The sequence below is a fragment of the Aquarana catesbeiana genome, linkage group LG09, assembly GCF_042186555.1.
Source record: "Aquarana catesbeiana isolate 2022-GZ linkage group LG09, ASM4218655v1, whole genome shotgun sequence".
NCBI classification, from domain to species: Eukaryota; Metazoa; Chordata; class Amphibia; order Anura; family Ranidae; genus Aquarana; species Aquarana catesbeiana.
This window is the reverse complement of record NC_133332.1, coordinates 28,084,095-28,156,183: the sequence shown is the minus strand read 5'-3', so window position 1 is coordinate 28,156,183 and position 72,089 is coordinate 28,084,095. Positions and strand designations below refer to the sequence as shown.

Here is a 72,089-nt window from a genome sequence, read left to right as displayed (position 1 = left end):
AACCTCTGGAGGAACCCTGCTCTACACAAGCCTGTCCAGCTATCTTTTAGCTAGAGATAGATGAATGTATTTTATTGGGATTTTATGTGATAGACCAACACAAAGTGGCACATAATTGTGAAGTGGAAGGAAAATGATAAATGGTTTTCAAAATTTTTTTACAAATAAATATGTGAAAAGTGTGGGGTACATTTGTATTCAGCCCCCTTTACTCTGAAACCCCTAACTAAAATCTAATGGAACCAATTGCCTTCAAAAGTCACCTAATTAGTAAATAGAGTCCACCTGTGTGTAATTTAATCTCGGCAGTATAAATACAGCTGTTCTGTGATGCCCTTAGAGGTTTGTTTGGGCACTTTCACACGGGGGGGTGGGGGGCGTCAGCGGTAAAGCGCAGCTAGCGGCCGAGAAAGGGAGCAGCGCTTTTAACCCTATCGATTTCAATGATAAGGGCCGCTTTAAGAGCAATGTATACACCTCTCCTGAAGCACCTCAAAGATGCAGCTTGCAGGACTTTTTTTTAGCGGGGCCCTGCCAGTGCACCGCTCCAGTGTAAAAGCCTGAGGGCTTTCACACTGGAGTGGCGCTTTGCAGGTGCTATTTTTAGTGCTATATCGCCTGTAAAGCGACTTGGTGTGAAAGTAGCCTTAAAGAACCAATGTGAACAAACAGCATCATGAAGGCCAAGGAAAACACCTGACAGGTCAGGGATAATGTGGAGAAGTTTAAATCAGGGTTAGGGTATAAAAAAAAATATCCCAAGCTTTGAACATCTCACAGAGGACTGTTCAATCCATCATCGCAAAATGGAAAGAGTACGGCACAACTACAAACCTACCAAGACATGGCCGTCCACCTAATGGATGGATTAATGAAGAATAGATGGATGCAGTGGCGTCACTAGGGTTGGTGTCACCTGGTGCAGTAAAACATGGTGTCACCCCCCCCTCGGCACTAAGCAGGCTAGTGCGTCGGTGTGGCTCTCCCCCTTAACCTGCCACAATGGATGGAGTCAGGAGGGGATTGGGGAGGTGGATGGAGTCGGAATAGGATCGGGGGGGATTGATGAAGCTGGAATGGGATTGGGGGGTGGATAGAGCTGGAATGGGATTGGGGGGGATGGATGGAGCCAGAAAGGGATTGGGGAATGGATGGAGCCGGAATGGGATTGGGGGGATGGATGGAGCTGTAATGGGATCGGGGGATGGAGCTGGAATGGGATTGGGGAATGAATGGAGCCGGAGTGGGATTGGAGGGATGGATGGAGCTGGAATGGGATCGGGGGGGGGGTGGATAGAGCTGGAATGGGATTGGGGGGATGGATGGAGCTAGGATGGGATTGGGGGGATGGATGGATGGAGCCAGGATGGGATTGGGGGGATGGATGGAGCCGGAATGGGATCGGGGAATGGATGGAGCTTGAATGGGATTGGGGAGATGGATGGAGCAGGGATGGGATTGGGGGAATGGATGGAGCCAGGATGGGATCGGGGGGATGGGTGGAGCCAGGATGGGACTGGGGGGATGGATGGAGCCAGGGTGGGATACAGAGAATGGATGAAGCTGGGATCGGGGTGATGGATGGAGCCGGGATGGGATCAGAGGAATGGATAGAGCGGGGATTGGATGGCGGGGTGGATGGAGCTGGGATGGGATCGGGGTGTTGGATGGGATCAGGGGTGGTTAGAGCTGGGATGGGATCAGGGGTGGATGGAGCCAGGATAGGATTGGGGTATTGGATGGACCCGGGATGGGATCAGAGTGGTGGATGGGATCGGGGTGTTGGATGGAGCAAGGATTAGATCAGGGTGTTGGATGGAGCCGGGATGTGGATAGAGCTGGGATGGGTTCTTTGATTTGGGGAGGGTTAGAGGATATGTGTGGATATGTGCCTCCCGGCCTGTGTACTTGAAATGTCAGAGCCGAGGAGGAGGCAGGTGCAGTCAGCAGGGGGAGAGAGATAAGATTGCGGCGTGTGGTACGGCCGGACTCTGGGCACCTCTGTCTGTGCCTCACGAGTCACTCCCTCCTCCCCCACTCTCCCCGCACATCGAGTGCAGCTGAGAAGATCCCGGAATGGCCGGAAGGGAAGGAGGGAGCCGCAGTGCTGGTACCAGTCTGAGCCGGGTGTGGGCCGCACCCCCCTAGCAACGCCACTGGATGGATGAATGAACAGCAGATGGACGGATGGTTCACTTCTGCAGCTCCTGTAAGGTCACTGAAGTCAAGCCATCAGACAGTTGCAAATCAGTGGTCATGCTATCAGACGAGTATTTTTTGGTTGGATTTTAAACACACAAAAACTAAATATAACATAATGGATGTGTGACAGCTCTGTATAATCATTATATTATATGTTACATCACTCTCTCTAACATTTACAATACGGTATGATTTTACTGTGGAAATTTAAAGATACAGAGCCCCAAATATCAACCCATTGGCTACATAGTGACATTTTTCCAACACTTCTAAATGGGTTAAAAAAAATTCTCCTATTGGACCAATACGTTTACAATGCAGATGTGTCATACACACCCCCCTCTATGATATCTTACAATACGGTAAAATTTTACTGTGGAAATTTAAAGATACAGAGCCCCAAATACCCACCCATTGGCTACATAGTGACATTTTTCCAATACTTCTAAATGGGTTAAAAAAAAAAATCTTCCATTGGACCAATACGTTTACAATGCAGATGTGTCATACACACCCATCTCTATGATATCTTACAATACGGTTACATTTTACTGTGGAAATTTAAAGATACAGAGCCCCCAATACCAACCCATTGGCTACATAGTGACATTTTTGCAATATTTCAAATTGGGTTCAAAACCAATTCTCCCATTGGACCAATACATTTACAATGCAGATATAAACACCCAAATATCTGTACATTGGCTAGTTACAATCAATATATGCCCTAAATATTAGCCCATTCATCGAAATTGATGTTTTCATAATTATATATATATATATATATAAAAAGAGTCCAAAGGGTTGCTGCACTTAAAAACTTTCGGTTGCTTTATTTCATGTAGTCACATGGAAAAAATACAAAGCAAGTACAATCTTTCCAGACGTAATCATGACATTAAATGCCTATATAATGCAGATATGGATGGATTACGTTTTGGGCTAGTATGCTTGCGCCCTTCCTAAGATCCGTCAGAGCATATCTAACAGGTTTACTGCAATTAATTCTTTAAATACAAATTAGTGGTATACATCACGTGTGGAAACAATATGGTTGATTGATTCAATTCATAGTATATTTATCACCTATGCAGATACGTGTTTTTTACACCATAGACACAAGATCTAACAATTAGCGGCCGACAGGGCCGGTCCCAGGCGGGTGCACGGGGTGCAGTGCACCCAGGTGCCAGAGAGGTGGGGGCGCTGAAGCGCCAGAGTGCTCCCCTCCCTCCTCCCCTCCGTGTCCAGAAGTAGCTCTGTCCGCAGCAGCTCACGCGCCGGCGCCGCTGTGCTTTACATTGCTAGAGCCTGTCCCCCCTCCCTCCTCCTCCTGTCAGAGGAGAGCAGCCGCCGGAGATCGGAGCGGCTGGTCTCTGTGTTGAGAGAGACCAGCCGCGCAGTGACTTCACTGGGGGGAGGGGGGCGGCCCGTGCCTGCAGCCTGAGATAGGTTCTCTCTCTCCTCCGCTGTCTCTCACTCCCGCCTAAGCTGCTGCCTGCAGCCTGTGTTGATCTGTTCTTCACCCGGGCGGTGCGGCTGCACACTGTCCTCTCTAGCTGCTGCCCGGGTGTTAATGTGTCTGTACTGATAGAGGGAGGTTTGTCCCTGGGGCGGTCTGTACTAATGGGGGGGTTGTCCTGGGGGGGCGGTCTGTACTAATGGGGGGTTGTCCTGGGGGGGCGGTCTGTACTGATGGGGGGTTGTCCTGGGGGGTCTGTACTAATGGGGGGGGTTGTCCTGGGGGGTCTGTACTAATGGGGGGGTTGTCCTGGGTGTCTGTACTAATGGGGGGGTTGTCCTGGGGGGTCTGTACTAATGGGGGGTTGTCCTGGGGGTCTGTACTAATGGGGGGTTGTCCTGGGGGTCTGTACTAATGGGGGGGTTGTCCTGGGGGGTCTGTACTAATGGAGGGGGAGTTGTCTTGGGGGGATCTGTACTAATGGAGGGGGGATTTGTCCTGGGGGGTCTGTACTAATGGAGGGATTTGTCCTGGGGGTCTGTACTAATGGAGGGGGGGTTTGTCCTGGGGGGTCTGTACTAATGGAGGGGGGTTGTTCTGGGGGGTCTGTACTAATGGAGGGGGGGTGTTCTGGGGGGTCTGTACTAACGGAGGGGGGGTGTTTGTCCGGGGGGTCTGTACTAATGGAGGAGGGGGGTCCTGGGGGGGTCTGTACTAATGGAGGGGGGTTTGTCCTGGTGGGGGGTCTGTACTAATGGAGGGGGGTTTGTCCTGGTGGGGGATCTGTACTAATGAAGGGGGGATTTGTCCTGTGGGGGTCTGTACTAGTGGAGGGGGGTTCTCCTGGGGGGTCTGTAGTAATGGAGGGGGTTTGTCCTGGGGGGGTCTGTACTAATGGAGGGGGGGTTTGTCCTGGGGGGGTCTGTACTAATGGAGGGGGGTTTGTCCTGGGGGGTCTGTACTAATGAAGGGGGGATTTGTCCTGTGGGGGTCTGTACTAGTGGAGGGGGGTTCTCCTAGGGGGTCTGTACTAATGGAGGGGGTTTGTCCTGGGGGTCTGTACTAATAGAGGGGGGGTTTGTCCTGGGGGTCTGTACCAATGGAGGGGGGTTGTCCTGGGGGGGTCTGTACTAATGAAGGGGGGCTTTGTCCTGGGGGGGATCTGTACTAATGGAGGGGGGGTTGTCCTGGTGGGGGTCTACTAATGGAGGGGGGGTGGTTTGTCCTGGGGGGGTCTATACTGACAAAAGGGGGTCTGTACTGAGAGAGGGGTTTATACTTAGTGGGGGTCTATACTTAGTGGAGGGAGGTCTGTACTGAGGGGCGACTAAAGTTGGTGGAAGGAGGGTGACACCATGTTATACCGCACCTGGTGAGACCAACCCTAGTGACGTCACTGCAGCTGCAGGCTCTTCTTTCGCCCCTTCCCCTCCCTCTCCCTCTCCTCCGCACGTGCACTGCTATACTAGTGAGCGGCGCTGGCCAGCACAGCCTCCCACTATGTTTCTTCCCCCGCCTTCATATCAGCCAGGGAAAAATAGAATAGAAAAAGGAGAAGAGGATTGTGGGACATGTAGTCCCGAGGACTGGCAGCCCCACTGTAACACGGAAACTGCAGTCCACACAGCAGGCTCAGCTGAATGGGAGAGAGAGAGATACAGGAGCCTGGGAAAGCTTTCAGGGAAGTGCACCCAGGACTCCAGAGGGAGAGGGCAGTGCTCAGGGAACACCATCAGAGAGGAAACCCCGCTGCCCTGCGCCACCAGAGGGAAAGCCACACAGCCTGGTGCCATCCCTGGCGGAGAAAGGAATGGAGTCATTGCCAGAATACAGATCTGGGTGCTACCCAGCGGAGTCACCACGGGCAATTCAGAGTGAGCTTACTCCTGATCAGAGGAACCATCGCTGGGTCAGGTGAGAGGGCCAATCGGCCATTATCTACTAATGTCCATAGGAACTGCAGTCTCTGACCATCTCCTGTATTATATCTGCAGTCTCTGACCTTCTCTTGTATCATGTCTGCAGTCTCTGACCATCTCCTGTATCATGTCTGCAGTCTCTGATCATCTCCTGTACTATGTCTGCAGTCTCTGATTATCTCCTGTACTATGTCTGCAGTCTCTGACCATCTCCTGTATTATATCTGCAGTCTCTGACCTTCTCTTGTACCATGTCTGCAGTCTCTGACCTTCTCTTGTATCATATCTGCAGTCTCTGATCATCTCCTGTACCATGTCTGCAGTCTCTGACCACCTCCTGTACTATGTCTGCAGTCTCTGACTGTCTCTTGTATCATGTCTACAGTCTCTGACTGTCTCTTGTATCATGTTTGCAGTCTCTGATCATCTCCTGTACTATGTCTGCAGTCTCTGACCATCTCTTGTATCATGTCTGCAATCTCTGACCAGCTTCTGTACCATGTCTGCAGTGTCTGACTGTCTCTTGTATCATGTCTGCAGTCTCTGACCATCTATTCTATCTTGTCTGTAGTCTCCGACCATCTCCTGTATTATGTTTGCAGTTTCTGATCATCTCTTGTATCATGTCTGCAGTCTCCGATCATCTCCTGTATTATGTCTGCAGTCTCTGATCATCTCCTGTACCATGTCTGCAGTCTCTGATCATCTCCTGTACTATGTCTGCAGTCTCTGATCATCTCCTGTACTATGTCTGCAGTCTCTGACCAACTCCTGTACCATGTCTACAGTCTCTGTCCAGCTCTTGTATCATGTCTGCAGTCTTTGACCGTATCCTGTATTATGTCTGGGGACTCTTTCTAACAGAAGCCCTCTCTGTGTGGATCAGAGAGACTCCCCTCCAGGTCTCATTAGTGTTCTCTCTTCCTGTATTTTCTTTATTGTTAAGAGATCATGGGAGGATTTCAGGGTAACAAAGACTTCTTAGGGGAGCAGCTCTGTATTTGAGTCGTTGCCATAGAATCATTTGTAAAGGGGTGGAGCTGGTAAGATGACCACGCCCATGTGGGGGCGCCAGAAATATTTCTGCACCCAGGCGCCGGTGACCCTAGGATCGGCCCTGGCGGCCGATATCCTTATCTCATCATTCTTATTCTCCAAATGTGTTATATGAACCTATGAAAAATACATACATAGATAGAATGAGCATACCCATATACAGACCTCCCTATTTCGAAACACATTTCTATGTTTTTTTCATTTTTATTATCACTTATTAATCAATACTGTTAAATAAACAAATAAAGATCCAAATCAACATTTAAACCATATGGAGCAATAGTATTTAGAAAATGTATCCAATAAACTTCTCTTTTTCTCAGGGTTATTTCACGGTTACCCCCCCTCCTATTTTTCTCTATTCCCTCTAGGACCATATACTTTAATTGTGATGCATTATGTCCATATTCCACAAAATGTCTGGCTAATGGTAGTCGTGTTAGTTTGTCACGTATTGAATATTTGTGTCTTGCTATCCTGTCTTTTACTTTTTGTGTAGTTTCTCCAACATACACTAAACCGCATGGGCACTTAATGGCATATATGACATATGATGATTGGCAAGTGTAATACCCACGTATAGGGATATTGAAGCCCCTATGTGGATGTGCAAAAACTTTTCCTTTTATCATGGAGTTGCATTGTATGCATGACAAACATGGATATGATCCAAGGTTTTTTTGTCCTAAAAAAGGTGTTTTAATAAATATGGATGTGGGTTGGTCCGATTTTATTAGTCGGTCCCGTATTGTTCTACCTTTCCTATATGAGGACATGGAGGGGATTCCAGAATTCCTGTTTTTAAGTGCAGCAACCCTTTGGACTCTTTTTCTATATATAAGGTCGGTGGGAAGACCTGATTCCTGGCAGTGAATCGTAAGCTGGGTGCGGCTCTCCTCTACGATTTGAATATATTCTTCCCTTGAGAAGGAGCACCAGCTATTTTGTGTGGAATCATCACAAGGATGGCAACGAGTGGCTTATACTCTTTCTCTGAAACTGAGGCCTCAAGGATCTTCACAGACACTATGGGATCCAGAGATTTCCTGACCCAGTCATCCCCAATACAACTAATCAAGAAAATGGAGAAGCTTACACAGAGAGCTATTACAATGGATTTACACGAGGTAACACTAGCGGAATACTATAAGATGCAAATGATCCCCAGAGGATTAAGAGTTCGTTTAATTCCAACTTTATTTTCACAAAATATGGACTTCAAAACCAAGTTTGCACAAATTCTAAATAAATGTTCCTTTGATATCATGACATTAACTGTACAATTTTTGCAACAAGAAAGAACTCTTGTACAGCAGGAGATTGTCCAATTAGAAGAACAACTACAACAATGTTCAAATTAGGAGGAACTAATGGAATTTAAAAAAACTAACAAAGATAAATTGGAGAAATTTCATACTAATGTCCAGCTTCGCAAACGTAAAAAACTTGAGCGGGACCGGTAAGACTACAAAAGTGATTGTGTCTATAACTGGATGGATCCCATATACCATCACCCAAAAGGACATAGGAAAATACAGCGCAAACAATTCGCTAGCTCCAACTTATCTATCACATCTACTGGATCATCAAACAACGCATCCACTACTCCTTTTTTACCAGCAAACATGACCGAACCCGGACCAGGAGGGGCGGCCGGAGAATCAAGAAAAGACGCAACGGGAGGTGTAACTACCAGACGGCAGAACCGACAGAGACACTAGAAGAAAACCTGGTACATAACATTTCTTCCATTATTTTGTCTGAAGCCGAACTTAGTGTATTAAATAAGGGTTTGGGCTTTTGCCCTAAAGAAAGAATGGATGATTTTGTACTTAAGCAGGATTTGTATAGATTTTACAGACAATTAAGATTTAAAGCACATTTCTCAGGTGGGTCGATTACCACATATAAGGAATCACTTACATTACCAATTAAAAATATGGGTTTAAATTTGAAAAGCACTAAAGTACCCCCTACATCATGTGCTGCAGTGGAGGTGTATATAGACAAAGTGGAAAATGACAAAGAAATTCTTGTGTGATAGGAATAAAAGAGATCATATACCCCATAATTTGAATAAAGATGAGATTACAGCATTAAACTCCTTGTCAGCCCGGCGCGATATCACCATCAAACCGGCTGACAAGGGGGGAGCTATTGTGGTAATGGACACCCCCATGTATGAAAATGAAGTGATGAAACATCTTGGTGACACCCTTACATATAGAAAACTTGATTCTAGTCCAGTCTTTAGAGTACAAAAAAGAATAAAAAAAATCATTATGAATGCGGTTAAGGATAAAATTATTGATGACGAAACTATGGAATTTTTGGTGTGTGAATATCCGGTTACACCAGTATTATATATGTTACCAAAAATCCATAAAGACCAAAAAAAAACCCCGGGACGTCCCATTGTATCGGGTATGGAATCTGTGACAACCCGTTTAGCACAATATTTGGACAAATGTCTAACACCATTATTGTTAAATATCAAATCGTATATCAAAGACACTACAGATTTCTTGACTAAAATTCAGGATATTAAGTTGTCACCAGAATCCGTCCTGATATCATGGGATGTCTCCAGTCTGTTTACTATCATCCCTCATAGTTTGGGAATAGAGGCATGTCAACGACTGTTAACCCAATCAGGTATCTATAAAACTGAACAGATCTTGTTCCTTCTTGAACTGTTGTCCTTGAGGAAAACTATTTTCTCTTCAAGGATACTCATTTTTTGCAACTAAATGGGGCAGCGATGGGCTCAAATGTTGCACCCCCATATGCGAATGCATTTATGAATATGATAGAAACCTCTTTTATTTATGTGAATTAACTATTTCTCCAACATTGCCATTGTTGGTAATGATTTGTGGACGATATTTTCGCTATATGGGATGACAACCTGGAGAGCCTATTTCTGTTCGATAAATATATTAACTATTTAATACCTGGCCTGAAATTTAATATTGAAATTGGTAAAGACAGGATTTCTTTTCTAGACACTACATTGAAGTTGAGTAACACACAGATTAGTACTGATCTGTATGTGAAACCCACAGATCGTAACCAGTTATTACACTTTATTTACACTTTGTTTTCTCATCTATTCCAAAAAGTCAAATGCTGAGGGTACAGTGGATCATGAGTGATCCCCTGTGCGGTGACCAGAGACTCAAAGAAATGAAAAATAAACTCATCAATAGAAGATACCCCCGAACCTTAGTTGATACGGAATCTCTCAATACTGACCATAATGTAACAACCCATAGAGAAACAAAGAGAATTCCATTTATTATGCAATACCACCCTTTTTCTAAAAACATCTCTAAGATAATTAAAAAACATTGGAACCTTTTAAGAACTAGTTATCTGATGATACAGGAATTCTGGAATCCCCACCATGTCCTCATATAGGAAAGGTAGAACAATACGGGACCGACTAATTAATAAAATCGGACCAACCCACATCCACATTTATTAAACCAACTTTTTTAGAACAAAAAAACCTTGGATTGTATCCATGTTTGTCATGCATACAATGCAACTCCATGATAAAAGGAAAAGTTTTTGCACATCCACATAGGGGCTTCAATATCCCTATACGTGGGTATTACACTTGCCAATCATCATATGTCATATATGCCATTAAGTGCCCATGCGGTTTAGTGTATGTTGGAGAAACTACACAAAAAGTAAAAGACAGGATAGCAAGACACAAATATTCAATACGTGACAAACTAACACGACTACCATTAGCCAGACATTTTGTGGAATATGGACATAATGCATCACAATTAAAGTATATGGTCCTAGAGGGAATAGAGAAAAATAGGAGGGGGGGTAACCGTGAAATAACCCTGAGAAAAAGAGAAGTTTATTGGATACATTTTCTAAATACTATTGCTCCATATGGTTTAAATGTTGATTGGGATCTTTATTTGTTTATTTAACAGTATTGATTTATAAGTGATAATAAAATGAAAAAAACATAAAAATGTGTTTCAAAAAAGGGAGGTCTGTATATGGGTATGCTCAATCTATCTATGTATGTATTTTTCATAGGTTCATATAACACATTTGGAGAATAAGAATGATGAGATAAGGATATCGGCCGCTAATTGTTAGATCTTGTGTCTATGGTGTAAAAAACACGTATCTGCACAGGTGATGAATATACTATGAATTGAATCAATCAACCATATTGTTTCCACATGTGATGTATACCACTAATTTGTATTTAAAGAATTAATTGCAGTAAACCTGTTAGATATGCTCTGATGGATCTTAGGAAGGGCGCAAGCATACTAGCCCGAAACGTAATCCATCCATATCTGCATTATATAGGCATTTAATGTCATGATTACGTCTGGAAAGATTGTAATTGCTTTGTAATTTTTCCATGTGACTACATGAAATAAAGCAACCGAAAGTTTTTAAGTGCAGCAACCCTTTGGACTCTTATATATATATATATATTATGAAAACATCAATTTCGATGAATGGGCTAATATTTAGGGCATATATTGATTGTAACTAGCCAATGTACAGATATTTGGGTGTTTATATCTGCATTGTAAACGTATTGGTCCAATGGGAGAATTGGTTTTGAACCCAATTTGCAATATTGCAAAAATGTCACTATTTAACCAATGGGTTGGTATTTGGGGCTCTGTATCTTTAAATTTCCACAGTAAAATCTTACCGTATTGTAAGATATCATAGAGGGGGGTGTGTATGACAAATCTGCATTGTAAACGTATTGGTCCAATGGGAGAATTGGTTTTGAACCCAATTTGCAATTATGTCACTATGTAGCCAATGGGTTGGTATTTGGGGCTCTGTATCTTTAAATTTCCACAGTAAAATCATACCAAATTGTAAGATATCATAGAGGGGTGTGTGTATGGCACATCTGCATTGTAAACGTATTGGTCCAATGGGAGAATTTTTTTTGAACCCATTTAGAAGTATTGGAAAAATGTCACTATATAGCCAATGGGTTGATATTTGGGGCTCTGTATCTTTAAATTTCCACAGTAAAATGTAACCGTATTGTAAGATATCATAGAGGGGGGTGTGTATGACACATCTGCATTGTAAACGTATTGGTCCAATGGGAGAATTTTTTTTGAACCCATTTAGAAGTATTGGAAAAATGTCACTATATAGCCAATGGGTTGATATTTGGGGCTCTGTATCTTTAAATTTCCACAGTAAAATGTAACCGTATTGTAAGATATCATAGAGGGGGGTGTGTATGACACATCTGCATTGTAAACGTATTGGTCCAATGGGAGAATTGGTTTTGAACCCAATTTGCAATTATGTCACTATGTAGCCAATGGGTTGGTATTGGGGGCTCTGTATCTTTAAATTTCCACAGTAAAATCATACCAAATTGTAAGATATCATAGAGATGGGTGTGTATGACACATCTGCATTGTAAACGTATTGGTCCAATGGGAGAATTTTTTTTGAACCCATTTAGAAGTATTGGAAAAATGTCACTATGTAGCCAATGGGTTGATATTTGGGGCTCTGTATCTTTAAATTTCCACAGTAAAATTTTACCGTATTGTAAGATATCATAGAGGGGGGTGTGTATGACACATCTGCATTGTAAACGTATTGGTCCAATGGGAGAATTGGTTTTGAACCCAATTTGCAATTATGTCACTATGTAGCCAATGGGTTGATATTTGGGGCTCTGTATCTTTAAATTTCCACAGTAAAATCATACCGTATTGTAAATGTTAGAGAGAGTGATGTAACATATAATATAGTGATTATACAGAGCTGTCACACATCCATTATGTTATATTTAGTTTTTGTGTGTTTAAAATCCAACCAAAAAATACTCGTCTGATAGCATGACCACTGATTTGCAACTGTCTGATGGCTTGACTTCAGTTGTAAGGTCTGGGCAGGATCACCTCATAAAGTAGGGAATAGCAAAGCTTAGCGTCCTGCTTTTTGCTATTTCCATCTTTTAATTCTCCCATCAGCTCATCCCTCACAGTTTTTCACTTTTTGTTCCACCTCCCCCTCTCTATTAGATTGTAAGCTCCCAGGAGCAAGACCTTCCAAACCTCTTATATTGAATTGCATTGTTATTGTACTATCTGCCTTTATGGTGTAAAGCACTGTGCAAACTTTTGGTCCTATATAAATCCTTAATAATAATAATATGGTAATAATAATAGTGATGATACCAGCGGAGCTCTAAATCTCATGTATCATTCAATAAACCTGGAAGACTGAGGGCATCTTGTGATGAAAAAGAGGTACTGCGAGGGACTGCTCCCTAATGAGTAGATAGAAGCGGTAATGAACCCAAAAACAAAAATGATATTGCAGCTTACCAATCCTGGGATGTGGTGACTGCGTTTGTTTTTTAGCCTTTTTTCCTTTTCCCCCCCCTTACTTCACCCGGTGATCCAGCAAGTAACACATTTCCTGTCTTAGAGATATGGAGACACCCTTGGACAGCAGCATTGTCAGTCTGGGGAGAGGGTAGTATTAGAGGTGTTAGCAGATTTAGATGGACTTGACTAAAAAATTGAAGCTGAACTCATGCTAACACTTTATAGACAGTAACAGCAACAGCTTTTTTTTTTTTTTTTTTTTTGCTTTTGGGATAAGGGTTTTAAATAAATAAATAAAAGCTGATTATTGTAAACACCCATGCCATTGATAAATGGTTTATCTCAACCCTTTAACTGCGACTGTTTCTGGACAGCTTGCCCCCGCAGACTCATGTGTATGTATATATATATATATATATATATATATATATATATATACAGTGGCGACGGAAATTATTCAGACCCCCTTAAATTTTTCACTCTTTGTTATATTGCAGCCATTTGCTAAAATAATTTAAGGTCATTTTTTTCCTCAGTATTGTACACACAACACCCCATATTGACAGAAAAACACAGAATTGTTGACATTTTTGCAGATTTATTAAAAAAGAAAAACTGAAATATCACATGGTCCTAAGTATTCAGACCCTTTGCTCAGTATTTAGTAGAAGCCCCTTTTGATCTAATACAACCATGAGTCTTTTTGGGAAAGATGCAACAAGTTTTTCACACCTGGATTTGGGGATCCTCTGCCATTCCTCCTTGCAGATCCTCTCCAGTTCTGTCAGGTTGGATGGTAAATGTTGGTGGACGGCCATTTTTAGGTCTCTCCAGAGATGCTCAATTGGGTTTAAGTCAGGGCTCTGGCTGGGCCATTCAAGAACAGTCACGGAGTTGTTGTGAAGCCACTCCTTTATTATTTTAGCTGTGTGCTTAGGGTCATTGTCTTGTTGGAAGGTAAACCTTCGGCCCAGTCTGAGGTCCTGAGCACTCTGGAGAAGGTTTTCATCCAGGATATCCCTGTACTTGGCCGCATTCATCTTTCCCTCGATTGCAACCAGTCGTCCTGTCCCTGCAGCTGAAAAACACCCCCACAGCATGATGCTGCCACCACCATGCTTCACTGTTGGGACTGTATTGGACAGGTGATGAGCAGTGCCTGGTTTTCTCCACACATACCACTTAGAATTAAGGCCAAAAAGTTCTATCTTGATCTCATCAGACCAAAGAATCTTATTTCTCACCATCTTGGAGTCCTTCAGATGTTTTTTAAGCAAACTCCATGCGGGCTTTCATGTGTCTTGCACTGGGGAGAGGCTTCCGTCGGGCCACTCTGCCATAAAGCCCCGACTGGTGGAGGGCTGCAGTGATGGTTGACTTTCTACAACTTTCTCCCATCTCCCGACTGCATCTCTGGAGCTCAGCCACAGTGATCTTTGGGTTCTTCTTTACCTCTCTCACCAAGGCTCTTCTCCCCCGATAGCTCAGTTTGGCCGGACGGCCAGCTCTAGGATGGGTTCTGGTCGTCCCAAATGTCTTCCTTTGAAGGATTATGGAGGCCACTGTGCTCTTAGGAACCTTAAGTGCAGCAGAAATTTTTTTTGTAACCTTGGCCAGATCTGTGCCTTGCCACAATTCTGTCTCTGAGCTCTTCAGGCAGTGCCTTTGACCTCATGATTCTCATTTGCTCTGACATGCACTGTGAGCTGTAAGGTCTTAAATATACAGGTGTGTGGCTTTCCTAATCAAGTCCAATCAGTATAATCAAACACAGCTGGACTCAAATGAAGGTGTAGAACCATCTCAAGGATGATCAGAAGAAATGGACAGCACCTGAGTTAAATATATGAGTGTCACAGCAAAGGGTCTGAATACTTAGGACCATGTGATATTTCAGTTTTTCTTTTTTAATAAATCTGCAAAAATGTCAACAATTCTGTGTTTTTCTGTCAATATGGGGTGTTGTGTGTACATTAATGAGGGAAAAAAATGAACTTAAATGATTTTAGTAAATGGCTGCAATATAACAAAGAGTGAAACATTTAAGGGGGTCTGAATACTTTCCATCCCCACTGTATATGTGATTCTGCTCTTGCAGGTAGGGTGCGCCGCGCACCTCTGGCACGCCACTTATGAAGTGATTAGTCATAGCACAGACTGATCAGCGGACACTGACCAATGGTTGCCCGCCAGCACCCAGTGATTGGTGAACAAGAAGACAGGATAGAGCCCTGTCTCTGTAAATAAGAAAGAGCTGTGTCCTGTCAGCAGAGGTGTGCCAGTTTTTGTTTCCCTGCAAAGCACATCCCTTAGTGAAAGCACCTCACACAGCACACACATAAACACTGGCTAGGCACACATTTAATCCTTTGATCGCCCTAGTTGTTTAACCCCTTCCCAGCCAGTGTCATTAGTACTGTAACTAGTGTTTAGTATCACTTTAAAGAGGAAGTCAACCCTGATGGGTTTTACTTCCTCTTTTGCTCGCTGCTGCAGCCTGCAAATGAAAAGCATAATGGGCTAGTATGCATTGCATACTAGCCCATTATGTGCCACTTACCTGCAAAAGAATCCAGCAATGTCCCCTGTGTGGGCAGCATCCATCTTCTGCCCTCTTCCTTCCGGGCCACGGACTCCGGCTCTGTGATTCGCCTGAGCCGCGTGACGTCACTCCCGCGCATGCACACGGGAGCCGCGACTAACAGCATAGGCTAGCAAAGAAACGGCATTTAGTTCTGTTTCTTCCCTGCGCATGCGCCATTGGAATTTCCGGCGGACTACAAGTGAAATATCTCCTAAACGGCGCACGTTTAGGAGATAATTCCACTACCTATAAGTAAGCCTTATTCTAGGCTTACCTATGGGTAAAAGTCCAAAAAGTGGGTTTACAATCACTTTAAGGCTGTACAGTGCACTTTTTTTTTTTTTTTTAAATTCAATTTTGTTTTATATTTTCCTTTGTTTTTACATTAGAAGTGGTCCCCCACAGCTCAGAGCGCTTCTCATGCTATCGGAATAGCAATTACTGAACCATCAAAAATGGTCCCTCATTAATTTCAATGCAATTCTAAATTTCATTTTTTTATATAGTCCAAGGGGGTCTTGCTCTACCAGATTTGAAATGTTATTTCCACGTTGTTTTTTTTAATAGGATTGCAGAGAGTCGTCTTTCCAGCGCCATAATAAACTATAGATACAACTAGGACATGATATCGGCCAGACCACGTTACATCTGCTGCCATGGATCCCAAGACAATTTCCTTGTCAAAAGAAGTTTATTGAGTATACAATGTTATAAAGATACATAAAGTAAGTTTACAAGGATCTATAAAGTAAGCTCATTGTTTTACAGTAGGGTTTATAAAGGTAAATATCATGAAATTTCAAATATTAAACATTGGGTTCACGTAAACCTAAATTAAAGATATATATCATTTCCTTAGTTACTTTTGTAGGTATTTAAATGATTTATACCTACTATACATATTGTTTACAGGTAGAGTGTATATAGGTCAAATAAATTCTGATAATGAGCTTTAATCGTAAGGTGGAGAAAAGGAAAGAGAAAGAAGAAAAAGGGTTGAAAGGTGGAGGTATGGTCCACAAGGTTGTCCCGCTCGTCAGTTTATTATTCTTTTTAGTTCTCTTTGAAGCCTTAGAATGGGTGTCTCTGTAAGTCATTTAATCTGTTACCATGGCAACAGGACAGAGTCATTGAAGTTTGACAGGAACTGTTGTTTTATCCAAGGATGCCAAAGTTTTTCAAATTTTGGAATTTGATTTTGATCGATGGCTACCATCTTAGCATGGGACATTGTATTATTCATTCTGTGAATTGTTTCTGCTAGTACCAATGTAGGAGATTTCCATGCCTTGGCCACTGTTTGTTTTGCAGCCGTTATTAGTTGGATCATAAGTTTGAATTGAGAGAGTGTTAACCATTCCGGTTTTAGATTAAGTAAAGTTAAATATGGATCTGGTTGTATTATTTTTTTAAATATTTTAGATGCAATCACAAAGACTTCCTTCCAGAAGGTTTGGATTACTGGGCACGTCCACCATATGTGTAAATATGTGCCTATTTCTGGGCATCCTCGAAAACAAAGAGTTGAGGTATTAGGTGAATATTTTGCCACTCTAGCGGGTACAAGGTACCAGCGAGTTAGGACTTTATAATTTGTCTCCAGTGCTAAGATGTTGGGTGAAGATGACTTACATGTGAGCCATATGTTAGACCAGTCCGTGTCTTCTAAAGTTCGTCCCAGGTCCTCCTCCCACCTCTGAACGTAAGAGGGTCTATTAAGATTTGCTACTCCATATAATTGATTATAAAGTGATGAAATTGTACCTTTAGCAAATGGATCTTTTGTACAGATTGATTCAAAAATGGATAATTGGGATAATGGTGTATCCCCCTTTAGGAATGGTGTATAGAAATTTTTGATTTGGAGATATCTAAATATCTCAGAGTTTGGTAGATCATATTTTTCTCTAAGCGATGGGAATGAAAGGAATGATTTAGATGCTATGAAGTCATTTAGTGTCTGAATGCCTGATGTTGTCCAAGCTTTAAAAGAATTTGGGTAGATCCATGCCGGATAAAAGGCCGGATTTCTGATAAAAGAAAGGAGAGGATTGTGTGGAGATTGTAACTGATATTTGGTTTTTAGTTTATCCCAGAGAGATAAGAAGTGTTTAGTTATGGGATTATGAATTTTAAAGCGGTCTTTAGGATCAAGCCATAATAAATTTGATATTAATAGAGGGTCATTTTCTGAAGCCTCTATAAATACCCATAATGGGATTTCCTGTTTTGCATGGTATTTGGACAGACTGGCCAAATGTGCTGCTCTGTAGTAGTTAGTAAAATTAGGGTATCCCAGGCCTCCTTTATTTTTGGGAAGATGTAGTGTGTGTATAGGTATACGTGGTTTAGAAGAGCCCCATATAAACGAAGTTGCTCTTTTTTGTACTATTCTCAAAAAATAGGAAGGAATTGGAATAGGGAGGACTCTGAATAGATAAAGCAATTTGGGTAGAATAGTCATTTTGATTGCATTAATCTTCCCTATCCAGGATAAAGGAAGTTGCGACCATTGTTTTATTAGATTTGTGATCTGTCTTAATACAGGAGGATAATTGGTTGAGAATAAGTCAGAATGAGATGCTGTTAAATGAATTCCAAGATATGGGATTGATTTTTCTGCCCATGTGAATGGGAGTGCAGCCCTAGCTGGGATCAATTCCATGTTTGTGAGTGAAATATTAAGCACTAGGCATTTCTTAGGATTAATCATAAGGCCGGATAGGGCTGCAAATCCATCAAGAGCTGGTATTAAGTTAGGACCAGAGACCTGTGGTGATGATAGAAAAAGTAATATATCGTCTGCAAATATACATAATTTGTGTGTAATACCTCCTACTTCAATGCCAGTTATAGATTGGTTTGTTCTGATGTATTGGGCCATGGGTTCGAGTATAAGGGCAAATAATAAGGGAGATAATGGGCAACCCTGTCGGGTACCTCTTTCGATATTAAAGGCTTCAGATTTGTATCCAGCATATTTTATATAGGCTTTGGGTTTATTATATAATGCTTTGATCCATGTTAAAAAGTGGGGTCCAAAACCCCATTTTTGTAATGAATATTGCATATATTGCCAGGATACTGTGTCAAATGCCCTCTTAATATCGAGAGATAGAAAACATAAAGGGATTTTCCGTTTTTTAGCAATATGTGCCAATAACACTGCCCTGCGTATATTATCGCCTGCCTGTCTATTTGGCATGAAGCCTACTTGATCTCTATGTATTAATTTTCCTATAATGCTATTGAGGCGTTTTGCTATTATTTTTGCTAATAATTTAATATCGAGGTTTAACAGAGAGATAGGCCGATAATTCACACAGGAAGTATCATCAGAAAGGGGTTTTGGGATCATACAAACAATTGCCATTAGTGTTTCTTGCCGAAAAGAATGTCCATCTAGAAGTTTGTTAAAAGTTTCAGTGAGAATGGGAGAGAGTATTTCTGAGAATGTTTTATAGTATAAAGCCGAGTAGCCGTCTGGGCCTGGTCTTTTGTTAAGTTTTAAGTCTTTTATGGCGTTAGCAACTTCATCTATAGTTATAGGCTCATCCAAACTGCTTTTTTGATTCTGAGATAACTCAGGTAAGGTTATTTTTGAGAAGAAGGATTCAGCCTCTGTAGGATTAAATTCATTGTTTGTTTTGTATAAAGTTGCGAGATGTGAGTGAAATTTATGGACTATTTTAACTGGATTACAAGTGTAAACATTTTTTGATAATTTCAAACGTATTGGTTTGAAAGATTTGTTAGTTGAATTTAATGCCCGAGCCAAATATGTACCTGGTTTGTTTGTATTCATGTAGAAATTGTGTTTGGAGCGTTTGAGGGATTTATCAACTGACTCAGTGAGAAATAGATCGTATTCCAATCTAGATTTTTCCAGATGAGATTTTGTACTCTGAGATGGATTATCTTGAAATGATATGTAGGCTGCATTAAAACTGAGTTCTAGTTTTTTTGCTAGATTTTTGCGTTCCCGTTTAAATAGTGCCATTTGTCTTTGTATTGTACCACGCAAGACAGGCTTATGAGCTTCCCACAGTGTTATTGGGGAGATGTCTGTTGTATTATTAATTGATATGTATTCCTTTAAAGCTTGTTCAATGGCCATCTGATGTAGTGGGTGTTTGAGCATTATGTCCGGTAAGTACCACGTTGGGTCATGCGCTTTTGGTATGGCTGAGGCTATAGTAGTGTATACTGCATTATGGTCAGACCACGGAATCGGAATTATATCTGATGCAATAATTTCTGGTATCATTCCTATTGTTAGAAAAATATGATCTATTCTGGTGAAGGTTTGATGGGGGTGCGAGAAATAAGTGAATTTCTTTTTCATTGGGTTACTTTCTCTCCATGAATCTACCAGATTGTATTTGGAAAGAAGTTGAGAAAAAGGTAATCTAGAGGTTATTTTGGATGGTGTAAAAGGTGATTTATCTAGAAATGGGAGGAGGACCTGGTTCGAATCCCCACACATTATCACTGTTCCTATTTTGTGTGTATTAATCACTTGTAATATATGTGAGAGGAATGGTGTAGGTTGTTTGTTAGGAGCGTAGTAGGAAATCACCGTGATTGCTGTATCCATTATATAACCCATGAGTATCAGGTATCTACCTTCTGGGTCTTTAATTTCTGATGATAAGGTGAATGGTGTGGATCGGTGAAATGCAATTAGAGTTCCCCTTTGCTTGGTACAGGCAGAAGCCGTGTAAATTTGTTGATAAAAAGGAGAAATATATTTTGGAGTAGAATCTTTGGTGAAGTGTGTTTCTTGGAGGCATACTATGTGAGCCTTCTTGTTATGGAAAGTACGGAAGGCTTTGGTCCTTTTTTGAGGGACATTTATTCCCTGAACATTCAGGGAAAGTATATTCAGTGGTGCCATGGCAATAGATCAAATAGTTTTGACTTACTTTTTGTTATGCAGAGCTGACTGCGCAGATCAACCTGTGTGGACTGAAGAGATGAATAGATAGAAAAGAAACCAGTGAATTCTGGAGTAAAGAGTAAACAAAAAACATATGAGATTAGATGATACATTGTATAAATTATTTTTTGCAAGTAATCACAATTTACCCGTGAAAGAGAATAAATATCTCTCTCAGGGGAATAAGTGCCTTCGTCACACTCCCACATAATATGGTTGGGAGAATGAGGAGGGCTAATGGGGGTACACGGATCTTCCGCTTACAGGAGAGAAGTGCTATGTCAAAAGACATCAAAATGATGTTTCATTAATTGGAGTGCAGAATATAGTTTGTTGAAATTATTTATTCCAGGGTGGTTGTATATGGTTAGTCTTGCCCTAGGCTAAATAATTCAGTTAGAAAGGTACTGTTAATAACTTTGGTATTGATGAAGATAGTTTGAATTATTTTGGGATTTTAACCCTTTTAGAGTAAACAATACATATTTTATTCATATGTAACTGTTTAGATATGTTAACTCATAAAATTGAGGTTGCACTGCCTCAGATCAGAATAAACAAAAACATAACTCTAGGAACTAGTTAGGCAATAATATATCCGTTTCAAGAAAAGAAAGAAAAAGCTTCCATTACTTCTGGATTATTGAACATATTTGTCCTAAAAAGTAATAAATCTATTGTTATTACCTGATAATATATAACTGAACAAGAATTTCCTTATTTCACTTATATATTCTAAGGCTATATGAATCAGAAGTAATTAGAAATATAACTGGAATGTAACATGATCCCACACAGTGTGTGACTATCAGAATGCAGTTACATTCAGTTATAAATATAGGTTTTTTATAGAGAACCATCTCTTAGTATAATAAATGAAGAGATATCAGGAATTAGGATGTCAGTCCATTGAATCTTCTTGGTCCATGGATGATGTGGCATAACGGCCTCTTTTGTGAGAATGATGATTCCCATTTTGTTCTGAAATTTTCTGGGTGCTGCCTGAAGGTGAAGATGACGCCATTCTTCTGTGTGTGGGAGTGTTGCTGCTTGTGGGTTCTGTCAGATTTAGTTTTAAAAGGGTTTGTTGTAGTTCATCTGCTGATCTGCTTCTGTAAATTGTACCTTGGTAGTTAAATCTGACTGAAAAGGGGAAGCCCCATTGATACATAATGTTGTGGCGTTGCAGTTCCATTAGTTGGGGTTTCATGGATCGTCTTTTAGTAATAGTAAGTTGGGATAGGTCAGCAAAAATTTGATAATTGTGTCCTTGAAAATTAAGTTCCTTTTTTTCTCTTGCAGCAATTAGTATTTGTTCTTTCGTTCTGTAATAATGAAATTTTGTGATTATATCACGTGGGGGTCCATCTTTCTTTTTGGCTGTGAGGGCTCTGTGTACTCTGTCCAGTTCTAAACGTTCAATAGGGATATCTGGCTTTAGTTCTTGTAATAGAGCAGTAATAGTAGATTGCAGGTCTGTCACAGTTTCAGGTATTCCCCTTATGCGCAAGTTTGAACGTCTGGCTCTATTTTCGTAATCTTCGAGCTTAGTTTGAAGTATTAAATTCTCTTTTTTTAATTGTTCCAATTCTGTTATATTTTCTTGGGTTGTAATTTCAATTTCATCCATTTTTATTTCTAAGGCTGCGGTGCGGTTTCCCAGCTCTCTTATTTCTTTGGTTAGGCTTTTTGTTATTTGGTCTGAGGTTTGTTTTAAAGCCTTATGAAGCATCTTTTCAAATTGTAATAATATTACTGGGGATACTGAGGAGGCTTGTGGAGAAGTTTGTGAGAGGATTTGTTCTGTATCTGACTCAAATGGAGAGTCTTGCTGTGACATTTTCTGTCTGTGAGAGCACCCTGATGCTGTAACTTGTGAGGTGACTGGAGCTGCTTCAGCTGCAGTGAGTGCCTGTGAGCTCTTTGTGAGGTGATTTTTATTTCTGCCACGGTTTCCTCCCAGTACCATATTTCCTGCCCAAACTTTCACAGTTTATTCCCTGGGGCAAAAAGGTTCAAATGGATACCTTTTGAGCCTGCAGGCTCCGCTTTGTCCTTCTCTTCTCTCCTCAGCGGTGTGGAGCTCTAACAATGCATGTCTGCTCCGCTAGGCTCCGCCTCCTGCTCCCCCAAGACAATTTCAAGAAACTTTCATCTACTTCATCTCCTCTAACCTATTCGTTTTTGGCCATTTGGGACTATAGCCTAAAAAATATAACACGGAGCCTACAATTGAGCCCTGGTACTGCTATTGGGCCACTCCTACTTCTACCCAGGCCGCATAGATACTGGTTTTCTCTCATGGACAACGCCTCACAAATACTCTTACACCAAGTGCTACAGAATGAGGAGCTCATTCCACTACGGCAACTCAAAATGCCCTCATCAAACACCAAACTTGACGAATGGCGTTTCATGAAACTTTCTCAGTATATACAAGGGGTCTCAAACTGGCGACCCTCCAGTTCTTGCGAAACTACCATCCCATAATGCCTCTGCCTGTGGGAGTCATGCTTGTAACTGTCAGCCTTGCAATGTCTCATGGGACTTGTAGTTTCGCAACAGCTGGAGGGACGCCAGTTTGAGACCCCTGGTTTATACGCTCACTACCGAAACTCTTTAGGATCACTCAAAGATCTCACCCCTATAAAGCACATTTTTGCCTCAAACAAGGCGCTCTCTAAAGAAGGGCATATTCCAATTTTCTGTGGCTCTCCAAGAGCTGGAGTACAAAGGTCACCCCCATTACTTAGCAGCTTGGGAGCTGGATCTATAACACACACACACTCACAGATGCTCAACAAAACAAAATACTCCAACTAGCCCATGTGTTGTCACTCTCTTCCAGAACTGCTGAGATGAACTTTAAACTGCTGTCATGCTGGCATTACTCCCCGGCACGATTACATCAATTGATGTTTGAATGTTGGCCTTCATACTGGCGAGGATGTGGTTTGGAGGACACTCATGCCCATTTTTGGTGGTCTTGCCCCCTTTTACGCCCGTACTGGACAGAAATCAGATCTCTTGTTTCTCACATCTCTGGTATACCAATACCTGACGACCCTTGGGTCACACATTTCCATTGCTCTCCAGAAGCCATCAATGCTCTTAAAACGGAGTTCCACCCAAAAATGGAACTTCTGCTTTAAGGGAAGGTGACCTCCTGACATGCCACATTTGGCATGTCACTTTTTGGGGGGGGGGGGGGGGGGACCCTCTTTTTAGAGGGTTTCAGCTCCCACTTCCTCCTGGCACACCCGCGGCACCGGAAGTAAGTTCACCTTTCCCCCCTCCCTCTCAGCAATGATCTGGGACACATCACAGGTCCCAGATGATTGCCCGGCCAGTCACAGCGTGCAGCGTGGCGCCCACAGTGACAATACTGGTGCCGCAGAGAGGAGGGGGAGAGGAGCGAGGCTTAGTTCCCCCGCATCGCGGGCTCCCTGGACAGGTAAGTGTCCGATTATTAAAAGTGAACAGCTGTAGTGTTTGTAGCTGCTGACTTAATTTTTTTTTTTTTTTTAATTGGAACTCTGCTTTAAGCGTTCTATTGTTCCTCACCTATTAAATGCTGCTAATGCCCCGTACACGCGATCAGAAATTCGGCCAGCAAAAGACCGATGAGAGCTTTTGGTCGGAAAATGTGACCGTATGTATGCTCCATCGGTCTTTTGCTGGCGGAATTCCAGCCAGCAAAAGATTGAGAGCAGGTTCTCAACTTTTCGGTCGGAAAAAGTTCCTAGCCGAAAATGCGATCGTCTGTACAAATTCCAATGCGCAAAATTCCTTCGCATGCTCGGAAACAATTCGACGCATGCTCGGAAGCATTAAACTTCATTTTCTCGGCTCGTCGTAGTGTTGTACGTCACCGCGTTCTTGACGGTCAAAAGTTTAGCGAACTTCTGTGTGACCGTGTGTAAGCTTGAGCGGAATTCCGTCGGAAAAACCATCCAAGTTGACGGAAAATCCGCTCGTGTGTACGGGGCATAAGTCCCTGATTCCTCTATTTTGGAAAAAGCAACAGACTCCCTCACTAAAATTATGGTTTCAAACCGTGTCTGCACAATGGAAGATCTCACTTTCAAAATTTGTAATGCTCAATCTTCCTTCACTAAAATCAGGGCATGCTGGCTGAAATTCAAATCCACTCCTCGATATACCCCACTGTTGCGGTCCTGCCCGAGCCTGGACCGGCTGTGTGACGTCAGCCAACAGCCGGCTTAAAGAGGAGTTCCACACAAAAATGGAACTTCCGCTTTTCGGAACCCTTCCCCCCTCCGGTGTCACATTTGACACCTTTCAGGGGGGAGGGGGGAGCAGATACCTGTCTAATACAGATATCTTGCTCCCACTTCCGGGCATAGATAGCCGCGCCACCTGCCGGTATCTACGCCACTTCCCGTCCCCCCGCTGTCTTCTGGGAGACACACGGGTCCCAGGAGACAGCAGGGACCAGTGGGAATGCGCAGTGCGACTCGCGCATGCGCAGTAGGGAACCAGGAAGTGAAGCCGCAAGGCTTCACTTCCTGATTCCCTTATCGAAGATGGCGGCGACAGCACCCAAGAGCCGAGGGACAGATTGGCTTCGGGTGCCGACATCGCGGGCGCACTGGACAGATAAGTGTCCTTATTTTAAAAGTCAGAAGCTGCAGTATTTGTAGCTGCTGACTTTTAAAGAAAAAAAAAAATGGCGGAACTCCGCTTTAAGCTGTCCAGATGTCTGCTGAAAACGGGTCACATGAGTCCTGAACAAACTGCACTCCCGTGATCCACAGGAGAAGTACAGCCAAACGAGCTTTGGCTTTACTTCTTTAATATTCTTGCGAGCCTTTTACTATCTCTCCTTAACCACTTGCCAACCGGCTCACGCCGTTATACGTCGGCGAAGTGGCACGGGTGCTTCCCTATCCTCAAATATGTACTCTATGTATGTAATGTATTGTACTCTGTTGAATGGTATTCTGTAACTCTGATTATCTATTACAATAATAAAGCACCACTGTTTTTGTTAAAAAAAAGTGGCACGGGTGCGCAAAATGACATACCTGTACGTCACTCCGTCATCTGCGGCTAGCGCTTACCGCGGGAGCGTGTCTACGAGATGTCCACCGGTGGGCCACGATCGTGGCACCAAGAGGCAGAACGGGGAGATGCCTATGTAAACAAGGCATTTCCCTTTTCTGCCTAGCAACATGACAGGGATCTACTGCTCCCAATGACCGGGAGCAGTGATCGCTGTCATGTTCTAGTGAGTCCCCTCCCCCTACAGTTAGAACACGCTGAGGGAACACAGTTAACCCCTTGATTGCCCCCTAGTGTTTAACCCCTTCCCTGCCAGTGACATTTACACAGTAATCAGTGCTTGCTGTATAAATGTTAATGGTCCCAAAATAGTGTCAAAAGTGTCCGATGTATCCGCTGTAATGTCGCAGTCACAATAAAAATCGCAGATCGCCGCCATTACTAATAAAAAAAAAAAAGAATAATAAAAATGCCATAAAACTATCCCCTATTTTGTTGACGCTATAACTGCTGCGCAAACCAATCAATATACGCTTATTGCGGGGTTTTTTTACCAAAAATGTGTAGAAGAATACATATCGGCCTAAACTGAGGAAGAAATTCGTTTTTTAATATATTTTTGGGGGATATTTATTATAGCAAAAAGTTAAAAATATTGCTTTCTTTAAAAAAATTGTCGCTCTCTTTTTGTTTATAGCGCAAAAAATAAAAACCGCAGAGGTGATCAAATACCACCAAAAGAAAGCTCTATTTGTGGGAAAAAAAAGGACGTCATTTTTGTTTGAGTGCAACATCGCACAACCGCGCAATTGTCAGTTAAATTGACGCAGTGCTTCAATAAAAAGATTTTCAAAAAAAAAAAAAAAAGGTGACGCAGTGCCGAATAGCAAAAAAGGGCCTGGTCATGAAGGGGGTAAATCCTTCCGGGGCTGAAGTGGTGAATGAATGTTGCTATTATATGCATTTACCTGGGATCTGTCACGGCACCTTGCGCTCTCCTTTTTCTGAATCTTTCTCTGTTCTGCTTCTTCCTTTCTTTTATTCTCACCCGTTTTCTATCCTCTCCCCTCTACATACTGTTGTAGAGTGAAAATGACTCGAGATGATTTGTAATGACTCTGTTATGATGGGTAACACCCCCTGATTTGTGGATTGTTGTACCATCCAATGTACAAGTCTTCCTTAATGTTTTTGTGTTTGTTTTTTGGGTGGGGGGCAAATTTTGAGTCAAATTAAATGTCAGTACGTTCAAAGCATCACTAATTATTAATAGCATTCATGGCAGCAAATAAGAAACTGATATGGTCCACATAGCCTGTCTACTGGTCTCATAAGTATAAAAATAATAATTTCCCATTGTTCAAATATTTTTATGTTGATATACACTATATTAAAAAAAGTATTGGGACGCCCGCCTTTACACGCACATGAACTTTAATGACATCCCAGTCTTAGTCCATAGGGTTCAATATTGAGTTGGCCCACCCTTTGCAGCTATAACAGCTTCAACTCTTCTGGGAAGGCTGTCCACAAGGTTTAGTAATGTGTCTATGGGAATGTTTGACCATTCTTTTAGAAGGACATTTGTGAGGTCAGGCATTGATGTTGGATGAGAAGGCCTGGCTCGCAGTCTCCACTCTAATTCATCCCAAATGTGTTCTATCGGGTTGGGGTCAGGACTCTGTGCAGGCCAGTCAAGTTTCTCCCCGCCCCCAAACTCGCTCATCTATGTCTTTATGGACCTTGCTTTGTGCACTGGTCCAAATCATTTGGTGGAGGGGGGATTATGGTGTGGGGTTGTTTTTCAGAGGTTGGGCTTGGCTCCTTAGTTCCAGTGAAGGGAACTCTTAAGGCATCAGCATACCAATACATTTTGGACAATTTCATGCTTCCAACTTTGTGGGAACAGTTTGGGGATGGCCCCTTCCTGTTCCAACATGACTGCGCACCAGTGCACAAAGCAAGGTCCATAAAGACATGGTTGAGTGAGTTTGGGGTGGAGGAACTTGACTGGCCTGCACAGAGTCCTGACCTCAACCCGATAGTACATCTTTGGGATGAATTAGAAGACTGTGAACCAGGCCTTCTCGTCCAACATCAGTGCCTGACCTCACAAATGCGCTTCTGGAAGAATGGTCAAAAATGACAGTTTGTGCGTGTAAAGGCAGGCGTCCCAATACTTTTGGTAATATAGTATATTAAAGTATTTTGAACCAAGCGTAACCATAAAATAAAAAAAAAAACACATATAAAGTGCACAATTTTTTTTTTTTTTTTATTTCTGCTTGCAAAGTGAAAGCAAAGCATTGATGTGAATATGGACACTCTGGCTCTTTCATGATGATATCTGTAGGCACTTTTTAATAACCTTTAACCACTTGACGACCGCCTCACGCCGATGTACGTCGGCAAAGTGGCACGGACAGGCAAAATCACGTACAGGGTACGTGATTTGCCTTCCGCGGGTGGGGGGTCCGATCGGACCCCCCCCCGGTGCCCGAGGCGGTCGTCTTTTGTCCAGCGGCGATCGGTGATGAGGGGGAGACCATCCGTTCGTGGCCCCCCCCTCGCGATCGCCGCCGGCCAATGAAAACACTCCTTTGCTGCTGTATGCTAAACAGCAGCAAAGGAAGTGATGTCATCTCCCCTCGGGTCGGTATTTTCCGTTCCGGCCCGAGGAGAGAAGACATCTATGTGAGTGCACCAACACACACACACACAGTAGAACATGCCAGGCATACAAAACACCCCGATCCCCCCCCCGATCGCCCCCCGATCCCCCCCCCCCCCCTGTCACAAACTGACACCAGCAGTTTTTTTTTTTTTTTTTTTCTGATTACTGCATAGTGTCAGTTTGTGACAGTTACAGTGTTGGGACAGTGAGTACTACCCCCCTTTAGGTCTAGGGTACCCCCCTAACCCCCCCTAATAAAGTTTTAACCCCTTGATCACCCCCTGTCATCAGTGTCACTAAGCGATCATTTTTCTGATCGCTGTATTAGTGTCGCTGGTGACGCTAGTTAGTGAGGTAAATATTTAGGTTCGCCGTCAGCGTTTTATAGCGTCAGGGACCCCCATATACTACCTAATAAATGTTTTAACCCCTTGATTGCCCCCTAGTTAACCCTTTCACCACTGATCACCGTATAACTGTTACGGTTGATGCTGGTTAGTTTGTTTATTTTTTATAGTGTCAGGGCACCCGCCGTTTATTACCAAATAAAGGTTTAGCCCCCTGATCGCCCGGCGGTGATATGCGTCGCCCCAGGCAGCGTCAGATTAGCGCCAGTACCGCTAACACCCACGCACACAGCATGCGCCTCCCTTAGTGGTATAGTATCTGTACGGATCAATATCTGATCTGATCAGATCTATACTAGCATCCCCAGCAGTTTAGGGTTCCCAAAAACGCAGTGTTAGCGGGATCAGCCCAGATACCTGCTAGCACCTGCGTTTTGTGCCTCCGCCCAGCCCACCCAAGTGCAGTATCGATCGATCACTGTCACTTACAAAACACTAAACGCATAACTGCAGCGTTCGCAGAGTCAGGCCTGATCCCTGCGATCGCTAACAGTTTTTTTGGTAGCATTTTGGTGAACTAGCAAGCACCAGCCCCAGGCGTCAGATTAGCGCCAGTACCGCTAACACCCACGCACGCAGCATACGCCTCCCTTAGTGGTATAGTATCTGAACGGATCAATATCTGATCCGATCAGATCTATACTAGCGTCCCCAGCAGTTTAGGGTTCCCAAAAACGCAGTGTTACCGGGATCAGCCCAGATACCTGCTAGCACCTGCGTTTTGCCCCTCCGCCCGGCCCAGCCCAGCCCACCCAAGTGCAGTATCGATCGATCACTGACACTTACAAAACACTAAACGCATAACTGCAGCGTTCGCAGAGTCAGGCCTGATCCCTGCGATCGCTAACAGTTTTTTTTGTAGCGTTTTGGTGAACTGGCAAGCACCAGCCCCAGGCAGCGTCAGATTAGCGCCAGTACCGCTAACACCCACGCACGCACCGTACACCTCCCTTAGTGGTATAGTATCTGATCGCATCAATATCTGATCCGATCAGATCTATACTAGCGTCACCAGCAGTTTAGGGTTCCCAAAAACGCAGTGTTAGCGGGATCAGCCCAGATACCTGCTAGCACCTGCGTTTTGCCCCTCCGCCCGGCCCGGCCCAGCCCACCCAAGTGCAGTATCGATCGATCACTGTCACTTACAAAACACTAAACGCATAACTGCAGCGTTCGCAGAGTCAGGCCTGATCCCTGCGATCGCTAACGTTTTTTGGTAGCGTTTTGGTGAACTGGCAAGCGCCAGCGGCCTAGTACACCCCGGTCGTAGTCAAACCAGCACTGCAGTAACACTTGGTGACGTGGCGAGTCCCATAAGTGCAGTTGAAGCTGGTGAGGTGGCAAGCACAAGTAGTGTCCCGCTGCCACCAAAAAGACAAACACAGGCCCATCGTGCCCATAATGCCCTTCCTGCTGCATTCGCCAATCCTAATTGGGAACCCACCGCTTCTGCAGCGCCCGTACTTCCCCCATTCACATCCCCAACCAAATGCAGTCGGCTGCATGAGAGGCATTTTTATGTCCTCCCGAGTACCCCTACCCAACGAACCCCCAAAAAAGATGTCGTGTCTGCAGCAAACGCGGATATAGGCGTGACACCCGCTATTATTGTCCCTCCTGTCCTGACAATCCTGGTCTTTGCATTGGTGAATGTTTTGAACGCTACCATTCACTAGTTGAGTATTAGCGTAGGGTACAGCATTGCACAGACTAGGCACACTTTCACAGGGTCTCCCAAGATGCCATCGCATTTTGAGAGACCCGAACCTGGAACCGGTTACAGTTATAAAAGTTAGTTACAAAAAAAGTGTAAAAAAAAAAAAAAAATATGAAATAAAAAAAAATAGTTGTTGTTTTATTGTTCTCTCTCTCTCTATTCTCTCTCTCTATTGTTCTGCTCTTTTTTACTGTATTCTATTCTGCAATGTTTTATTGTTATTGTTATTGTTATTATGTTTTATCATGTTTGTTTTTCAGGTGTGTAATTATTTACACTTTACTGTGCTTTATTGTTAACCATTGTTAACCATTTTTTTGTCTTCAGGTACGCCATTCACGACTTTGAGTGGTTATACCAGAATGATGCCTGCAGGTTTAGGTATCATCTTGGTATCATTCTTTTCAGCCAGCGGTCGGCTTTCATGTAAAAGCAATCCTAGCGGCTAATTAGCCTCTAGACTGCTTTTACAAGCCGTGGGAGGGAATGCCCCCCCCCCCCCCCACCGTCTTCCGTGTTTTTCTCTGGCTCTCCTGTCTCAACAGGGAACCTGAGAATGCAGCCGGTGATTCAGCCAGCTGACCATAGAGCTGATCAGAGACCAGAGTGGCTCCAAACATCTCTATGGCCTAAGAAACCGGAAGCTACGAGTATTTCATGACTTAGATTTCGCCGGATGTAAATAGCGCCATTGGGAAATTGGGGAAGCATTTTATCACACCGATCTTGGTGTGGTCAGATGCTTTGAGGGCAGAGGAGAGATCTAGGGTCTAATAGACCACAATTTTTTCAAAAAAGAGTACCTGTCACTACCTATTGCTATCATAGGGGATATTTACATTCCCCGAGATAACAATAAAAATGATTAAAAAAAAAAATATGAAAGGAACAGTTTAAAAGTAAGATTAAAAAAGCAAAAAAATAATAAAGAAAAAAAAAAAAAAAAAAAAAAAACACCCCTGTCGCCCCCTGCTCTCGCGCTAAGGCGAACGCAAGCGGCGGTCTGTCGTCAAACATAAACAGCAATTGCACCATGCATGTGAGGTATCACCGCGAAGGCCAGATCGAGGGCAGTAATTTTTCCAGTAGACCTCCTCTGTAAATCTAAAGTGGTAACCTGTAAAGGCTTTTGAAGGCTTTTAAACATGTATTTATTTTGTTGCCACTGCACGTTTGTGCGCAATTTTAAAGCATGTCATGTTTGGTATCCATGTACTCGGCCTAAGATCATCTTTTTTATTTCATCAAACATTTGGGCAATATAGCGTGTTTTAGTGCATTAAAATTAAAAAAAGTGTGTTTTTTCCCCAAAAAATGCGTTTGAAAAATCGCTGCGCAATTACTGTGTGAAAAAAAAAAATGAAACACCCACCATTTTAATCTGTAGGGCATTTGCTTTAAAAAAATATATAATGTTTGGGGGTTCAAAGTAATTTTTTTGCAAAAAAAAAAAACTTTTTCATGTAAACAATAAGTGTCAGAAAGGGCTTTGTCTTCAAGTGGTTAGAAGAGTGGGTGATGTGTGACATAAGCTTCTAAATGTTGTGCATAAAATGCCAGGACAGTTCAAAACCCCCCCAAATGACCCCATTTTGGAAAGTAGACACCCCAAGCTATTTGCTGAGAGGCATGTCGAGTCCATGGAATATTTTATATTGCGACACAAGTTGCGGGAAAGAGACAAATTTTTTTTTTTTTTTTTTTTTTTGCACAAAGTTGTCACTAAATGATATATTGCTCAAACATGCCATGGGAATATGTGAAATTACACCCCAAAATACATTCTGCTGCTTCTCCTGAGTACGGGGATACCACATGTGTGAGACTTTTTGGGAGCCTAGCCGCGTACAGGACCCCGAAAACCAAGCACCGCCTTCAGGCTTTCTAAGGGCGTGAATTTTTGATTTCACTCTTCACTGCCTATCACAGTTTCGGAGGCCATGGAATGCCCAGGTGGCACAAAACCCCCCCAAATGACCCCATTTTGGAAAGTAGACACCCCAAGCTATTTGCTGAGAGGTATAGTGAGTATTTTGCAGACCTCACTTTTTGTCACAAAGTTTTGAAAATTGAAAAAAGAAAAAAAAAAAATGTTTTTTCTTGTCTTTCTTCATTTTCAAAAACAAATGAGAGCTGCAAAATACTCACCATGCCTTTCAGCAAATAGCTTGGGGTGTCTACTTTCCAAAATGGGGTCATTTGGGGGGGTTTTGTGCCACCTGGGCATTCCATGGCCTCCGAAACTGTGATAGGCAGTAAAGAGTGAAATCAAAAATTTTCACCCTTAGAAATCCTGAAGGCAGTGATTGGTTTTCGGGGCCCCGTACGCGGCTAGGCTCCCAAAAAGTCCCACACATGTGGTATCCCCATACTCAGGAGAAGCAGCTAAATGTATTTTGGGGTGCAATTCCACATATGCCCATGGCCTGTGTGAGCAATATATCATTTAGTGACAACTTTATGAAAAAAAAAAAAAAAAAAAAAAAAAAGTGTCACTTTCCCGCAACTTGTGTCAAAATATAAAATATTCCATGGACTCAATATGCCTCTCAGCAAATAGCTTGGGGTGTCTACTTTCCAAAATGGGGTCATTTTGGGGGGTTTTGTGCCACCTGGGCATTCCATGGCCTCCGAAACTGTGATAGGCAGTGAAGAGTGAAAGCAAAAATTTACACCCTTAGAAATCCTGAAGGCGGTGATTGGTTTTCGGGGCCCCGTACGCGGCTAGGCTCCCAAAAAGTCCCACACATGTGGTATCCCCATACTCAGGAGAAGCAGCTAAATGTATTTTGGGGTGCAATTCCACATAGGCCCATGGCCTGTGTGAGCAATATATCATTTAGTGACGACTTTTTGTAAATATTTTTTTTTTTTTTTTTTTTGTCATTTTTCAATCACTTGGGACAAAAAAAATAAATATTCAATGGGTTCAACATGCCTCTCAGCAATTTCCTTGGGGTGTCTACTTTCCAAAATGGGGTCATTTGGGGGGGTTTTGTACTGCCCTGCCATTTTAGCACCTCAAGAAATGACATAGGCAGTCATAAACTAAAAGCTGTGTAAATTCCAGAAAATGTACCCTAGTTTGTAGACGCTATAACTTTTGCGCAAACCAATAAATATACGCTTATTGACATTTTTTTTACCAAAGACATGTGGCCGAATACATTTTGGCCTAAATGTATGACTAAAATTTAGTTTATTGGATTTTTTTTATAACAAAAAGTAGAAAATATCATTTTTTTTCAAAATTTTCGGTCTTTTTCCGTTTATAGCGCAAAAAATAAAAACCGCAGAGGTGATCAAATACCATCAAAAGAAAGCTCTATTTGTGGGAAGAAAAGGACGCAAATTTCGTTTGGGTACAGCATTGCATGACCGCGCAATTAGCAGTTAAAGCGACGCAGTGCCAAATTGGAAAAAGACCTCTGGTCCTTAGGCAGCATAATGGTCCGGGGCTCAAGTGGTTAATGACACACAAGTACATGCAGGTATGATGAGTGTGATCTCGGCTGCTACTTCTATGCTAAAATCTTTGTTCCATTTATTTGGGGGAAATTGCCTGTTGGGATATACAATAAGCACAGAGCATACTGGTGATCCATCTCAGGCTTTAAAGTGAGGCCATCCTTTAATGACATTGTAGAGGCTGTTTCCGGGACATTCGGTTGGATTCACGTTTCGGTGACCCCGCAGTCTATAATCGCCTATGATTAACTTTCTGGCCACCCCGCATTGGATAAGATTTTTGGCAGCATTCAGGGCGGCAATGTTGGGGACACGATCTGTATAGAGGAAAAAAAATATATAGTCATGAAAATAAATTGGCAGCTTTAGTGGAGGAAGCAAAGAAATTGCCATTTTTTGAGGATTTTATACCTTTAAAAATGTTTGTTGGCCTTTAAAAAAAGTCATTCTCTTAAAATACAACTCAGTTATTTTTACAGGATTTGGTTATATCTGATAAAGCGGTATTAAGCCCAAAAGCAAACATTTATTATACATATATATATAATATATATAATATATATATATAATATATAATATTATACTTCTATATTTATTAAACATTTATTATACATATGTATATATAATATATATAATATATATATATAATATATAATATTATACTTCTATATTTATTAAACATTTATTATATTGCAGCTTACCAACTTTTAGATTTATTATTTTATTTATTTAGTATTTACATGTTTTTATATAGCGCCATCAATTTACGCAGCGCTTTACATATACATTGTACATTCACATCAGTCCCTGCCCTCGAGGAGCTTACAATCTAAGGTCCCTAACTCACATTCATACATACTAGGGCCAACCAACCTACCAGCATGTCTTTGGAGTGTGGACTGCATTTGTTTTCTTTTTTAGGCTTCCTTTCTTCTATTCTCATTTGATGATCCAGTCAGTAATGCCGCGTACACACGAGCGGAATGTCCGACAGAAAAAGTCAGACGGAAGCTTTTCATCGTCTATTCCGATCGTGTGTGGGCCTCATCGGACTTTTTTTTTTTTTTTTAATTCTGAGGGACCTAGAAATGGAACATGTTCTAAATATTTCCGACGGACCCAATTCCTATCGGGATAACCGATCGTCTGTATGCTGTTGAGACGGACCAAAAACGGCGCATGCTCTGAAGCAAGTACGAGACGGAAGCTATTGGCTACTGGCTATTGAACGTCCTTTTTCCAGTCCCGTCGTACGTGTTGTACGTCACCGCGTTCTTAACGATCGTACTTTGGTTGGACTTTGGGTTGACCGTGTGTGGGCAAGACCGCTTGAATGGAATTCCGTCGCAGTTCCGTCGGAGAAACCTTCGGAGTTTATTCCGACGGCAAAACCGGTCGTGTGTACGCGGCATAAGTCTGTTGTTTTTCAAAAGGAACAAGCTCTCCAGCGGAATGTATCAGTTTACAGGGTTGAGACAAGCCATTTACTACTGACAGGGGTGCTTATAATAATCCGTTTTATTTATTCTTGTCAAATCTGTATCCCAAAAGGAAAAAAAAAAAAAGGTTGTAACTGATCATAAAGTATTAGCTAGGTTTGGTTTAATTGTGTTAGGGTATTTAAATCTGCTAGCACATTTAACACTCCCCTTCCCCCAGACAAAACAGGAGGGGGGGAGCCTAAGAAAAGAAAATGAATGCAGCCACCCCATCTAATAACTGGTAAGCTTCAATATATTACATTTTTGGGTTTAAACCCACATTAACCGCTTCCTGACCGCGCTATAGCCAAAAAACGGCTACAGCATAGGCTTACGTTGCCGGGAGGACATCCATGGACGTCCTCCTATGGTCATACTGATCATTAGGAAACAGCTGATCACAGATCAGGGTAAAGGGCCAATCAGAGCTGTGTTCAAAAACTGCTGATCACAATGTAAACATAAGACATGGAATTGGCATTCCATTCTTCAGGCTGGCAGCGTGAGGAGAGGAGAGCCGATAACTGGCTTGTGTGAAAGGGACATCTACTCTGTTCATCAGGGCAGTCCCAACAGTGCCCACCAGTGCTGCCAATCAGTGCCGCCTGTCAGTGCCCACCTGTGCTGCCTATCAGTGCTGCCAATATGTGCCCATCAGTGCTGCCAATACGTGCCCGTCAGTGCCGCCTATGAGTGCCCATCAACGCAGCCTCATCAGCGCACATCAAAAGAAACGAAAAGGAGAAAAATTGCCCGTTTGCAAAATTGTATAACAAACTATGAAAAACTTTTTTGTGTTCAAAATTTTTGGTCTTTTTTTATTTGTTTAACAACAAAAAATAAAAATAAAAAACCCAGTGCTAAATAAATACCACCAAAAGAAAGCTCTATTTGTGTGAAACAAATGTTAAAAATTTCATTTGGGTACAGTGGTGTTGTATGACCGCGCAATTTTCATTCAAAGTGTGACAGCGATGAAAAATGAATAATTGGCCTGGGCAGGAAGGGGGTGAAAGTGCCCGGCAGGCAAGTGGTTAAGCAACCTTGTGTTGTATGCCAGGGCACTCAAGCCTTAATTCAAGTCAACTTTTTTAAAAGAGAAGTATGGGGTTTTGTTTTTTTGCAGATTTATACTTACCTAGGTGGATGCTGCATCTGTCCCCCTCTAACACTGAGAACCGAGCGATCGAACACCGCCGATCACTCGGTTCTCGCAGATCCCTGAGCAGAGACCTGTAGACTGTCAGTCACTGCTCTCTGGCCATCTCAGGCTCTTAGTGGCTCACGGAGAGGCTGAGCCTGTTGCCAGGCCAGGCATGTGGGAGGTTTCCGAACCCAGTGCCACAATCTTGCCCAAGCCTGGACCAGCTCTGTGACGTCAGCCCGCTGTCTGCTGAAAACTAGTGCAAAATGAACTGCACTCCTGTGATCCATAAGAGAAATACAGCCACACAAGCTTTGACTTTACTTCTCCTTTTAAAAGCACCCCATACCAGTGGCGGGGGGCGCAAACTAACAATCCCCCCCCTTGGGAGACGGGCGGCGTCTGAGAAGGTGGCAATTGCCACAAGTGCCCTCCCCCCTTTGGGAGACGGATGGTGGAGGAGAAAGTGGCGATCACCACAAGCACAACACCCACCCACCGACATAAGACTCCCTGGCCAATTGGGTCTCAGGAGTCACTTCCTGATTGGCTGGGAGGAGAATCAGGAAGACAATAGAGAATATTCATTTGCTATTGTCACACAACTGGGTGGGCTCAGGGCGCAGTGCTCTGCAGCCCAAGCCCACCCTTTTTTTAAGCCAGTTAGAGCCTCAGGCTCTAATCACATGCTTAAAAAAAAAACCATTGGAATCCATGCATCTGGCACCCAACATGTAGATTAGGGGCCGGACGCATGGATTAGTGGGGCTGTGCCCCTGTGCCCCTAATGGCTGGGCGGCCAATGCCCCATACCCATGTGACTAACCTAACATTTCTATTGATAAACATTTTACCAAACTCAAATGCCAATTCTCCAGACATTTTCCAGATGTGGTTCTTACAACAGAGAGCTGTAGCCGGGGGGGTCACATGGCTGATGTCTTTAGGCAATATCTGCATTCAGGAGTAGATGTTGGTTGGCTGTTATCCTGAAGTATAGGTAGGTGAGCGTCTGAAAACCTTTATCGGTTGACCTATTGGTATAGAGGTGGATACCAAAAGCCGACTTTTCATGATGGAGGGTAAAATAAATCCCAAAAACGCCTGAACAGTTTTGCAACTGAAAACTGTACATATCTTCGCAACTACTAAGTGTACCCAGGTAAATTAGATCTTGGGGGTTTTTTTTCAGGACAAATTGGGATTTAATTTGGTGGCAAATGGTAATGGATATCTCAGGGGGGGTTTTTTTATTAAAGAAAAACTGGCACAAAGAAATGTAGCTGTATATCATATATTTATAAAAATGTTATACATATTTTTGTTTTATACCTATAGTACATCCCGGAAACAATAGTGCGCATTTTGCATTTTTTATGCTACCTAAAATACACTGACACTGATACTAAATTAAAAAATAAGAAGTGTTCAAAAAATATATATATATATATATATATATATATTAATAACAAATAAAGAAAAAATAGCTAGATCAGGGTTTGATCTAGGTTAGTGTCAGCGTTAGGGTCAAGGGTCCATGTCAATGTCAAAGCCAGGGTCAGTGTATTTTATTTAGGATAAAAAAACATAATTGTGCCTAAACACCATTTGACCTTAATCTTTAACTTTAAACCATGGCCTTTAACCCTAACCTTGACTCAGACACCTGCTTTAACCACTTGATCCCTGCAACTGCGTGCATTGAACACGAAACCTAGAAAGTCTACTTTAAATTCTATTCAGATTTTCTTCAGGGTTCCAAAGGGGCTTCTTTACGTTTTGGTGTTTCAAAGGTTCCCCTTTACTGTATCACTATCAAGGCTTGGAATTGTTGCATAAAATGTGTAAAATTGGAAGGATCCTGAGGGATAGTTAGTATGATCACTCCAGATGCCAATTAAGCAATAAAAACCCTATCAGGGGTGTGACAGTACTTATGCTGCACTTAAATCCCAAGCTGTGTTGTAAGCCCTATCTAGTCTTTCTCGATTAAGGGGGAGGTGCCTGTGACAATAACGGTTTTCAATAAACCCCAAAATGAGTAAGGAGATAGGAAGTTGCACTGAACACAATTCCACCCTTCTTTTCCCAAAGTTTGGAAGCCTGCGACAAACAATCAGATTCAAATCTTGTATCCACAGGGCCAGGCAGAGACCTACTACTTTCCATATAAACCCAAAACTAAAACAAGCTCAAGCAAATCAAGCTGAATAAACAGTACTTAGAGGGTCTGTAAGCCTCGAATAACTTCCAACTAAGCCTGTCATAAAATGACCACCTCATAAGACCTTCAGCAGCCATTGTAAACCTCCAAACCTCCTTAATTCATGCCATAATTACACCAGAAGATCAGTTTACCCAATAAACATTTAAGTTTGGCTCTACTTGATCTTAATCTGCCCTTTTCATACAACCCAGATTTCAAAACCTATTCATATTCCATAAGTCCTGATATGATAAAAGTACAGTCATAACAAGTGTTTACATTATTGTAATGTACGGCCGTGGCCAAAAGTTTTGCGAATGACACAAATATTAATTTTCCCAAAGTCTGCTGCTTCAGTGTTTTTAGATCTTTTTGTCAGATGTTACTACCAAAGTATAATTACAAGCATTTCATAAGTGGCAAAGGCTTTTATTGACCCTTACATTAAGTTTATGCAAAGAGTCAATATTTGCAGTGTTGACCCTTCTTTTTCAAGACCTCTGCAATTCCCCCTGGCATGCTGTCAATCAACTTCTCGGCCATATCATGACTGATGGCAGCAAATTCTTGCGTAAGCAATGCTTGGAGTTTGTCAGAATTCGTGGGTTGTTTTGTTCACCCGCCTCTTGAGGATTGATCACAAGTTCTCTATGGGATTAAGGGGGAGTTTCCTGGCCATGGGCACAAAATGTCAATGATTTGTTCCCCAAGCCACTTAGTTATCACTTTTGCCTTATGGCAAGGTGCTCCATCATGCTGGAAAAGGCATCGTCTGTCCCCAAACTGTTCTTGGATGGTTGGGAGAAGTTGCTCTCAGAGGATGTTTTTTTACCATTCTTTATTCTTAGCTGTGTTCTTAGCAGGGCCGTCTTTACCGCAGGGCAAACGGGGCAGCTGCCCAGGGCCCTTTCACTGTTTGGGGCCCAAAGCAGAGCTGCCCCTTAAGCCTTAATTACAGCGTCGGGGGGTTTAAGCACCTGATTAGAGCCATAGGCTCTAATAGGCGTAAAAAAAGTGACCTGCGAGCGCCATGCTGGGCGCTCGCAGGTCACTCAGCTGTGTTGGAAAAGCGAATGAATATTCACTTTCCTAACACTAAACCGCCTCTCTGCCTCCGTCTCTCTGCCAATCAGGTCTGTTACCTGATTGGCTGAAACGACAGGCACCGCTATTGGACGCCTATCAGGAGGAGAGGACGGGAGATGAGGACGGCAGGAGACGCATGATGGACCCGGCTCGTCGCTGTCAGCCGCTGCCTCACCAAGACAGGGTAAGTGCCGGGCAGACAGCGAGCGGGCGGGGGGGGTCACACTGGGGGCAATCAAGGGCACACTGGCAGCATTTGATGGGCACACTGTCAGCATTTGATGGCACACCGACAGTGTTTGATGGGCACAGGGGCTGTGTTTGATGGGCACAGTGGCTGCGTTTGATGGGCACAGTGGCAGCGTTTGATGGCATAGTGGCAGCGTTTAATGGGCACAGTGGCAGCGTTTAATGGGCACAGTGGCAGCGTTTAATGGGCACAGTGGCAGCGTTTGATGGCACAGTGGCAGCGTTTGATGGCACAGTGGCTGCAATTGATGGCACAGTGGCAGCGTTTGAAGGCACAGTGGCAGCGTTTAATGGGCACAGTGGCAGCGTTTGATAGCACAGTGGCAGCGTTTGATGGCACAGTGACAGTGTTTAATGGGCACAGTGGCTGCAATTGATGGCACAGTGGCAGCGTTTGAAGGCACAGTGGCAGTGTTTGATGGCACAGTGGCAGCGTTTGAAGGCACAGTGGTAGTGTTTGATGGGCACAGTGGCAGCGATTGGTGGGCACAGTGGCAGCACTTGATGGCACAGTGGCAGCATTTGATAGGACAGTGGCAGCGTTTGATGGGCACAGTGGCAGCGTTTGATGGCACAGCGCCTGCAATTGATGATTTTTTTTCAAAAAATTTTTGCGCCCCCCCAAAAAAAATTTTGAGCACCAGCCGCCACTGAGGCTGAGTGAGGCTGTGGCTGTATTTTTTATTACAGAGCACACAGCATTACAGCACATAGATAGCATTAGTGTATTTAACTGCTCGATGGGCTTATTTTTGGCCTGGCTAGTTCACATGTATGTGTTTTGGCGGCCCACATTTGCGCAGGCACAGCAGCCTATTCATTTGAATGGGCTGCCATGCCTGCGTTTTCTGCAAGAAAAATGTGCATGCATCATGTAATACGCTGCGCACACCTTTGCCCATCAAGCAGTGAAATACAGCACTGTCTGTCCATTCTGCTTTTGCACCATGTGACTTGCCTGCAGTTCCTGCACCGGCAAACTTGCTGCATTTTTAGATGTTTAGGCCACACTTTTAAAACACGGTGCATTTCTGTGTGTGCAGTAACTGCAGGTAAGTCGCACGGTGCAGAAGCAGAATGGATTTCAAGGCCACTGCATTTTTAAAATGCTGCATGCACCTTTTTTTATGCAGGAAGCAAAGGCATGGCAGCCCATTCAAATGAATGGGCTGCTGTGCCTGCGCAAATGTGGGCTGCCAAAACACCTACATGTGAATGTGTGATGTGACAATGGCTGCAATGTAATTGGGGTGCTGTGATGTGTAAATGGGCACTATGACATGATGGGGACTCTAATGTAATGGGGGTGCTGTGATGTGTAAAGGGGCACTATAATGTGAAAATGTCTGCAGTGTAATGGAGTGCTGTTACATGAAAGGGAACTGAGGACACTGTAGGACTGCTGTGAAGGGGGTCTGCAAAGTTTTATTTAGATAACTATATGTGTGTGTCTGTTTTTTGAGATGTTGTGGTGAAGAGCAAAATTGCATTGGGGGGGGCCCAAAAAAATGTTTGCCCAGGGCCCAAACCATATTAAAGATGGCCCTGGTTCTTAGGCAAAATTGTAAGTGAGCCCACATCCTTGGCTGAGAAGAAACCCCACACATGAATGCTCTCAGGATGCTTTACTGTTGGCATGACACAGGACTAATGGTAGTGCTCACCTTTTTCTTCTCCAGACAAGGTTTTTTCAGGATGCCCCAGGATAGGCGGAGATGAGGCTGCACTGAGAAGTGAAGGATCTGGTGGAGGTGTTCTGTCCTCCTATCTGCTCCTGACTGCTGGGACAAGGGGGGGGGGGGGGGTGTAGAGAGGAGGGGGATGCCCCAGGAGAGGTGTGAGGGCCACACTAAATGGCCTGGAGGCCCCCGGGCCTTGTGTTTGACACGTGCTAGGTCTAGAGGGTCCACAAAAACCTGCTGAAATTAGTAGCTGTAGGCAGTCGATTTTTCATTGAAACCATGCCAGATTGCTAAGGTTCATTCATGAGAACAGCCTCAGCAGCAAGCATTATACCAGGATCATGGCTGCGGATGCAGCCACAATCATGGTACCATGTTTTTAATCACTTGCTTACTGGGCACTTTTACCCTCTTCCTGCCCAGTCCAATTTTCAGCTTCTAGCACTGTCACACTTTGAATGACAATTGCGCGGCCATGCAACACTGTACCCAAATTCAATTTTTATCATTTTTTCACACAAATAGAGCTTTTTTTTGGTGATATTTAATCACTGCTGGGGTTTTTATTTTTTGCTAAACAAAGAAAAAAGGACCGAAATTTTGAAAAAAAAAAAAACATTTTTCATAGTTTATTATAGAATTTTTCAAACAGGTAATTTTTCTCCTTCATTGATGTGCTCTGATGATGCTGCATTGATGGGCACTGATAGGCAGCACTGGTTGGCACTGATGAGGCTGCACTGATAGGTGTCACTGATGGGCACTGATAGGTGGTACAGATGGGCACTGAGGGGCACTGGTAGGTGACACTGATAGGCAGCACTGATAGGTGGCACTGATGGGCACTGATAAGTGGCACTGGTGGGCATTGATAGGTGGTACTGGTGGACACTGCTTAGCAGTGCTGATATGCACTGGTAGGTGGCACTGTTGGGCAATGGTAGGTGGCACTGATGGGCACTGCTTAGCAGCAGTGGGTCTGGGGAGTGTGAAACCGATGTCCCGTTTTTTCCCGTTCATAGGCTTTTTTGTTTTTCTCACGCTATCATTGTGAGGAAAAAAAAAGCACATCACCGGATTCTATTCACATCACGAGATCAGCTGTCATTGGCTGACAGCTTATCACGTGGTAAGGGGCCTCTGATCAGCCGAGTTTCATAGACTCCCTGATCACAGAGCAAGCTGCACACGCTCCGCAGGGGGTGCACAGGCTTCACATGCACGGGAAGACATACATGGACGCCCTCCCAGCAATTTAGGCCCGCGCTGTAGCCGTCTTTTGGTTATAGCACGGGCATGAAGAGGTTAAAGCTGGTGATTGTTTTTTCAGTAAAAGTGATCCAAGCTGTTTTACAGCAATTTTACAGTGCTCAGAAGGCCCTCCTCCTGCTGCTGTTCCTGGACTCTTACGTTCCACCACTGTAATGCCCCGTACACACGGTCGGATTTTCCGGTGGAAAATGTGCGATCGGAGCTTGTTGTCGGAAATTCCGACCATGTGTGGGCTCCATCGGACATTTTCCATCTGATTTTCCGACACACAAAGTTTGAGAGCAGGCTATAAAATTTTCCGACAACAAAATCCTTTGTCGGAAATTCCGATCGTGTGTACACAAATCCGACGGACAAAGTGCCACGCATGCTCAGAATAAATAAAGAGAGGAAAGCTATTGGCTACTGCCCCGTTTATAGTCCCGACGTACGTGTTTTACGTCACCGCGTTTAGAACGATCAGATTTTCCGACAACTTTGTGTGACCGTGTGTATGCAAGGCAAGTTTGAGCCAACATCCGTCTGAAAAAATCCATGGATTTTGTTGTCGGAATGTCCGATCAATGTCCGACCGTGTGTACGGGGCAATAGTGATCGGGATGGCTGAGCACAGGGGAAATAGAGGAACGTCCATTCCCCCATCTGCTCTGTGATGAATGAAGCAAGAAGCAACAAGGATTTCACCACTTCTGGTTTCAGCAGATCAAACAGAGAGCAAGGGCAGAGCGGGGATCAGGGGTATAATTGAACCCTGATCTCTCCATAAAGAGCACCTGTCACTTCCCAAAGCTTTCACAAGGGGTTTGTTTATTTTTACCTGGTGATCTGGTCAGTAAGTCTGTTTTTTTTTTAACTTCCTTTAACAGACCAAGTTGTCCAGACAATGTAGGGGGTAGAATAGAGGGTTGGGACAAATCATTTACTACTACCAGGAGTGCGTACAATGTTTAGCTTTTATTTATATATGTTAAAATTTTATCCCAAATGGAAGAAATGGTTTACTGTAACTACTTTAGGTGTTAGCTGGAGTTCAGCTTCAATTTGTTAGTCAAGTCCATCTAAATCTGCTACTCTAATGCCGTGTACACACGATCGGACTTTCCGACGGGAAATGTTGTATGTGAGCTTGTTGGCTGAAAGTCCGACCGTGTGTATGCTCCATAGAACATTTGCTTTGGGACTTTCCGCCAACAAATGTTGGCTGGCAGGTTCTCAAATTTTCCGCCAACAAAACTTTGTTGTCGGACTTTCCGATAGTGTGTACACAAGTCCTTCACACAAAAGTCCACGCATGCTCGGAATCAAGTACAAGCCGGAAGCGATTGGTCTTGTAAAACTAACGTTCGTAATGTAGATATCACATGACTATTGAACTTCCTTTTTATCGGCTCGCCGTACGTCACTAAGTTCGGAATTTTTGGCCAACATTTGTGTGACCGTGTGTATGCAAGACAAGTTGGAGCCAACAACCTTCGAACAAAATTCCACGGTTTTGTTGTCGGAAAGTCCGATCGTGTGTATGGGGCATACTAATATCTTGCCCCTAGACTGACAATACTGCTGTCCAAAGGTGTCTGCTTTATTACTTCATTGAAAAGGAGACATCCTGAACAGGAAGTGGGTTACTGGAAGTATCACCAGGTGAAATAAAGGGGAAACAAGTTTAAAAACAGAAAGCAAATGCAGACACCACATCTAATAATTGGCAAGCTTCAATTTATTATTTTTTTTGTTTTTGAGTTTAATACCGCTTTCATTTTGGCATTGGTATATCTCCCATGGCAGTGCTTGCCTTTCCATGTATTTTTTATTTTTACCATAGCTTGTTGATTAAACCTACAAATGACTAGAACAACTTTCTCAACCTTTTTTTTTTTTACCAAAGAGGAACCCTTAAAATAATTTTCACGTCTTTTATTCTAAGACCAGTTCATGAGGAGCCGATGGGAAAAATACTCATTACATTGGTAAATATTAAGGAAAATGCCTTTTTTATAGTGATGGCCAGTAGAAAAAATGACCCCCTTATCATGGTGGTTAGTTGGAAGAATGATACTTACATTGGTTAGTGTTGAGAATGTTCTCCTTACAGTGGTGGTTAGGGTGCCATCCTTACAACCAGCTTTAAAGATCATTGGTGTCATGCTGCTGGCTCTGCCAAGTGGCACTGGATGCCAAACTAAGCAGCTGTCAAATAGGAAGTCTATCAGCCACAGCTTGTGGAACCGCTAGCAACCTCTGGGGGAACCACAAAACCCTTTGTTGACAATGTCTGGTCTTCAATAGCAAGAGTTTAAAAAAAAATGTTCATGAATCGAACCTGGAAAGTTTCACTCTTCCCTACTAGCAGAAAGAATTGTACTATGCAATGAAAAACAGGGATATTTAATTCACACATACAGTATCTCACAAAAGTGAGTACACCCCTCACATTTTTGTAAATATTTTATTCTATCTTTTCATGTGACAACACTGAAGAAATGACACTTTGCTACAATGTAAAGTAGTGAGTGTACAGCTTGTATAACAGTGTAAATTTGCTGTCCCCTCAAAAGAACTCAACACACAGTCATTAATGTCTAAACCACTGGTAACAAAAGTGAGTACACCTCTAAGTGAAAATGTCCAAATTGGGCCCAAAGTGTCAATATTTTGTGTTTCCACCATTATTTTCCAGGACTGCCTTAACCCTCTTGGGCATGGAGTTCACCAGAGCTTCACAGGTTCTCTGTCACTCCTCCACCTTCTATTTGAGGATGCCCCACAGATGCTCAATAGGGTTTAGGTCTGGAGAAATGCTTGGCCAGTCCATCACCTTTACCCTCAGCTTTTTTGGCAAGGCAGTGGTCGTCTTGGAGTTGTGTTTGGGGTCGTTATCATGTTGGAATACTGCCCTGCGGCCCAGTCTCTGAAGGGAGGGGATCATACTCTGCTTCAGTATGTCACAGTACATATTGGCATTCATGGTTCCCTCAATGACCTGTAGCCCCCCAGTGCCGACAGCACTCATGCAGCCCCAGACCATGACACTCCCACCACCATGCTTCACTGTAGGCAAGACACACTTGTCTTTTTACTCCTCACCTGGTTGCTGCCACACACGCTTGACACCATCTGAACCAAATAAGTTTATCTTGGTCTCATCAGACCACAGGACATGGTTCCAACAATCCATGTCCTTAGTCTGCTTGTCTTCAGCAAACTGTTTGTGGGCTTTCTTGTGCATCATCTTTAGAAGAGGCTTCCTTCTGGGACAACAGCCATGCAGACCAATATGATGCAGTGTGCGGCGTATGGTCTGAGTACTGACAAGCTGACCCCCCACCCCTTCAACCCCTGCAGCAATGCTGGCAGCACTCATACGTCTATTTCCCAAAGACAACCTCTGGATATGACACTGAGCACGTAACCTCAACTTCTTTGGTTGACCATGGCTGAGTGGAACCTATCTTGTTAAACCGCTGTATGGTCTTGGTCACCGTGGTGCATCTCAGTTTCAGGGTCTTGGCAATCTTCTTATAGCCTAGGCCATCTTTATGTAGAGCAACAATTCTGTTTTTCAGATCCCCAGAGAGTTCTTTGCCATGAGGTGCCATGTTGAACTTCCAGTGACCAGTATGAGAGAGTGAGAGAGATAACACCAAATTTAACACACCTGCTCCCCATTCACACCTGAGACCTTGTAATACTAAAGAGTCACATGACACCGGGGAGGGAAAATGGCTAATTGGGTCCAATTTGGACATTTTCACTTAGGGGCGTACTCACTTTTGTTGCCAGTGGTTTAGACATTAATGGCTGTGTGTTGAGTTATTTTGAGGGGACAGCAAATTTACACTGTTATACAAGCTGTACACTCACTACTTTACATTGTAGCAAAGTGTCATTTCTTCAGTGTTGTCACATGAAAAGATAGAATAAAATATTTACAAAAATGTGAGGGGTGTACGCACTTTTGAGAGATACTGTATTGCAATACATGTCTAAGCTGGCCAACTGCATCAAAGTAATCACTCTTATGACCAGTCCTACTCTGCTTTGCCACTGCAAATGCTACGGTGGACACGATGCCAACATGGGGCAGACAGACACAAGGTGGGGGAGAGCTACTAGGTTCAGTTTTGGTTACTGACCTGCATTGCAACAAAAACAGGATATTCCTGTGCTCAAATCCCAATAGCTTATACATGCATATAATCTATCAGGTTCTAAAGGGGTTTGACCACATGTGTCTTTATGCCCCAGGTTGGCATGGTGTCCATGGTAGCATTAAGTATAGTATAGTCATATTGCACAGGGAGAGGCCAGTAAGTATGGAGAACAAAAAGGGAGGAAACTGAGCAAACATGCGTGCCCCCCCCCCCCCCCCCCCCAACAGGCACCACTAGGGGATATAAAGGGACCTGTTCATGAGGAGGCAGAGGGAAAAATGCACCTTACATTGGTGGTCAGTTAGGAGAATGACCTCCTTATACAGTGCCTTGAAAAAGTATTCCTACCCCTTGACATTTTCCCCCTTTTGTAATGTTACAACCTAAATCGTAAATGTATTTTATTGGGATTTTATGTGATAGACCAACACAAAGTGGTACATAATTGTGAAGTGGAAGGAAAATGATAAATGGTTTTCAACATTTTTTACAAAAAAAAATCTGAAAAGTGTGGCGTGAATTTATATTTAGCCCCCTTTACTCTGATAATGCAAACTAAAATCGAATGAAACCAATTGCCGTCAGAAGTCACCTAATTAGTAAATAGTCCACCTATGTATAATTTAATCTTAGTATAAATACAGCTGTTCTTTGAAGCCCTCGGTGGTTTGTTAGAGAACCTTAGTGAACAAACAGAATCCATGAAGGCCAAGGAACACACCAGACAGGTCAGGGATAAAGTTGTGGAGAATTTTTAAGCAGAGTTAAGTTATAAAAAAATATCCCAAGCTTTGAACATCTCACAGAGCTCTGTTCAATCCATCATCCAAAAATGGAAAGAGTATGGCACAACTGCAAACCTACCAAGACGTGGCCGTCCACCTAAACTGACAGGCCGGGCAAGGAGAGCATTCATCAGAGAAGCAGCCAAGAGGCCCATGGTAACTCTGGAGGAGCTGCAGAGATCCACAGCTCAGGTGGAAGAATCTGTCCACAGGACAACTATTAGTCGTGCCTCCACAAATCTAACCTTTATGGAAGAATGGCAAGAAGAAAGTCATTGTTGAAAGAAAGCCGTAAAAAGTCCCGTTAGTAGTTTGTGGGGGGACACAGCAGACATGTGGAAGAAGGTGCTCTGGTCAGATGAGACCAAAATAAAACTTTTTGGTCTAAAAGCAAAACGCTATGTGTGACGGAAAACTAACACTGCACTTCACCCTGAACACACCATCCCCACCGTGAAACATGGTGGTGGCAGCATCATGTTGTGGGGATGCTTTTCTTCAGCAGGGACAGGGAAGCTGGTCAGAGTTGATGGGAATATGGATGGAACCAAATACAGGGCAATATTAGAAGAAAACATGTTAGAGTCTGCAAAAGACTTGAGACTGGGGCGGAGGTTCACTTTCCAGCAGGACAATGACCCTAAACATACAGCCAGAGATACAATAGAATGGTTTAGACGAAAGCATATTCATGTGTTAGACTGGCCCAGTCAAAGTCCAGACCTCAATCCAATTGAGAATCTGTAGCAAGACTTGAAAATTGCTGTTCACAGACGCTCTCCATCCAATCTGACAGAGCTTGAGCTATTTTGCAAAGAAGATTGGGCAAAAATTTCACTCTCTAGATGTGCAAAGCTGGTAGAGACATCCCCAAAAAGACTTGCAGCTGTAATTGCAGTGAAAGGCGGTTCTACAAAGTATTGACTCGGGGGGGCGCTATATAAATGCCCCCCACACTTTTCACATATTTATTTGTACAAAAATTTGAAAACCATTTATCATTTTCCTTCCACTTCACAATTATGTGCCACTTTGTGTTGGTTTATCACATAAAATCCCAATAAAATTCATTTACATTTTAGGATGTAACATGACAAAATGTGGAAAATTTCAAGGGGTATGAATACTTTTTCAAGGCACTGTAGTTGTGGTCCATGGGAATAATCACAACCCCTTAATGCAGCTAAATACACACATACCCAAACCAGTACAAACCCATTCCTAACTATTTAAAGGGAGGGCCTACAGGTGCTAGCCCTCTGTTTGGTCCTCTAATGGTGTTCTGCACCATCACTTACTTGTAAAGGTTCCCACAAAGCAGATGCCAAGGTTACTGTTAAAGTTTTTTGCATGAGAGCCGTGAGTTGTCCAACCCCGACCTTCATAAATTGTTCCGTCCTCTGTAATGAGGAAGCTGTGTAGGAAATAGTGAAAGGTGATTGGTCATAAAAACAATACTGTACAAGCATAATACAGCCATACAAACTTCACCCCCACCCCCTCCCCATTCTTTAACAACTGTAAAAAAACTTTTGCAGACTTGTCTATTCTGATAAGGGTTTTTTTTTTTTTTTTTTAGTATACCTAACCACAAGAACCTTAGGTGTGCGCAGGGGGTGTGCCAGGTGTGCCTGGGCACACCCTAATTAGGGGGTCAACAACCTGTTGATCTCGATCTACCTGTCGATCGTGGGCAGGTGATAAGTAGACATAGTCCTTCCTTGCCGACTTCCAGAAACCTGGACAAGAGGGAAGGCGTTTACTGGATCTGATCTGTATTTTCCTCCTGCAGCCACTAAGGCCCCTTTCACACTGGGGCGGGAGCAGTGTCGGCGGTAAAACAGCGCTATGTTTAGCGTCGTTTTAGTGGAGCTATTCCGCCGCTAGCGGGGCGGTTTTAACCCCCCTGCTAGCGGGCGAAAAAGGGTTAAAACCGCCGCCGGTATAGCCACGCTGCCCCATTGATTTCAATGGGCAGGAGCGGTTTAGGAGCGGTAGATACACCGCTCCCTCACTGCTCCAAAGATGTTGCTTGCAGGAGTTTTTTTAACGTCCTGCAAGCGCACCACTCCAGTGTGAAAGCCCTCGGGGCTTTCACACTGAGGACACAGGAGAGGCGCTATGCAGGTGCCATTTTTAGCGCTGTAGCGCCTGCAAAGTGCCCCAGTGTGAAAGGGGTCTCAAGGTTTGCTTCTCCTCCTCTTCCTCCCGCTGCCATTCAGTGGCTGGAGGAGGAAAATAGAGTGGATCAGTACCAGTATATGCCACCCCCCTGCCCCTACTGTCTCTGTTCCTCTTCTTTTTTTAATACCAATCACTTACCATGTTCATTTATAACTTAATCATAGTAAACTGTGTTTACTATGTCTCTGTTTCTGAACAACAGTAAGCCGCTCAGCACAGAGCACTTCCCATTCATTCACTGTCCAGTGTAGCTGAGGCTACAGAGAAAGGGACTGGGGAATCTCTGTCCTCAGTTCCATTCTCTGTCTCAAAAGTGAGACATCAGGAGTCTGTTTAGACCCCTGATATTTCGCCAAAGCCTCCCAATGGAGCTCCTAAAAAATAAAAATACAAAATTGAAAAACAAAACAATAAAAAACTACTGCCACTGCCCTACTGATTGACACCATCCACTGTTCTGAAGACCCTGTCCACTGCCTCAATGATGCTGTCCAGGTTTTATACATTTTCGGTTTCAATCATTTTTTTCTTAATATTTTAAGAACGACAAAAAAAAAGAAGGGGGGGTACATTGTGCAGAGCAGCGAGCAATCCTCGAATGCTCTGTAAGGGGCAACAATAAATGGTACATAAATTAAAAAGTGGGAGGAAACATAATAACAGTAAATCTTGGCAATTGAGTTAGATCTTCTCGTCACACAGAAAAACTTGGCCGCCAGCAGAAGTGGACATGGATAGTATATTATGCACTATAACATGAGTGTAAAGCGACCAGAACAATATTAACACTGGGAGGTGGCCATAGATGCTCCCCTGGAATTATAATATGGAACAATCAACCCGAGCTTTTAAGATCGAGAACACCTTAACACTTAATGACTGGAAATAGGCCCGCCAGATAGGGAAGCCCTGTCCAGTGAACATGGCATGCAAAACATTACTCATTCATAGTTGCCAACAGTCCCGATTTTCCCGGGACAATCCCGATTTTGGGACCCTCGTCCCGATTGGAGGCTGTCCCGAATCGGGATTTTCCAAAAGGAAAATCATAAATGTTGTTTTTTTTTTTTTTTTGGAGCAGCTGGCTCCAGCAAAATGGCAGCCGGCGCCGCCGCTCGATCTTCCCCCTAGTGTTGAGTAAGTGGAGAGAGGAAGGGGGCTCGATCTGTGCAGCCAATGAAGCGGCTTCTTTAGCTGCACAGCCCTTCCCCTCTCTACTGCAAGCAGAAGACACAGCGCCATCGCCGTGTCTTGCTGAAAGTTCCCCAGCCCCGTACTGCGCAAGCGCTGCGCCTGCGCAGTACAGGGGGTCCTTCATTGCCGAGGGGAACACCGGCCGCTCCTGCACTGAGCGGGGGGTGGGGGGGCTGCATTGAGGGGGGGCTGCACTGAGGGGGGGGTCTGCACTAATAGAGGGGGGCTGCACTGAGGGGGGGCTGCACTAATTGAGGGGGGTCTGCACTAATAGAGGGGGGGGCTGCACTAATTGAGGGGGGTCTGCACTAATAGAGGGGGTCTGCACTAGTTGAGGGGGGCTGCACTGAGGAGGGTCTGAACTAATAGAGGGGGGGGGCTGCACTAATAGAGGGGGGGGGCTGCACTGAGGGGGGGTCTGCACTAATAGAGGGGGGGCTGCACTGAGGGGGGGTCTGCACTAATAGAGGGGGGGCTGCACTGAGGGGGGGTCTGCACTAATAGAGGGGGGTCTGCAGTGATGGAGGGGGTCTGCAGTGATGGAGGGGGTCTGCATTGAGGGGGTCTGCACTGAGGGGGTCTATACAGACTCTGCCGGGGGCACCTGATGCAAGGACAGACTCTGCCGGGGGCACCTGATGCAAAGACAGACTCTGCCGGTGGCACCTGATGCAAGGACAGACTCTGCCGGGGGCACCTGATGCAAGGACAGACTCTGCTGGGGGGCACCTGATGCAAGGACAGACTCTGCCGGGGCACCTGATGCAAGGACAGACTCTGCCGGGGGCACCTGATGCAAGGACAGACTCTGCCGGGGGCACCTGATGCAAGGACGGACTCTGCCGGGGGCACCTGATGCAAGGACGGACTCTGCCGGGGGCACCTGATGCAAGGACGGACTCTGCCGGGGGCACCTGATGCAAGGACGGACTCTGCCGGGGGCACCTGATGCAAGGACGGACTCTGCTGGTGGCACCTGATGCAAGGACAGACTCTGCTGGTGGCAGGCGACGTGGCTAGTGACACGCTCAGGGATCCCACTGATTCGGCATTATGGTGAGTTGAATGATTTAATTTTATATTACAATGTAATAATAGAAATAATGCGCTTCAATCATCCTGACACCATAACAACCATGGTGTCGGGATGATTGAAGCGTTAACACCAGGCGTTTGGAGTATCTTTATCTGCTGATTGTTAGACTTTCTAGAATACACATTTTTCTATTGTTGTGTAGGATCTGGGGCTGCTGTCCCGTCATTCCCCTCTCCCCCTTTCCTTCTCCCCGTTTCCCTCTCCATCCCTCATTCATCTCAGACTCTAACCACACCCTCTTGAGCCATGCCCATTTAAGCCACGCCCACTTTTCACACAAGACATGCCCACTTTTCACGTAAGCCATGCCCATTTTTCGCAGCGCCGCGCTTATAATTTTTTTGCTAATTATTGTACGGCTCCGCCTACAGCCAAAAAAGTGTCCCACATATTTTTTTTGCAATGTTGGCAACTATGCTCATTACCAAGCATCATAACGGTCCCATAGAAGGGACGCCGTACCCCCAAATATAATCATAGATAACTTAAATAAGAAGGAAAAAGGAAAGCTTTTAGAGCATAATGCCAAGGCTGGCAGAAGTAAAGGAAACAATAAAAGAAGTAAGAAGGGAAGAGGAAGGGAGGTAGATCCGTCGGGAGATCCTACATTTGCTTATCCATATGATCAACTACAAGCCAGGCCTTCTTATCCAACATCAGTGCCTGACCTCACAAATGTGCTTCTGGAAGAATGGTCAAACATTCCCATAGACGTGACATCTTTCCCAGAAGAGTTGAAGCTGTTATAGCTGCAAAGGGTGGGCCAACTCAATATTGAACCCTAAAAACTAAGACCAGACAGGTGCATGTAAAGGTAGGCGTCCCAATACTTTTGGTAATATAGTGTACGTTCTGTCCTTGGATGACAGTGTTGTACTTCAATACTGTAGATACAGTACAGTAAATACAGGTAGGTGTTGTCACTCCAGGACATGAAGTGTATTACTGGAAGGATCACCAGGAGAAAATAAAAGGAAAAAAAATCTCGAAAAAGGAAACTTATGCAAGAAAACCACATCTGATGATGGATAAGTTGCAATACATTACAGTTTCTTGTTCTTAGGTTTAGGTGCCCTGTAATATGTACAGATCTCCATCAATTAAATGGATCCATATTTGGTTCTCACTGATATCCGACGTCACACCATTTCTTGCTGTTCATGTGCAGGTTCTGTATGCCCTTCACTTGGGGGATGCATGACATTCGGTTGTTACAGGAAGCTCCGGCGCTGTGGTGGATGATTACGCCCGGTACTGGAGTTCTCAACCTTGTCTTGCATGTGGACCCCCTAGCACCCCACTGGGCGCGGGATACAATAGGTGGGCATCCTGCAAAGAATAGCACAGAAAAGTTCATGTTGGCAATATAAGTATACAATCAAAAAATATACCATCAAATACTAGTTCTAGTTAACAAAATGTTCCTGAAACAACTGTTATAGTGCAAGAAAATGTGGAGCACCAGAAGGATGAGACTTTGTGTACGTGGATGCATTTTCCTGTGTGTAAATACGCTGCATATTTTTAGTGCAGATACACTTTATTACCAAAAGTATTGGGACACCTGCCTTTACACGCACATGAACTTTAATGACATCCCAGTCTTAGTCCGTAGGGTTCAATATTGAGTTGGCCCACGCTTTGCAGCTATAACAGCTTCAACTCTTCTGGGAAGGCTGTCCACAAGGTTTAGGAGTGTGTCTATGGGAATGTTTGACCATTCTTCCAGAAGAGCATTTGTGAGGTCAGGCACTGATGTTGGATGAGAAGGCCCGGCTCACAGTCTCCACTCTAATTCATCCCAAAGGTGTTCTATCAGGTTGGGGTCAGGACTCTGTGCTGCCCCGTCAAGTTCCTCCACCCCAAACTCGCTCACCCATGGCTTTATGGATCTTGCTTTGTGGAGGGGGGATTATGGTGTGGGGTTGTTTTTTAGGGGTTGGGCTTGGCCCCTTAGTTCCAGTGAAGGGAACTCTTAAGGTGTCACATACCAAGACATTTTGGACAATTTCATGCTCCCAACTTTGTGGGAACAGTTTGGGGATGGCCCCTTCCTATTCCAACATGACTGCGCACCAGTGCACAAAGCAAGGTCCATAAAGACATGGATGAGCGAGTTTGAGGTGGAGGAACTTGACTGGCCTTCACACTCCTAAACCTTGTGGACGGCCTTCCCAGAAGAGTTGAAGCTGTTATAGCTGTAAAGGGTGGGCCAACTCAATATTGAACCCTACGGACTAAGACTGGGATGCCATTAAAGTTCGTATGTGTGTGTGTAAAGGCAGGCGTCCCAATACTTTTGGTAATATAGTGTATCGCATTACTGAAGCCCCTGTCTGCTTAGTTAGGCATTAGTGAGCAAGTTTCATAGTGTTCCCCCTAATCTGGACGCCCGTTAAGCTCTGCCCATGGGCTGAACACGACCGATTTAAGGCTTGTGATGCCATATTTCCATTCAAAACCCTATTTGGCTTATAAAATAAACCAGACATTAAGGAGGTATCCCCTACTGAATGCCTGTCAGCTACGCCTGTACTGATTTATAAAAAACGATCCACTGGCGATCATTCTTCAAAGAGCAATGCAGGAGAAAACAAGACATTGGTGAACACATCTAAGACCTTCATAGGCACCAGGATTTACATAATTGTGTAATCTCTGAGCCAGCACCTCAGTGCCAGTGGATTGAGGCTAGTGCACACCCTAGAGGCAGCCCTCAAAATTTCCACTTGCCTGCCCGCATTTGGCGAGTGAAAATAAGATGAGTGCGAGTGAGGAGCCGGTAGCGAAGGATTCCGGTGATGTGGGAGTATAGGAGGATCAGGCAGGCAGTCAGTGTGCTATGATTGAAGTTTGCGATCTCTGATCGGTGTGATCACGATGTGACTTCTCTGCACACAATAAGGTATAATCGGGGTGTCGTATGGGAGCTGTAAGGGCTGCGGTGACCTATAGGAGAGGCATATAGCACAGAGGGGCGGGGCGGTGTCCCATGTGCGTGCAGCGCAGATCTGCGCATCTGCGGGTCTGCACAGAGCTGCTTCAGATCGGATTGGCTGTCCCTGTGTCCGGATGCAGGTCCCTAGATGGTGGGTCGCCTCACCTGTGATCTGGCCCACCTGCCCAGGATCAGAATGCCCTCCTGCTGGGGCTCTGGAGACAAGTGAACAAGAGTGCATGGTGCTGAGACCCCAGATCCAGGGAGGTCCCCTATGACTGGCTGCATATCATGGGAGCATGGTGATCATTCCTGCTGGGCACCTTCTGCATAAAGAACTGCATTTCTGCTGCTCCACTCTGATCAGCTGATTGATTGCTAAGTCCTCCTAGAAGGGGATCCATCCTCCCATCCACACATGACTCCAACTGTCTCCTGATGTGATCTTCTCAATCAGTAGTGGTAATCATAATAAGTGTCCCTTACATTGCTCTGGAGGTGATCATGGCAGTCCTGTCCATTGTGGGGAATACCCTGGTCTTCTGGGCTGTGGCCATCAACAGCACTCTAAAAAATACCACCTATTATGTCCTGGTCTCGTTGGCGGTGGCTGATATAGCGGTGGGACTGCTTGCCTTTCCATTCACCATTACCATCAGCTTTGAGTCTGATTTTTACAGATTGCTGTTCTTGGCCTGCTTTGTTCTGATTCTGACCCAAAGCTCCATCTTTAGTCTGTTGGCTCTGACTATAGACAGGTACATGGCCATCAAGACAAGTCTCAGATCGGTGAATCGTGGAGGGGCACAGATGGGGTAGCTTTTTAGGTTACCTGGCAGTAATGAGGTATACAGTGCCTATAATAGCCAATCATATTTTACACTTATTTTATTTATCACAGTAAGATCAATGAAATATGATTGCCGATTGCTGGTATTGGTTATTTTTATTTCTTTCCTTATTCAGTGAAATTATTACACTGAATAAGGAAAAAAAATAAAAAATTAACCAATACCAGCAATCAACAATCATATTTCATTAATCTTACTGTGATAAATAAAATATGAAAATTTAAGAAGGCGGGTTTAGGGGTGGAATTAGGGGCGGGGCAGGGTAGGAGTTGGGTGGGGCAACTGGTGGCGAGTAACTCTGGCTTGTAGCTCAGGACTTGAAATTTTGAGCCCTGCTAGAGGGATATGCTTTGTTCATTTTTCATTTCAGGGGTTTACAACCACTTTAACTACTACATAAATCAAAAGACAGCCTATTACAACACATCTCTACAACATAATGCTACTGAGCACTTACCCAGAGCATTTTCAGCAGCCCAGAGAACCGAGAGGAGGACGAGCCAACGAATCATGGTGATACAAAGGACACAGAGAGATAAGACTGAAAAAGACAGTAGAAAAATGCAAAGGGTTGTGGATACATGGGGACAAGGTGTTTTGCCGCGGGGTCCCACCTGCTCAGATTAAGGGTCTGGTATGCATTTTGGGGGGACTCTAAGCAATTATTGTTTTATTCTTGCTGTGGGATGTGCTACACCAAAAGTGAGATTTAGAGCTTGTTTAAACTTGGTTTGATGTTACATAGTTAGTCAGGTTGAAAAAAGACACAATTGGGGTGTCTGGGGGGATGACCCCTAATCCCTGACCTGTTCCTGTTAACTAAAAGATCTAGTCCGGAATACTTAATTTCACCTCATTTAATTATAAATTAACGTGTAAAGTACACTAAGATATATAAATCCACATACTGGATTCTCTTATGTTTATAGTAAGAACCAAGAAACGTATTTTGTATCTACTAACTGTTAAACTATACTGTATTGTTCTACTGTTGTTAAAGTGGAAATCTTAATAAAAAACAATGAAAAGAAAAAAGACACAAGTCCATCCAGTTCAACCAATAAAAAAAACAAGAACAAATGTATACAATCCCATGTACACAATCCTATACCCACAGTTGATCCAGAGGAAGGTGAAAAAGCATGATCCAATTTGCTACAGCAGGGGAAAAACTTCCTTCCAGATCCCCTGAGAGGCAATCGGATATTCCCTGGATCAACTGTGCCTACAAATGTCAGTACCCAGATATAATATGTACATTTAAGAAAGAATCCAGGCCTTTTTTAAAGCAATCTAGTCTAGACATGTGCACTGCCAAAAAATGTGTTCGTTTTCGCTCCATTCTTTTTTTTTTTCCGGTCATTCGTTATGATCGCAATTCGTAAATTCGTACATTCGTAAATTCGTACATTCGTAAATTTGTAAATTCATACATTTTTAAATTTATAAATTTGTACATTCGTAAATTAGAAAATTAGTATATTCGAAAATTCGTACATTCATAAATTAGGAAATTTGGAAATTCCAAAATTTGAAAATCTGAAATCCCGAAAATTCTAAAATTTGAAATAGTAACTAACTATTAAATTATAGGTATTGTAATATCCTTTCAAATTTGGCTGTTAGTGAATGTAACAAATACAAATTTATCCGAAGTTACGAATTATCCGAAATAACGAATGCCGCATCTAAACAAATGGAGCGAAACAAATTAATAATAAATGATAATAACACATTTTTTAATTATTATTATTGTTATTTATTATTATTAATTCATTACGTTCCATTCGTTTAGATATGGCATTCATTATTTCGGATAATTCAAAACTTCGGATAAATTTGTATGTGTTACATTCACTAACAGTCATATTTGAAAGGAAATTCCAGTACCTATAATTTAATAGTTAGTAATAGTTAAGTTATTATTAGTTACTTATTATTTCAGATTTCCAAATTTACAAATTTACAAAATGTACGAATTTACGAATGTACTAATTTACGAATGTTCGAATTTACGAATGTACGAATTTACAAATTTTCGAATATTGGAATTTACGAATATTCTGAAAAATTCATTAAACGGGTTTTCGTTAATTCGGCACACTGAAACCCGGACACATGATTCAAAACCCGGACTGTCCGGGTGAATCCCGGACAGGTGGCAACCCTAGTCTGTGTGTCATTTTGTCTTTTAAAAAAAGAATCCGGGAGGTACACTGTAAATGTAATTTGCTAGCATTTTAACCACTTCCCATCTCACACCAGTTCACTTCCTATGGACCAGAGCAATTTATACAATTCTATTATGGACCCATTTATTTGGCAAAAAATTTGTCATTGCTTAAAATGGAGTTCTGCCCCCCTACAAAAAAATGTAAAAGCCAGCAGCTACATATACTGCTGCTGGCATTTAATATTAGGATGCTTACCTGCCCTGGAGTCCAGCGATGTCCACACCCCAGCCAATGTTTCCATCGACTCTCGGATGCTGCCGCCGCCATTGCCTGACACCCACTTCCAGGTGACGAGATCACCTAGAAGTAGGGAAGGGTACCTGTCAAAAACAGGTACCCGCTCCCCCCCCCCCAAAATGTGGCACCAGAGGGGGGGGGGAGCAGGCAGATAAGTAGAGCTTCCACTTTTGGGCAGAACTCCGCTTTAACTGCTTGCCGACCAGCCGCCGTCATTATACTGCAGCAGGTCGGCACAATCCCACGAATCGCCGTCATTGTACGTCGGCTCGCAGCATCGGGAAAGCAGGTGCGCGCATGCCGCCGAAGGTGCGCGGGTGCCGATGCTCGTGGCCGCTGGGCGCGATGACCGCTTGCCACGAGAGGCAGAACAGGGACGTTTGTGTGTAAACACACAAATCCCTGTTCTGTTCTGTGAGGAATGACAGTTCATGAGTTCCTAACAGCTAGGAACCACAATCTGTCATCCCCTCTAGTCAGTCCCCTCCCCCTACAGTTAGAACTAGACATGTGCAATCCGTTTTGTAACGGATCAAAATTTGGCCGAATTTTGCATCCTTCGGACGTTCGGATGCATCCGAATATCCGAATAAAAAAATAACAAATTTCAACTAATACGAAAGAAATTATAGCGAATATAACAAATGAATTTGACATGATTCGGTAATTCGTTAAAGATCTAATGAAATAAAAGTTCAACTCAAAGTAAATCTTACAGTCTAATCAGCTGATTAATTTTGTGCTGGAGGTTGGATTACTGGCAAAGTACATTCCTGAGAACTGAGTGAGAAGGGTGTTGTATTGTATTTGAGCAGAGGAGAAGAGATATTGTCATTGTGTGTGTTAAGGGATTCAATAAACAAACGACTTTCCAAACTACGAATCGTTATCACAAATATATAATCATACATAAATATCGAATTTCAACTAATACGAAAGAAATTATAGCGGATATGACAAATTAATTGGACATGATTCGCGATTCAGTATAACGAATACCGACACTCTACGAATAATAACGAATTATCCGAAAACAAATTAACGTAACATAACGAATATAACAGAATGAAATTACGTATTTTTTTACGAATGACAACGAACCCGAAACTAAACGAAATTTCCCATTGTGCACAAGTCTAGTTAGAACACACTGAGGGAACACAGTTACTTCTTGATCGCCCCCTATTGTTAACCCCTTCCCTGCCAGTGACATTTTTACAGTAATCAATGCATTTTTATAGCACTGATCGCTGTATAAATGCCAATGGTCCCAAAAATGTGTCAAAAGTGTCCGATGTGTCCGCCATAATGTCGCAGTCCCGATAAAAATCGCAGATCGCCGCCATTACTAGTAAAAAATCGAATAATAAAAATGCTATAAATTTATCCCCTATTTTGTAGACACTAGAACTTTTGCGCAAACCAAACAATATACGCTTATTACAATTTTTTTACCAAAAATATGTAGAAGAATACATATCGGCCTAAACTGAGAAAAAAATTGCTTTTTTAGAAAAAAAATGGGGATATTTATTATAGCAAAAAGTACAAAATATTGTGGTTTTTTTTTTTCAAAATTGTCGCTCTTTTTTTGTTTATAGCGCAAAAAATGAAAACCGCAGAGGTGATCAAATACCACCAAAAGAAAGCTCTAGTTGTGGGGAAAAAAGAGACGTCAATTTTATTTGGCTGCAGCATCGCACGACCGCGCACTTGTCAGTTAAAGAGACGCGGTGCCGAATCGCAAAAATTGGCCTGGTCATTCAGCAGACAAATCTTCCGGGGCTGAAGTGGTTAAAATAACAAGGTAATACATATGTTTTTGTTTTTTTTTAATTTGCAAAAATATTTTTTTCCCCAGTTCTTAGGCCCCTTTCACATGGAGCGGACCACCTGATCAGCGAGGGATCTGTTCACTGATCTCCTCTGAGCAGGCAGATGGCTGGTCAATGTCTGCTTCACTTATGTAGAGTGGACACAGCCACAGCCCGCTCTCCTCTATGGGGCGGTTGGATGTAAACAGACCACCTGTCCGTTTACACCTGACTACCATCTGATCCGAACCACCAGACAGAAGGGGAATGGATCCCCATCTGTCTGTTTTTAGCGAATCGGATCAGATTTGATGCCGACGGGTGTAAATGGACACGTCACGTCCGATCTGTTAGTTTTTTCAGGCGGACCCGATCGGTCTGCTCTTAGGAAAGGGGCCCTGGACAATTAAATGTAACACAATTTAAACAATAAACACTTTTTTTTGACTTATGTTAGTTTAATAATAAATAGTGTTACTGCAGCTAAAAAGTGTGCATTTTATTCTGTAATTTGTCCTGTTTAAAAATTACACTGAAATTGATTCTGGTACAAAGTTTTGCAAAGGTATTTACAAATGAAATAAAGTGTTTTTTTTTTTGTTTTGTTTTTTTCAATGTTGTGCTTTTTTGAATAGAAACCATGTAAATATATGTTAAATGTGCAAAAACAAAGCAAACAAAAACAAAAAAAGTTTAAATATTAATGATTAATTACGTAGAAACAAAAAAAAAAAAACATTTGCAAGAAAATAATCATTGAATGGATAAGGAGAATAAGGCCTTAGGCTCGATTCACACTTATGCATTTTTAGTGCTTTTTGCATTTTGCAGATTTGCACTACAGATTGTGTTCCATAGGAAACCATGTTAAATGGACTGTAGTGCAAGTCTGCAAAATGCAAAAAGCACTAACAATGCATAGGTGTGAATCCAGCCTTAGGCTGGATTCACACCTATGGCATTTTTAGTGCTTTTTGCATTTTGTAGATCTGCACTACATAACTTATTCTATAGGAAACCATGTTAAATGGACTGTAGTGCAAATCTGCAAAAAGCACTAAAAATACATAGGTGTGAATCCACCCTTAATTAGGGATGATTAGAGCAAACTATGGGTTAATAAGGTGTTAATTAGGGATGATTAGAGCAAACTATGGGTTAATAAGGAGTTAAACAGAGAAACATTGTATTTAGAAAAAAAACATTTTTTTTTTTACTTGTCTTTTACCGCAGGCGGCACAGGCTGGAAGATGTACATGTATGTCATCCAGTCTACTCCAGGTAAGGGGCAGTACCCCACTTCCACAATCACTGTGTTCACCAAATCCACCGGATCCCAGAACCCGCGGCCCGGTGGTCATGTGATCGTTATGCAATCACATGATCATAATGTATTATTCATTATAATTATTCATATTATTCATAATTCATTAATTCATATCAGCTGTGTTTCCTATGCTGTGATTGGCCCATACTGTAGCTATCACATGGTACATGGGACAATCACACCACCCTGTACCATGTAATTAGCTGTAGCCAATCTCAGATCACTAGTAATTATTCACTATGAATGAATTCATTATTCATTATTTAGTAATCACAGCTGTCATGAATGTAACCCATTCATGACAGTTGAAAACATTGCTGTTACAGTGATCACCATTCTAACAGAAATCAAAGTGTAAATAAAGAAATGTTAAAAAAATTGTCACTGTCACCAGTCAGTGTCCCTGATCACTGTCACACCAATCGTGATGATATACTAATGAGGATACTGATATGCTGATGATATATGATGCTGCCCTGGTGACAGTATGTAAAGAAATGTGGAAAGAAAAACAATTTTTATTACTTTTTTTTATTTTCAAAAAAATTGTGACAAAAAATGACAACTTCAAAAAAACTCACCATGCCTCTTACTAAATACCTTGGACTGTCTACTTTCCAAAAACGGGTTATTTTAGGGCCTCAAGAAATGAGATGAGGATGTCAGTACATCAGGGTTGATCCATTTTATATATATATATACCATCGTTTGTAGATGCTATAACTTTCACACAAACCAATTAATATACACTTACAGTATTTAAATATTTTTTTACCAAAGACATGTAGCAGACTACATTGTGGCCAACATTTTTAAAGAAAATTGATTTGTTTTATACCAAAAAGTATAAAATATTGTTTTTTTTATCAAAATTTTCAGAGATGTGTTCGCTGACAACCGCCTGACATCCGATCCGACAAGATCCGCTCAAAACAGACAGATGGCGAAAATGTTCAGCGGATCGGATCGGGTAGGATGAAAACGGACAGGCTGTCTCCCCATGGAGAACAGTGGGGCTCTGACGGGTCCGTCTCTGCACAGTGAGTGAAGATGGACCCTTCATCTGCAGGCTCAGCGGGGATCAATGGAGCGATTTCCCCACTGAGCTGGCGGAGTCCGTCCAGCGGATCTGCCCCGTGTGAAAGGGGTCTAAGATAACATAGAGGAGAGTTCAGGGGCTGCTGAAAAAAACACCCGACTGCACTTAAGCGTCCGTTTACCAACTGCAGTGTACATGAGGCTTCAGGCTGTTTTTCTAGGCTAGGTTCACATCTATGCGTTTTTTTGTTTTTTTTTGTATATTTGCAGATCCACAGGAATGCACTACAATCCATGTAGCCTTATTTCCTATTGGTCCCACTCACTTCGATGTAGTTCTGTCCTGCAATGCATATTTTTTTAAAAGGTGCAGGAATTTTTTTTTTTACACGCAAAGATGCTGACCTTCTCTGTGTACACATTAATCTGGCTTTGAATAATCACAGCCCAACTGCTGTGTACTGGGATGGGGGGGGGGGGGAGCAGGGCAAAAGGACTGGACAGGCTACACACGTCCTGTGTACAAAGATGACCTTTTTGTTGGACGTGTTGGACGCCCAAAGTCTGAAACTAGTTAAAACATGTTTTTCCTTTGTGAATGTTAGTGCTTATTTTTTATTTTTTTTGCATTGTTACATTGCATTGTTACATGTTCCCCAGGGCAGTGCCCACCCCAGAGGCGTCATTAGGGGGTGGCTATTGGAGCCTGGGGCCAATAGCCCAGAGTCTTGTCCGGTCCAGAATGCAGGGGACAGGGGCGGACTGAGCCGTGGTAGCGCTGGCTCCGGCTCCAGCAACGCCCCCGCCTGACTCTACTCTTGGTCACTGGTTGCTATAGCCGCCTAGCGGCTAGAAACCAGTGACGTCACTGCCCACTGTACCCACACTGCCCAGCATTCAAAGCGGAGGAGGATTGCACTTCCTCCTCCTCCGCGCTAGTGCTCGTGGGGCCTGGCCTGCGAGTTCTGGACTGGAACGTCCCGCCGCTGGTCCGGTGGTGGCGTGTAGTGCAGAGCAGCAGGGAGGGGGATACCTCAGCAGCTGGGAAGAGCCCAGGAGGAAGAGAGAGAGAAGACACCACCACTGCCACCCTGAGCAGCATCCCCAGCGCCTGCACTCTTCCAATCTCAGTCCTCTCCCAGCTCACTGTGAGTGGAACAGGAAGAAGGCTCCAGAAGGCGGGAATTACAAAGGGGCCTGCCGTGCCACATCGATCCCCGCTCAGCGCTCGGGTGGGCGGCTCTCCTCCTCTCCTCTGGCTGCCTCGCACACCAGCACCACGGCTGAGCTGCTGCTGCAGGACCTGGACACATGAAGTCTGTCTCCGTGTGGTCAGGTAGGTCAGTCAGTGTGTGTATGTCAGGTACCAGGTCAGTGTATGTCTGTCAGATAGGTCAGTGTAGGTCAGTGTGTGTCAGGTAGGTCAGTGTAGGTCATGTAGGTCAGTGTAGATCAGTGTGTGTAGGTCAGGTAGTTCAGTGTGTGTCAGGTAGGTCAGTGTATGTCAGGTAGGTCAGTGTGTGTCAAGTAGGTCAGTGCGTGTCAGGTAGGTCAGTGCATGTCAGGTAGGTCAGTGTGGGTCAGGTAGGTCAGTGTGTGTGTAGGTCAGTGTGTGTAGGTCAGTGTGTGTAGGTCAGTGTAGGTCAGGTAGTTCAGTGTGTGTCAGGTAGGTCAGTGTATGTCAGGTAGGTCAGTGTGTGTCAAGTAGGTCAGTGCGTGTCAGGTAGGTCAGTGCGGGTCAGGTAGGTCAGTGTGGGTCAGGTAGGTCAGTGTGTGTAGGTCAGTGTGGGTCAGTGTAGGTCAGTGTGTGTATGTCAGGTAGGTCAGTGTGTGTATGTCAGGTAGGTCAGTGTGTGTCAGGTAGGTCAGTGTGTGTCAGGTAGGTCAGTTTAGTGGTCACCACCCTGCCAAAAAACGCCACTAGAGACCCCCCCCCGTGCCGGCCTTGGACTTTGGGCTGAAGCCCCTGGTCTTTTTGCCCCCTAGCAACGCCTCTGGCCCACCCCCATGTTATTTTTGACACCCCCTTGCCTATAAGCCTAGAAAATTGGGCATTTTAACAGATTTGGTTCTTATTGATTTCAATAAGTCCAGGTTTGGCATCCAGAAGTTTGCCAAAGCCTGTTCAACCCAAACCCAGGGTAGTTCAGCTCATCACTACCCATCCTTTAAAGGAGAAGTCCAGCCTAAGCTCGTTTAGCTGGGCTTCTCTTATGGGTCACTATGTGACCCGTTTTCAGCGGAGAGTGGTCTGAAGTCCGCACTCTGCTGACAGGAATCAGTCCAGGCACCGCGTCATCCCAGAAATAGAGTCTGGATCCACCAGTTGCCTGGACTAATAGCCATCTCAGCCTCTCAGCGAGCCGCTCCCTGTCCCCTCCACAGCTCAGTGCTCCAATGAGCATGGAGGAGAAGAGCGGAGAGCTGCTGATTGACAGTCAGTAGCTCTCCACTCGGGGATCTGTGACAACCGAGCCATCGGCGGTGTTCGATCGCTCGGTTCTCAGTGTAGAGGCGCCGGGGGACAGATGTAGCATCCACCTAGGTAAGTATGATGGGGGAAAAACCCCTAAACCCATACTTCGCTTTTAATCCTGCCAGCCAGCAAAGAGAACCTATCATCTAGTGCCTACATTTAGATTAAAAAGAAGGAGGTTAAAATGTTGTACAGTATACATGTGAAATTATGTATATGGAGCCAAGCTGTGGCTTGAGGTAAGTGCCCATTGCTACAATGTTACTTACCTTTCCCAAAATTCTCTGATATTACAGCTTCCTCCTCTCCTTCCCTTTATACCCCTCTCTGGCTGGGGTTGGGTAACTATCATATGCCCAACGTCATTGATTTCCCTTATGGCTGGGACATTGTTTATTCATTTTTACATCTTCTGAGTGATGTTCTGTCTGAGTCGGGAAGTTACGTAAATGACATTACATATACAAACATCTGAAATCTGCCAGCTTCCTCCTCTCCTTCCCTCTAGATCCCCTTCTGGCTGAGATTGGGTCACACATCATTTGAATAAGGTCACATATTTCCTACATCATTGTCCCATTGTTTATTCATTTTTCATCATAAAGGAAAGGACTAAGAAATTTGGCCAAGTTTGAATTGGGGAACTGGCTCAGTATTGACATAAAAGATTAACGAGTACAAACATTTGCTAATTTCCCTGATAATCATTATGAATGATCTATCAGAAATACACTATATTGTCAAAAGTATTGGGACGTCTGCCTTTGCATGCACATAAACTTTAATAGCATCCCAGTCTTAGTCCGTAGGGTTCAATATTGAGTTAGCCCACCCTTTGCAGCTATAACAGTTTCAACTCTTCTGGGAAGGATGTCCGCAAGGTTTAGGAGTGTGTCTATGGGAATGTTCGACCATTCTTCCAGAAGAGCATTTGTGAGGTCGGGTAATGATGTTGGATGAGAAGGCCTGGCTCGCAGTCATCCCAAAAGTGTTCTATCAGGTTGAGGTCAGGACTGTCAAGTTCCTCCATCCCAAACTCACTCATCTATGTCTTTATGGACCTTGCTTTGTGCACTGGTGCAAATCATTTGGTGGAGGGGGAATTATGGTGTGGGGTTGTTTTTCAGGGTTGGGCTTGGCCCCTTAGTTCCAGTGAAGGTAACGCTTAAGGTGTCAGCATACCAAGACATTTTGGACAATTTCATGCTCCCAACTTTGTGGGAACAGTTTGGGGATGGCCCCTTCCTGTTCCAACATGACTACTCACCAGTGCACAAAGCAAGGTCCATAAAGACATTGATGAGTGAGTTTGGAGTGAAGGAACTTAACTGGCCTGCAGGGAGTCCTGACCTCATCCCGATAGAACACCTTTGGGATGAAATAGAGTGGAGGCTGCGAGCCAGACCTTCTCATCCAACATCAGTGCCTGACCTCACAAATGCGCTTCTGGAAGAATGGTCAAACATTCCCATAGACACACTCCTAAACCCTGTGGACAACCTTCCCAGAAGAGTTGAAGCTGTTATAGCTGCAAAGGGTGGGCCAACTCAATATTGAACCCTACGGACTAATGCCCTGTACACACGATAGGATTTTCCGATGGAAAATGTGTGATAGGACCTTGTTGTCGGAAATTCCGACCGTGTGTGGGCTCCATCACACATTTTCCATAGGAATTTCCGACACACAAAGTTTGAGAGCATGCTATAAAATTTTCCGACAACATAATCTGTTGTCGGAAATTCCGATCGTGTGTACACAAATCCGACGCACAAAATGCCACGCATGTTCAGAATAAATTAAGAGATAAAAGCTATTGGCTACTGCCCCGTTTATAGTCCCGACGTACGTGTTTTACGTCACCGCGTTCAGAACGATCAGATTTTCCGACAACTTTGTGTGACCGTGTGTATGCAAGACAAGTTTGACCCAACATCCGTCGGAAAAAATCTATGGATTTTGTTGTCGGAATGTCTGATCAATGTCCGACCATGTGTACGGGGCATAAGACTGGGATGCCATTAAAGTACATGTGCATAAAACCAAATGCCTGCAAGACTTCACCCTATACAATTCCTGCCTCCATGCTGCCAAACAAGCCTACTTTGTCTCTCTTATTAATACTTTGTCATCCAGTCCCCATCGGCTGTTCTCAACCTTAAACTCTCTGCTTCGTTCCTCACCCTCTCTGCCCACTAACTCACTCACTGCCCAAGAGATTGCCAATCACTTCAAAGACAAGATTGATGCAATTTGTGAGGACACCTCCACTGTGTGTACATCTTCCCCACCCAACATACTTGGCCTAAAAGCACATTCAACACTCTCCTCTTTTGAATTGGCTACTACTGAAGAGGTTACAAAACTTTTCTCAGATGCCCACCTAACCAATTGTCCCTTGGATCCTGTTCCCTCACAACTGCTATGGTCACCCTCTTCTTTTATCCTATGCTCTCTCACTCACATCTTCAATTTCTCCCTCTCTAGTGGCATTTTCCCCTCCCCTCTAAAACATGCGCAGATCACTCCCATACTTAAAAAGCCCTCACTGGACCCCACCAACCTGAACAACTTAAGACCCATCTCATTGCTCCCATTCACCTCTAAACTTCTAGAACGCTTAGTCTACAACCGTCTTAGCTCCTACCTCAGTGAAAATAACTTTCTTGACCCCTTATAGTCTGGCTTTGGCTCGCAGCACTCCACGGAAACTACCTTACTAAAACTCACAATTTTCTAACTGCTAAAACCAACAGCCAGTACTCCATACTCCTACTACTTGACCTCTATGCGGCCTTTGATACTGTTGACCACCCGCTCCTTCTCAATAACCTACATTCCCTTGGCCTCTGAGATTCTGCTCTATCCTGGTTCTCAGCCTATTTATCACAGCGCTCCTTCAGTGTCACCTACAACTCTGTCTCCTCCTCTCCATTGCCCCTTTCTGTGGGGTTCCCCCAAGGCTCTGTTCTTGGACCCCTTCTCCTCTATATGTACACCTCCTCCCTTGGTCACTTGATAACCAGCCACGGCTTCCAATACCACTTATACGCTGATGACACCCAAATCTGTCTGTCTACTCCTCACCTCACTCCTTCAGTCTCCTCTCGCATTACTAACTGACATATCAGCATGGATGTTGCACCACTAAATCTCTCTAAAACTGAGCTATTAGGGGGCGTGGTTAAGATGGCGACCTGAGAGGACGTGTGTGTTGGGAGCTCCGCATCTGAAAGGCTAATTTATCCGCTTCACACAGGACTATCGCATCCTATCCTGACTGAGAGGCGCAGGCTGGTCCCGGGTATGAGAAGGGGAAACTCCGGATCGAATCGCAAGCGAATCCTACCCCAAAATCCCCGCCGCTGCCCCGGGGTACACGTGCTCTCGGCACGATTAACATGGCGCCGGAAACTGATCAGTCGGACCCGTCCTGTCTAGAGAATGAACAGTTTAATGCTTTAATGCAAGCCATCACAGGCTGTCAGACCACGCTTACAGCGAAAATTGAGCAAATCCAGATGGGGATGGGTCTGGTTAGAAGAGACATGGACAAGTTCCGTGACAGGTTATTGGAGACTGAGAGAAGGGTCGGAGACACCGAAGACACAATTCGAGAGCATGATGCCTCCGTACTCTGCAACTCAAGATGAAGGCCGTGGAGTCTCGTGCGGAAGACCAGGAGAATAGGAATCGGAGGAATAACCTCCGCCTGGTGGGCCTTCTTGAGGGAGCCAAAGGCCGTGATCCGGCTGCATACGCAGAGACACTCTTGCGCGCGCTACTGCCACAGGCTCCATTCTCCCCTTACTTCGAGGTGGAAAGAGCGCATCGGATGCCATCCGTCAGAGGCCCGCCTGGGGCTCCACCAAGAACCTTTATTTTCAGGCTACTTAATTTTAGAGACCGAGACCTGGTGCTCTGTAAGGCACGGAAACTGGAGGAGCTGCGCTACGAGAACGTGAAAATCATGTTGTTCCCAGACTATTCCATGGAAACACAGAGGCAACGGCGTACCTTTGACCATGTCAAAGCCCAGCTCCGTACCAAGGGGATGAAGTATAATATGCTATTCCCGGCCAGACTCAAGGTGGTGGATGGTGAGTCAGCTAAGTTTTTTACATCCCCAGAAGAGGCAACCCGTTGGCTGGAATCCCTCCCCAGAGTCCGTTGACCACATTCCTCGCCTTGAGTCCATTTCCCCTTTTCCCCTCGGTCATCTTGCCTGCATAGAAGCTACTTTGCTCACTTATCCCTTGTGGCTATAACCCCTTCTCTTTTTGTTGAAACTATGCAGTGGGGAACCCCCTCGGAGATTATGTTACCCGGCGGGTGGAGACCTGAGCCCCGACACTTGGGAAGTTATAGGGAGTTCCTCACTAGGGTGCCATGCGGTGAGAAGTTGGGACATGCCCCCCCGTGTGCTAGGCTGTGTTCCATGGGCAGCGAAGGAAGGATACTGGCAACTCTTCTGGACCGTTTCGCTGGCCACCCTATGTACTATCCCTCCCCCGCAAGATGGAACTGCGTATTATCTCTTCCCCCCCCTTTTTTTTTTTTTCCTTTTAATCCCCTGGAAGGAACTTTTAATTGCTCCCCTACCCATACTGGTCGGCTGAGGGGGTGAGAGGAGGACTCCGGATCCCCTGACTATGCAGCTGCAAGACTCACATGTAACTATGCTTTAAACCCTGTTCAAGGAATATTTCTGTGCCGGAACGTATTATTATCTATTGTTGCTCACCGGGAGCTTGGGATGGGGGTGGACATGAGGGAGTGTGGGAGACTGTATCCCTCCTATTAGCTCGTGTTTTAGTTCTTCTCATGGAGTCTCTAATCAGTTATTACAATTTAATTTTGTAACTACCGTATTTATCGGCGTATAACACGCACCGGCGTATAACACGCACCTCAATTTAGGAGGGAATTTTAAGGAAAAAAAACTTTTAGGAGGGAAGTTGAAGGGAAAAAAACTTACATTTAAATGCCCATCATTGCAGCCTTCTCAGTGCAGCCATGTCAGTGCAGCCTTGCCAGTGCAGCCATGTCAGTGCAGCCTTGCCAGTGCAGCCTTGCCAGTGCAGCCATGTCAGTGCAGCCATGTCAGTGCAGCCTTGTCAGTGCAGCCTTGCCAGTGCAGCCATGTCAGTGCAGCCTTGCCAGTGCAGCCTTGCCAGTGCAGCCATGTCAGTGCAGCCTTGTCAGTGCAGCCTTGTCAGTGCAGCCTTGCTAGTGCAGCCATGTCAGTGCAGCCATGTCAGTGCAGCCTTCCCCATTGTCCAGTCCAGCCTTGCCCCAGTGCAGTCTTGCTGAAGCCTCTGAGCTTCAAAATCGCCGACCGCGATTTGAAAATGGCGCCGCCGGCGCCGAAATACACAGAGCCGGTCCTCGGCTCTTCTCGGCGGCTCTCGTTTACTTTCGGTTCCACTCGGACGGTGAGCGGAGCTATCCGAAACTAGCCGAGTATACTCGGCTAGGTTCGGGCGGCGCTCGAGTGAAACCGAAAGCCTCCGAGAAGAGCCGAGGACCGGCACTGTGTATTTCGGCGCCGGCGGCGCCATTTTCAAATCGCGGTCAGCGATTTTTTCGTTCTGGATCGCAGGGGATCGGCGTATAACATGCACCCGCAATTTTCCCCTGATTTTAAGGGGAAAAAAGTGCGTGTTATACGCCGATAAATACGGTAAGTTCAAGCCCTTAGATTGATCTAAGCGTGACATGCTAACTATTCCAGAAATATATGTTCTTGTATGTGTGTTTTACTACCGCTAAGTGCCTTCAGACATAACGGTCGGCGGAGTGTCCTGCTACCGCCTTTAGGAATTGTGTCCCAGGTGTGCTGTCTATGACGCACTCCCCCACAGGAGACTTTCCTACACCATAGATAATTAAGTGTTTTGTTGGGTTAGGTTCGGGTACGCAGACACCCTGAGATATGTTTATCAGGGTGTGGGGTGGGTTGGGTTGGGTTTTATGTTTCTTTTGTTGCTTTTTTTTTTCTTTTTTTACCTTCTTTTAGGTACTGGTTTTATTTGCTTACAATTGATCAGACAGGGAATAGTAAAAACTAATGTGCATGAGTCGTGGTGCTTTGCTTTACTAGCCTTGATACTAAAGGTCAACGGGCTCTTTGTTGATCGGGGTTCGGTGGGTGTGTTAGTCTCTTCGGGTCCTGACCACAATGATTTCCCGGTATTTATCTCCCCCATTGTTATAATATGGCTCCACTGAAAATTCTATCGTGGAATGTCAGAGGTCTAAATAATAAAATCAAACGCTCCCTAGTTTTCGAATACATGAGAAAATATAACCCCCAAATTTGTATATTTCAAGAAACTCACTTAGTGGGTAGTAGAATTATGAGTCTTAAACGTCACTGGGTGGGCCATCATTACCATGCCACCCATACGAGCTACTCCCGTGGGGTTAGTATTTTGATACATAAATCCCTGGGCTTTGAGCTCCTTGGGGTAAAATTGGACCTGGAGGGACGGTACGTGTTACACGTGCTCATTGATATGATTGAAATGGTGATCGTTGGTTTATACTTGCCACCTCCTGCTACCCTATCCCTTCTCCAATCCATTGCCTCTCTGTTGACACAATTCCCCACAGATGTTCTCCTAGTCAGAGATTTTAACATCCCACCTAACCCATCTGTGGATAGGCTCTCGTCCGATTCCCAAACGGATTCTGCCCTCTCTAGATGGGCGCAGGTGTTTGGATTGGTGGATGTTTGGCGGTGGAAGCATCCCTCGGAACGCATGTATACCTGTCACTCCTCATCACATAACACACTATCCCGTATAGACCTTCTATA

At 43.9% G+C, this 72,089-nt stretch overlaps 1 protein-coding gene across 1 annotated transcript; it reads right to left on the bottom strand.

Annotated features, from left to right (window-relative positions):
* Positions 1–33,829: 33,829 nt before the first annotated feature.
* LOC141107444 (peptidoglycan-recognition protein SC2-like) lies at positions 33,830–65,612 on the bottom strand. Its single transcript, XM_073598168.1, has 5 exons — positions 65,539–65,612; positions 56,601–56,684; positions 53,482–53,683; positions 49,179–49,294; positions 33,830–34,141 (listed from the first exon to the last, which is right to left on the bottom strand). Exons 2-5 carry the CDS (start codon positions 56,653–56,655, stop codon positions 33,963–33,965), a joined length of 552 nt encoding a protein of 183 aa, XP_073454269.1. The 5' UTR covers positions 56,656–56,684; positions 65,539–65,612; the 3' UTR covers positions 33,830–33,962.
* Positions 65,613–72,089: the final 6,477 nt, after the last annotated feature.

Bases quoted from the DNA above. Each gene is read 5' to 3' on its own strand.
- LOC141107444 (XM_073598168.1), bottom strand. From the start codon at position 56,655: ATGATTCGTTGGCTCGTCCTCCTCTCGGTTCTCTGGGCTGCTGAAAAT. The intron at 49,295-53,481 runs GTGAGAACCAAA...TTTCCTACACAG, and splicing joins TGGTGTGACGTCGGATATCA to CTTCCTCATTACAGAGGACG. The intron at 34,142-49,178 runs GTAAGTGATGGT...TCCTCTATACAG, and splicing joins CTTTGTGGGAACCTTTACAA to ATCGTGTCCCCAACATTGCC.